This window comes from Suncus etruscus, chromosome 6 (assembly GCF_024139225.1).
Source record: "Suncus etruscus isolate mSunEtr1 chromosome 6, mSunEtr1.pri.cur, whole genome shotgun sequence".
Classification (NCBI taxonomy): domain Eukaryota; kingdom Metazoa; phylum Chordata; class Mammalia; order Eulipotyphla; family Soricidae; genus Suncus; species Suncus etruscus.
Genome location: NC_064853.1, coordinates 45,144,980 through 45,215,127, shown reverse-complemented (window position 1 = coordinate 45,215,127; position 70,148 = coordinate 45,144,980). Strand labels below are relative to the sequence as shown.

At 47.4% G+C, this 70,148-nt stretch overlaps 3 protein-coding genes across 5 annotated transcripts; 2 read left to right on the top strand and 1 right to left on the bottom strand.

Annotated features, from left to right (window-relative positions):
• The first annotated feature begins 3,567 nt into the window (after positions 1–3,567).
• On the top strand, positions 3,568–17,768 carry LCK (LCK proto-oncogene, Src family tyrosine kinase). Of its 2 annotated transcripts, XM_049774840.1 has the most exons (12): positions 3,568–3,672; positions 4,156–4,237; positions 4,430–4,520; positions 4,751–4,849; positions 4,986–5,089; positions 5,342–5,491; positions 6,151–6,303; positions 6,443–6,622; positions 8,804–8,880; positions 8,971–9,124; positions 9,208–9,339; positions 17,566–17,768. In XM_049774840.1, exons 1-12 carry the CDS (start codon positions 3,568–3,570, stop codon positions 17,766–17,768), a joined length of 1,530 nt encoding a protein of 509 aa, XP_049630797.1. The 2 variants fall into 2 exon arrangements, with proteins under 2 accessions (XP_049630797.1, XP_049630798.1); XM_049774841.1 differs by lacking the exon at positions 6,151–6,303.
• Positions 17,769–26,404: 8,636 nt separating this feature from the next.
• HDAC1 (histone deacetylase 1) lies at positions 26,405–66,923 on the top strand. 2 transcript variants are annotated; one of them, XM_049774810.1, is made up of 14 exons: positions 26,405–26,515; positions 36,924–37,036; positions 49,353–49,470; positions 53,875–53,949; positions 57,527–57,665; positions 58,124–58,265; positions 59,878–59,970; positions 63,361–63,469; positions 63,553–63,693; positions 64,851–64,959; positions 65,053–65,183; positions 65,416–65,568; positions 66,054–66,099; positions 66,328–66,923. In XM_049774810.1, exons 1-14 carry the CDS (start codon positions 26,467–26,469, stop codon positions 66,353–66,355), a joined length of 1,446 nt encoding a protein of 481 aa, XP_049630767.1. In that variant the 5' UTR covers positions 26,405–26,466; the 3' UTR covers positions 66,356–66,923. The 2 variants fall into 2 exon arrangements, with proteins under 2 accessions (XP_049630767.1, XP_049630768.1); XM_049774811.1 differs by lacking the exon at positions 53,875–53,949.
• A 678-nt stretch (positions 66,924–67,601) lies between these two features.
• MARCKSL1 (MARCKS like 1) lies at positions 67,602–69,262 on the bottom strand. The gene is made up of 2 exons (XM_049775046.1): positions 69,123–69,262; positions 67,602–68,408 (listed from the first exon to the last, which is right to left on the bottom strand). Exons 1-2 carry the CDS (start codon positions 69,210–69,212, stop codon positions 67,866–67,868), a joined length of 633 nt encoding a protein of 210 aa, XP_049631003.1. The 5' UTR covers positions 69,213–69,262; the 3' UTR covers positions 67,602–67,865.
• Positions 69,263–70,148: the final 886 nt, after the last annotated feature.

Here is a 70,148-nt window from a genome sequence, read left to right as displayed (position 1 = left end):
TTTCCTTTCTCTCTTTTTTTTCTTTTTCTTTTTTTTCTTTTTTTTTTTTTTTTTGGTTTTTGGGCCACACCCTGTGACGCTCAGGGGTTACTCCTGGCTATGCGCTCCTGGCTTCTTGGGGGACCATATGGGACGCCGGGGGATCGAACCTCGGTCCATCCTAGGCTAGCGCAGGCAAGGCAGGCACCTTACCTCCAGCGCCACCGCCCGGCCCCTCTCTCTTTTTTTTTTCTTTTGACTTTTGTGCCACATCCAGTGGTACTCAGGGGTTATTCCTAGCTCTGCGCTCAGAAATCGCTCCTGGCAGGCTCGGGGGGACCATATGGGATGCTGGGAATCAAATCCACATCTGCTCAGGTCAGCTGTGTACAAGGCAAACACCCTACTTCTGTGCTATCGCTCCGGCCCCAGGAATCATTTCTGAACACAGAGCCAGATGTGATCCAAAAACAAACAAACAAGATGGAATTCTGTGCCTTAATTTTCCACATACCTAAGTCAGTATCTATTAAGATCAAGTGCTGGTTTCTGAGGCATTCAAACAAATTGAGTGCAGTTTTTTTTTCTCTTTCTTTTTAGTTTTATTTTTATTTATTTTTTTAAATATATTTTTATTTAAGTAACATGATCATATTTGGGTTACAGTCATAACCAGAACACCCCCCTTCACCAGTGTAACATTACCCCCTCCCCCCTTCCCATCCTAGTCACTTGTTTTTAAGTTCAGTAAGTTGTATTTTTTTTCCTTAAAGGATAAGAGTAAAAAAATATAGTAAAGGTGTGATAATGGCAATCGCCGTTGTTTGCATAGGTTCAGAAAAATGGGGAAAATGGAAAAAAATCCTTGACCTGATTACAAAAAAAAGCCTCACCACAGAAGTTTATTGGCTTAAGACCAACTCTGGGTTCCAGGCATACCAGTCCGTCCAACTTGATTCATTGTCAAGGTCCCAGTGAAACTTTTTCACACTTTAGCTATTGTTGGTATCAGATTCTTATATTTAAAGACTCTGGATTCTGTGCATTTCTTTCATCGATGTCAGGCTGATGTGGAGCATCCTCTAGTTTCAGCATACCATTCAATGCGGAGCGATCTGCCTTGCATGCAGACTGTTGCTGAGTCGTCTGGGTGTTGGGAGCACTCTTTGGAGTAAGTCAATGCCAAAGCAGTGGTAGGTCTTCTCTGGTAGAGGCTTGGATCCTGGTAATGTTATAGACAATTGTGGTTGTTTCCATAGATGGTATCCATTGTTCAGGTGTGTGTGGGCGATGCCCATTCTTCTGAGGCCTGAGCCAAATCATTGTGCCAGGGTAAAAGGCCTAATTACATTACCAAATTTGTGTTCCCATCTCTATTAGATAAGAACTTGTTTGCATATGTATTATTTTCCCATTTTTAATGTGTCTATGAAAGAGAGCCACATTTATTGGTGCTCAGGGCTCACTCCTTATTGTTCTGGGGTACTATATGGGATGCCAGGCATCAAATCTGGGTCAGGCTTGTACAATGCAAGCACCCTATTCACTGTGCTATTGCTACAGCCCTTTTCTTAGTTTGTTGGTTTGGTTTTTGAGTCACACCTGGCTATACTCAGGGTTTACTCTTTACTCTGAGATCAGCATCTCCTGGTGAGGCTCAAAGGAGACCAAATAGAATGCCAGGGATCAGATATAAATTAGCTATGGGCAAGGCAAGGGTTGTCCTAGCTCTCCATTCCCTGTAAGTACAGTTTTTGATCTTGATGGATCATGATTCATTGGAGTGACTCATGCAGAGGGTGGAAGATGAGGGTGAGTGTTTTAGTATTCAGTATTAATGTTGATAATTGTTGTCTGAGTAAAATGATATTATAGTATTGGGCAGGGGGGGGGAACGAAGAGTATACTAGAGTGTGTAATAGTGGAGGGAGCTGAGCCTTGAAGGTTAAGTTCAAGTTCAGTATGTGGATAAAGAGAGTTTTCTAAGGCAGGAAAACTACAGATGCAGGGCCCGGAGAGATAGCACAGTGGCATTTGCTTTGCAAGCAGCTGACCCAGGACCAAAAGTGGTTGGTTCGAATCCTGGTGTCCCATATGGTCCCCCGTGCCTGCCAGGAGCTATTTCTGAGCAGACAGCCAGGAGTAACCTCTGAGCATCGCCAGGTGTGGCCCAAAAACCAAAAAAAAAAAAAAAAAAAAAAAAAAAAACCCAAAAAAAACAAAACAAAACAAAACTACAGATGCAATGTGAAGGTACAAAATAGAAAAACAATATTGGGTTTGGGAAAAGTAAGAGTAATTCAGTCTCTCTCTCTCTCTCTCTCTCTCTCTCTCTCTCTCTCTCTCTCTCTCTCTCTCTCTCTCTCTCTCTCTGCCTTCTTCCCTCCTCCCCCATGTGTGTGATAAAATACAGAAAAAATGGTCTTGGTATTAAATGGGTCTTGAATGCACAAAAGATTGATCTGAGGACTAAAGCTTTTTTTTTGGCAGGGAGTTGCCACACCTATCAGTACTTAGCGGTTATTCCTGGCTCTGGATTCAGAAATTACTCCTTGTCACATTCAGGGGACCTATGGATCAACTATGTGCAAGACAAATACGCCCTACCTGCCGTGCTATCTCTGAGGCCACAGACTAAACCTTTCTTAGTTTTAAGGTGCTTCCTCCTTCAGGGACCCCCCTAGGATCTTCAGAGGGGAGACTTCTTTATTTTTTTATTTTTTTTTTTTTTTGTGGTTTTTGGGTCACACCCGGCAGTGCTCAGGGGTTACTCCTGGCTCCATGCTCAGAAATTGCTCCTGGCAGGCACAGGGGACCATATGGGACGCTGGGATTCCAACCGATGACCTCTTGCATGAAAGGCAAACGCTTTACCTCCATGCTATCTCTCCAGCCCCGGGAGACTTCTTTATGCACAGGCAGAAAGACTCCCTCTACCTGCTTTTTCTATAGGGTTCTGCTTGGTTTCATCTGACAAAGTTTCCACTGCTAAAACAAGCAAGCACACAACAAAAAGTGATGGCCAATAGGGCCGCTGGAGGGTTTTTTGCTGGAGAGAAATCTCTGCTGGAGATTTTCCATGTGGGTTGGTGTGGGGGCCTGTGTTTTGATTGATTCGGCTTTTCTTCAGCTGCCTGACCCAGAGAGGGGACTTGTAATAAGGAGGTAGGGCACACATTTCGCTGGCAAGGGAGTATCATGATTTAGGTCTCTGGTGGGGTCTGGTGAAGTGTGTGTGAGCACTGGGAGGTAGTCCCTAACCTGGGGGATGGGTAAAGGGAAAGGAAGGGGGCAGGCAGGAAGTGGGCAACTTCTAACAAAGGTGCCTGTGGCGGTTTGCCCAGCCCAGGTGGGAGGGCGGAGCCTACTATTGAAGTGGGGGTGTTTCTTAACTTTCAACCTGGGGGTTCCAAGAGTCTTGAGCTGGAACCCCTTTTCAGCTTATCTGTGGCTAGTGAATGGAGAATTGGGGGCCTGATATTCTAAGGTACTTTGGGAAATTCCCAGGGCGAGGCCCTAGGATGTCTGATTTGGAAGGAACAGATCTTGGGGAAACCCCTTAGCATCTTCTCTATTTACCCAGGGACCATGGGCTGTAGCTGCAGCTCAAACCCTGAAGATGACTGGATGGAAAACATCGACGTCTGTGAGAACTGCCATTACCCCATAGTCCCACTGGATGGCAAGGCCACGGTAAGAGATGGGCCTGAGGCTCAGTGAGGAAATCAGGCAATATCTACAAACCACAAGAAAGAAATGGTGACTTAGAGGGTTTAAATTTTGTTTTTGTTTTTGTTTCTGGGCCATACCCTGTGGCGCTCAGGAGTTACTCCTGGTTCTGAACTCAGAAATCACTCCTGGCAGACTTGAGGGATAATACTGATCTGTCCTGGGTTGGCCATGTGCAAGGCAGACACCCTACCTACAGCTGTGCTAAGGCTTCAGCCCCAATATAGAGAGTTTCAAACTGCCATTATGTCCTTTTGTCCTGGAACCAAGAACAGAAAAAGGGGGTTCAGGAGGTGAGGGACTCTCCTAAGGCTACAAAGCAAGTAGTCAATAGAGTCAGGGGTAACACCTCCCCTGCTGGAGAAGTGGACAGCAGAGAAGTTGGGAGAGAAGCAAGGGTGGGACACAGGCTCCTCTCTCACTCTCCTCTCCTTTTCCACTGAACAGCTGCCTATGAGGAATGGCTCTGAGGTGCGGGATCCACTGGTCACCTACGAGGGCTCCAATCCCCCCGCCTCTCCTCTGCAAGGTGACCTCAAACAGCTTGCAAGATAAGGCCTATGGCCTGGTGGCCATTGGCTTGTAGCTCCTTACCATGACCCTCTATCCTGTCCTGTCTTTCTTGCCCCGGGTCTTGTCTCCTGCCCTCTAACTCCTATGTTCAGTCCCCCAACTCATTCCAGGCCTGTTCTCCTTCACAACTCCCTGTCATTCATTTCAGACAACCTGGTGATTGCCTTGCACAGCTACGAACCTTCCCATGATGGAGACCTGGGCTTCGAGAAGGGAGAACAGCTCCGAATCTTGGAGCAGTGAGTGACCCCTTCACCTCCTAGCCCAATTTTGCCTCGCAGGAATGTGGGAACAAGAGGGGATCCCCTTCCCAGCCTGAACACATGGCTTATAGTGTCATTGAGACAGAGGGTGTCTTCAGAGTGCTGACTGAGCAGGAGGGGCAGATGGGGCTTCATTGGGGCCTCTCAGAAAGGGTTTCCAGCTCAGAGCAAAGATGTTCACTACCCTGACAATTGCTGTTGCACAGGAATGGGGAGTGGTGGAAGGCACAGTCCCTAACCACCGGCCAGGAAGGTTTCATCCCGTTTAACTTTGTGGCCAAAGCGAACAGTCTGGAGCCAGAACCGTGAGTAGGGACTTGTGGGGATGGGTGGAATCTATCTAGGAATCCTGGAAGGGAGTGGGAGTAAGAGGTGATGACAGCTTAAGCATGATGGAGGCCCACTGGATCAGAGACAGAGCTTTTGTTTTGCGTTGAGCAGCTGGTTCTTCAAGAGCCTGAGTCGCAAGGATGCAGAAAGACTGCTGCTGGCACCGGGGAACACTCATGGATCCTTTCTGATCCGTGAGAGTGAGAGCACTGCAGGTGAGCCCCTGGGTGATCTGGGGGCAGAGCCTGGGGCAGGGCTGGATCAGAAGGGAGCCTCCAATCACATTGGGGACAGTGGTCTGAACGGGGATGTTTGGGGCCTGTGGACTTTCCTGTGGGTTCTCTCACATGGATGAGGCTGCAAGGATCCATTGGCTACTTGCCTGGCGCTGAAGTGCTCCCCTGCTTCCCCTTCTTTTGACTTTGCATTTGCTCACCCACTTATTCATCATTCATTCATTCATTCAGGGTCATTTTCACTGTCGGTTCGGGACTTTGACCAGAACCAGGGCGAGGTGGTGAAACATTACAAGATCCGTAACCTAGACAATGGCGGCTTCTACATCTCCCCCCGCATCACTTTTTCTGGCCTGCACGAACTGGTTCGCCATTACACGAGTGAGTCAGCCAGGCCGGACCCCCACAGATGTGTGCCCTGTCTCCCCCATCCCTCCTGGGGTACCCTCCACTTCTTAGTAGAATCTTTCACGCCTTCACTGCCCGCAGGTGGCGAGGTCCCCGGTGACAGCCCCACACTTCCCCTGCCAGTTCCTTTCCCTTAGAAGGGGGCTTGTCAGGCCCGGAGAGATAGCACAGCAGTGTTTGCCTTGCAAGCAGCCAATCCAGGACCAAAGGTGGTTGGTTCGAATCCCGGTGTCCCATATGGTCCCCCATGCCTGCCAGGAGCTATTTCTGAGCAGACAGCCAGGAGTAACCCCTGAGCAATGCCAGGTGTGGCCCAAAAACAAAAACAAAAACAAAAACAAAAAAAAAAAGAAGGGGGCTTGTCAGGCCCGGAGAGATAGCACAGCAGTGTTTGCCTTGCAAGCAGCCGATCCAGGATCAAAGGTGGTTGGTTCGAATCCCGGTGTCCCATATGGTCCCCCGTGCCTGCCAGGAGCTATTTCTGAGCAGACAGCCAGGAGTGACCCCTGGTAACGCCGGGTGTGGCCCAAAAACAAACAAAAATAAATAAATAAAAGAAGGGGGCTTGTCAGGTGGAGGCCCCCAAGTTCCCCCTTTTTCACAGCCCCCTATCTCCCTTCTTATTCTCATAGATGCTTCGGATGGACTATGCACACGCTTGAGCCGCCCCTGCCAGACCCAGAAGCCCCAGAAACCTTGGTGGGAGGACGAGTGGGAGGTGCCCCGGGAGACGCTGAAGCTGGTGGAGCGGCTGGGGGCTGGCCAGTTCGGGGAGGTGTGGATGGGTGAGTGAGGGTCTCTAGGCATTCCGTGGTGGGGGGCACGGGAAGGCGTCTGCTGAGGTCTTGAGGGTACCCCGACAATGCCTTGGTTCAGGGCAGCTGCAAGGCCCTGAACGACTCCCCAAACTTCTCCACGCTGCAGGGGTTTACAGTGGGCACACGAAGGTGGCGGTGAAGAGCCTGAAGCAGGGCAGCATGTCCCCCGACGCCTTCCTGGCCGAGGCCAACCTCATGAAGCAGCTGCAGCACCCGCGGCTGGTCCGCCTCTACGCGGTCGTCACCCAAGAGCCCATGTACATCATCACGGAATACATGGAGAATGGTGGGCACCATAGCCCAGTGCGGCCGCTGGGGGCACTGCTGTGCCCTCAGCCTCTGCAAGAGGGTGAAGGGAAAAAGCCTTTTGGCCTTTATTTAGTCTGGCTCAGCCATGAGGGTTTCCAGTCTTCCTGGGTTCATAAAGCCATCTTCCAGAGGCAAGAGATGTGACATCCCAGCCCGTCTGGGAGCCCAGTCTAAGGTGGCAGGTTCTGGCAGAGAATTCACCCCCTATTTCCTCCTTTGCCTTCAAAGCTGTGCCACCATCTCATTGGATGGGTATCATTTATCCCTATGTTTGGGGAGGGAAGATTTGCCTCACAGCCCTGTTTTTCGGTTCTGGTTAGCCCCACTTCATTCCTTGGTTCACTGTTGGACTGAGTGAGAGCTCCAGGAAAGTGGATAGAAGTTTCTAAATTCATGGGCTAGAGAGATAGCGGGTAGAGAACTTCCCTTGCATGTAGCTGTCCTAGGTTTGGTCCTTGTCACCCATAAAGCTCTCTAAGCCTGCCAGGAGTGATCCCTGAGCTGAGAGCCAAGAGTAAGCCCTAAGCACCACTGAGTGTGGCTCAACCTCTCACCCTACAAAAGCACACGAACAAACAAAAGCCATGATCCTAGACTCAGCTTTGCTATCAATTTGCTGTGTGACATAGGCTAATTCCCTGACCCACCTCTGATATTCAGTTTCACCAAGTACCAACAGGCAAATCTAAATGGGCTCAGCTGGAAATATTAGACTAGTTATCAAGAGATCTAGAATTTGACTGCCTGGGTTAGGATTCTGCTTCACCACTAGGTGATCTTTTTTGGGGAAGGGGGTGGGCCACACCCAGTGATGCTCAGGGGTTACTCCTGGCTATGCACTCAGAAATCGCTCCTGGCTTGGGGGACCATATGGGATGCCAGGGCCTTACCACTTGTGCCATCGCTCTGGCCCCACCACTGGGTGATCTTGACCTAATCATTTTGTTTCTTTTGGTCATGATTTCCTCATGTCCCATGATGATGAATAATGCAATGGTAACTCTCAAAGGATCTTTGTGAGGATGAAAGAGTTAGGACCCTGTCTGCCATACACTCAGTAACTTCGTGGACATGTGTTTCTGATTCCCTGGGAGTAGAAAATCTATCCTGCCTTCAGGAAAGGGAAAAGCCATTAATTGGCTAATGGTATCTGGAAATGATAAATGGGTTTGATTATGTGGGCAGATTTCAGTTGTTAAGTTGCTTGAAGTTCTGTGTTGAGAATTCTGAGACTCATTGAAAGTGCTGGGATTGATTAGCAGCATCTGCCATGGACACGATGGAAGAATGTCAGTGCATGTCCAAATAGTTGCTGTGTCTAGGGAGAACTTTTGATGACTAATTCAGCATTTATAGTGGGGACATCCAGGTTGCTGTCATTCTCTTGGGATGCTGTCATTTTTTTTTTTTTTTGCACAGTTTTGATCTCTTGAGAAGAACCAGCTGTCATTAGCTTCATTCAAATGACTCCCATTCTTAATGTTCTCCTTTTCATCCTCTACTACCAGAGAGGTAGTTCCTTGAGTGCCAGGCTAACTTAGCACATGCAGCACACATTTATTGTTGCTTTCTTTGGGCTAGGCATGAACAGCATGGATAGACAAAGCAAAGTTCCTGCTGACAGAAACCTGGTTTCAGTTATGGGCAATGTTTGTGCCATAGAAAATTTCCAGTATGTCACAGGAATGTAGATAATGATGCAACTTGTTATGCTTGATAGAAAAGTTGTTTCCTAGAAATAACTTAGCTGGGTCAGGAAAGAAAAGTAGATTTTTTTTTTTAGAAGCAGAGTTGGAACAAAAACAGTCTTTGCAGTGAGAGCCCAATGAAAAATCTCAAAATTGTCTATGGTGGATATGTGGATATAAAAAAAGAGAAAGGAGTAGGGGAAAGGGAAGAAACTATTGGGCTTTGGGTGTCTGTATTTCATGGTAACATGAAATTTACCAACCTTAGCAAGCATGCCCCAGTCTAGGTACCCCAGAACAGACATTGCCATATACTTCCCTTTTTCCCCACTCTGAACACATATTCCTCCATTCTCAGCTTACTCTCCCTTATAGCTATCAGACAGTACTTCTAGACCCATGGGCAGAGAAAGGATTGGGAGCTTCCCCTAGAGCAAACTTGAGTCAGCAATTATGGCTTCTGCACACAGGAAGCCTAGTGGATTTTCTCAAGACCCCTTCAGGCATCAAGTTGACCATCAACAAACTTTTGGATATGTCAGCCCAAGTAAGGAGATAGGGGAGGGGCTGGGCCTTGGCATAGGCCAGTGGTGTAAGGGTACATAGTTAGGATTGCTGACCTATGTCTGGCCTAAAGATTGCAGAAGGCATGGCATTTATTGAAGAGCGGAATTATATTCATCGTGATCTGAGGGCTGCAAACATCCTGGTGTCTGACATTCTCAGCTGCAAGATTGCGGACTTTGGTCTCGCTCGCCTCATTGAGGACAATGAATACACAGCCAGGGAAGGTAGGTTTGGGCTATCAGGGAATACTAGAATGTGCAGGATCTGGCCAACCTTACTCAGGCGATCTCACTCTGACTCTCAACAGGGGCCAAGTTTCCCATTAAGTGGACAGCACCAGAAGCTATCAACTATGGGACATTCACCATCAAGTCGGATGTGTGGTCTTTTGGGATTCTGCTCACGGAGATTGTGACTCATGGTCGAATCCCTTACCCAGGTCAGGATTCCACTGAAAGGATGAGGAAGGGCAGTAAACCCATATTTTCTTTTTCTTTTCTCTTCTTTTCTTTTCTTTTCTTTTCCTTTCTTTTTTTCTTTTTTCATGTTTATTTGTTTTGTTTTTGGGTCACACTCAGCAGCGCTCAGGAGTTATTCCTAGCTCTATGCTCAGAAATCGCTCCTGGAAGGCTTGGAGACTATATGGGATTCGAACCACCATCCTTCTGCCTGCAAAGCAAACGCCCTGCCTCCATGCTATCTCTCTGGCCCCATAAATCCATCTTTTCCTACTCCTTTCCAGGCTTAAAATCTGAAACTTTTAGCGCATTCTCCTCTATCCCCAGGTGCAGATTTGACTCCAACTTTCACAAGCAGATGCTACATCTCTAAGGCTGGTTTCTAGCCTTGTAGAATTCTCTTGCCCTCCATTCTCCCAGATCTTTTCCTTAGTTTGGACATAGACTAGTAGCATAAAGAACATATGGTCCAGGAAGCTAGAGGCCTGTCTTTAATCACCCAACTTGCCACAAGGCAAACTTTCTGTGTGGTCTTCATCAGCTCAATCTTTTTTTATTCATCTGTAAAATGTAAGTCTTTAGAATAAGACTTGGGGACTGGAGAGATAGTACAATGGGTAGGGTGCTGGCATTATGTGTGGTCAATCTGGATTCCATCCCAAGCACTCCAAACTACAGCAGGAGTGAGCACTGACAAGTGTGGGAAAACAAACAAACAAACAAAAAAGAAAAGGCCTTGGGTGATATTAAGCACTCAGGAGTGTTGCTTTTTAATATTATTATTATTATTATTATTATTATTATTATTATTATTATTATTATTATTTTGTGTGTCTTATGGGGGCCTCCCCAGCTTTGGAGGCCTTGAACCTCTGGGGCCCCTGCTCTTTGAGCCATTTCCCTGGTTCCCAGTTGAATTATTATTATTATTATTTTTTTTTCTGTAAGGGATCAAACCCAGACATACATGCAAAGCAAGGACTCTATCTTTTTTTTTTTGGGGGGGGGGGGCGGCCATACCCGGCGATGCTCAGGGGTTACTCCTGGCTGTCTGCTCAGAAATAGCTCCTGGCAGGCACGGGGGACCATATGGGACACCGGGATTCGAACCAACCACCTTTGGTCCTGGATCTGCTGCTTGCAGTGCTATCTCTCTGGGCCCACAAGGACTCTCTCTTAAAGTTACCTTCTTGTCCCTTCAGGTTATGTTATTGACGATTGTTTTGGGTAGTGTCTTTTTGTTTGTTTGCTTTTGAACCACACCCATTATGCTCAGGGTTTACTTCTGGCTCTGCATTTTGGCAGGCTTGGGGGATTATATGAGGTGCTGGAGATTGCACCCAAGTAGGCCATGTGCAAGGCAAGCATACTACTGCTGTTCTATTTATTCCAGTCCCACTTTGGGTAGTAGTTTAGTCAGAGTCTCAATTTTCAGCTATCAAAAGAAGAGATTTGAATCCAGAGCAGTATCACAGTGAGTAGGGCATTTGCCTTGCATGCGGCCAACCCAGGTTTGATGCCCAGGATCCCATATGGTCCCTGAGCCTGCTAGGAATGATTTTTGAGCACAGAGCTAGGAATAACCCCAGAGCTCTGCTGGGTATGGTCTCAAAACAAAACAAAGCAAACAAAGAAAGAGTACAAGGTAGGACTAGAGCATTAGTACAGTGCGTAGAGCCCTTGCCTTGAATGTGGGTGACCCAGGTTTGATCCCTGGCATCCCATATGGTTCTCAGAGCACAGCCAGAAGTAAATCCTAAGTGCAGACCCAAGGAGTATCAATCTGAGTACTACTGGGTGTGGGCCACAACCAAAACAAAACAAAAAAATAAAGTAAAAGAGTGATCCTGGGCCCCGAGAGATAGCACAGCGGCATTTGCCTTGCAAGCAGCCGATCCAGGACCAAAGGTGGTTGGTTGTAATCCCGGTGTCCCATATGGTCCCCTGTGCCTGCCAGGAGCTATTTCTGAGCAGACAGCCAGGAGTAACCCCTGAGCATCGCCGGGTGTGGCCCAAAAACCAAAAAAAAAAAAAGTGATCCCTCAGCTCAGAGCCATGAGTAAGCCCCAGAGCACCCTTTGGTATGTCCCCCATCAAAAAAATAAAAAATAAAAAGAGTAAAAGAGATGGCTAGAGCCTTGCATACAGCTGGAGCCAGGTTTAATCCCTGGATTCCTGACACCATATATGGCATCCTGAATCCTCCCAGGAGTTATCTGAGTGCAGTCAGAGTAAGCCCTGAGCATCTCCACATGTGACCCCCATACCCAACTCCAACTCCCATCCTGAAAAAAAAAAGGCAAGAGAGAGAGGAATAGTCTGGAGCATATGCTTGCATGTGGAAGGCCTGGTTAATTCCTCCAGACATACCAGAAATGAACACTAGAGTATTCCCAGAGAACCATTGGATATGGCCAAAAACAAACAACTAACTAACATATAAAAACTAAATAAACTTGGAGAGATAGCACAGCTGTGTTTGCCTTGCAAGCAGCCGATACAGGACCTAAGGTGGTTGGTTCGAATCCCCGTGTTCCATATGGTCCCCCGTGCCTGCCAGGAGCTATTTCTGAGCAGACAGCCAGGAGTAACCCCTGAGCATCGCCGGGTGTGGCCCAAAAACCAAAAAAACCAAAAAAAAAAAAAAACCCTAAATAAACTAATTAAAAGAGACATGTAAATGTAAATAACTCATTCCATTCCCTTCCTCTCATAAACTCCTAAACAAAGTCCTTTATCACTGAATTCAGCCAAGAACAGGATGAAATATTTTGAAAGGAAGTTGGGTTTTTTTGGGGGAGGGACACACCTGGTGGCTCTCAAGAGTTACTCCTGCCTCTGTGCTCAGAAATTACTCCTGGCAGGCTCAGGGGAACATGTGGGATGCCCAGGATTGAACCCAGGTCAGCGGTATGCAAGGCAAATGCCCTTTCTGCTGTGCTCCAGCCTTCTGAAAGAAACTTTTTAGGTGACTGGGGAGACGAAAAGGAAACCAGACAGGTAGGAGGGAGGAGCAGAGTTAAGGATTTAAAAAAAAACTTCCCACATCCATAGGGCAATGTGCACAAAACTTTGGTCCTGGGAAGGTAAAGGCAACTTCCAATCAGGTGAAAGCCTGAAGGATTTCCTTGCCTTGCATTGAGGACATCATACAGCCCAGGACTTTGCTGAGGTTAGATTACAGTTCAGCTGTGTAGTCATCACACACACGCACACTACTGCACACACACTGCACACACACACATACACACACGTACACACACACACACGTACACTGTGTCCAGGACTTTGTTGAGGTTAGATTTCAGTCCAGCTGTGTAGTCATCACACACACACATACACACACACACACACACACACACACACACACACACACACACACCACTGCACACACACACGTACACTGTGCCCACAGAGAATTTTCCTATTAGGAAAAAAAAAAGTGAAAGCCTGATGATAAATGGCAACTGACATGTGGCTTCAGGGTCAGGGAGACAATGGGGAGTAAATTCACATCTGCTCAAGCAGATGTTTGCCATTAACACAGGGGGCACCAATAATCAGAACTTTGGAGTTCTTTTTGTTTTGTTACTGGTTCCTTTTCTTTTCTTTTCTTTTTTTTTTTTTTTTGAAAGAAACCAGAACTTGGAGTTTTAGGAAAATGCACCATTTCTGAAGCTTGGGAGATATTTGAAAGGTTGCAGTGGTCCTCAAACTATGGCCCGCTGGCTACATAATTGTATTTGTATCTGTTTTGTTTCTTTTTTTTTTTTTTTTTTTTTTTTGGTTTTTGGGCCACACCCGGCAGTGCCCAGGGGTTACTTCTGGCTGTCTGCTCAGAAATAGCTCCTGGCAGGCATGGGGGACCATATGGGACACTGGGATTCGGGATTCGAACCAACCACGTTTGGTCCTGGATCAGCTGCTTGCAAGGCAAACACCGCTGTGCTATCTCTCCAGGCCCATCTGTTTTGTTTCTTCATTGCAAAATAAGATATATGCAGTGTGCATAAGAATTCGTTCATGGGCCGGGCGGTGGCGCTAAAGGTAAGGTGCCTGCCTTGCCTGCGCTAGCCTTGGACGGACCGCGGTTCAATCCCCCGGTGTCCCATATGGTCCCCCAAGCCAGGAGCAACTTCTGAGCACATAGCCAGGAGTAACCCCTGAGCGTTACCGGGTGTGGCCCAAAAACAAACAAACAAAAAAAAGAATTCGTTCATAAGTTTTTTTTTTTACTATAGTCAGACCCTCCAATGGTCTGAGGGACAGTGAACTGGCCCCTGTTTAAAAAGTTTGAGGACCCCTGGTTAGAGTCTATGCTTGGCAGTATCAATTCCTGGGTTTGATTCCCAGTACTTCAGAACTTCCTGGGCTCGTAGCATCACTGATGTAGCCCTCAGCTCCATTGGAGAACACTCCAAAAGAAAAAAATACCCATTTTATAAATATTATTATTATTGATTCATTAAAAATTAAAAAGAGGGGCTGGAGAGATAGCATGGAGAAGGATGATGGTTCGAATCCTGGCACCCCATATGGTCCCCTGTGCTTGCCAGGGGCAGTTTTTGAATGTAGAGCCAGGAGTAACCCCTGAGCGACCCAATAAACAAAAGAAAAAAATTAAAAGGAGGGGCCGGAGAGATAGCATGGAGGTAAGGCTTTTGCCTTGCATGCAGAAGGACAGTGGTTCGAATCCCGGCATCCCATATGGTCCCCTGAGCCTGCCAGGAGCGATTTCTGAGCGTAGAGACAGGAGTAACCCCTGAGCACTGCTGGGTGTGACCTAAAAACCAAAAAAAAAAAAAAATTAAAATTAAAATTAAAAAGAAAGGAGCTAAAGAGATAGCACAGTGGTAGGGAGTTTGCCTTGCATGCATCCTGGATTTGATTCCTGGCATCATATATGGACCCCGAGCCTTCCAGCAGTTTTTTCTGAGTGCAGAGCCAAGAGTAACCCCTGAGTGCCACTGGATGTGGCTCAAAAACAAAAGTAAAACAAAACAAAATTAAAAACAGAAAAATAAAAAAATAAAAAATATTTTTGGTTTTGGGAATGTGGCTAGCATGAGAGAGCCAATATTTTGTATGTATTAGGCCCTTTCGCAATCTCTGGATCTCTTCAAATCTTGGTGGTTTTTAATTTTATTTATTACTTATTTTGGGGCTATACCTAGCAAAGCTCAGGGGTTACTTTTGGCTCTACATTCACTCAAGAATTACTCCTACCTGTGCTCAGGGCTCACCATATGGGATTCAGAGATCCCAACCTGGGTTGGCTTTTTCAAAGCAAGCATCTTATTCACTGAGCTATTACTCTAGCTCCTAGACCTGGTGATTTTTTGGAAGGAGTACACCCTGCGGTGCTCAGGAGTTACTCCTGGCTCTGCACTCAGAAATTGCTCCTGGCAGGCTTTGAGGACCATATGGGATGCTGGGGTTCAAATTTGGGTAGGCAGCTTGCAAGGTTACCTTACCTGCTGTGCTATCACTCTATTCCAACCCTGACCTGTTTTGTTTTGTTTGGTTTGGGGCCACACTCAGCGGCACTCAAGGTTTACTCCTTGCTCTGATCTCAGAAATCTCTCCTGGTGAGGCTGGAGTGGTGTCGCTAGAGGTAAGGTGTTTGCCTTGCAAGCGTTAGCCTAGGACAGGCCGCAGTTCAATCCCCCGGCGTCCCATATGGTCCCCCCAAATCAGGAGTGATTTCTGAGCGCATAGCCAGGAGTAACCCCTGAGTGTCAATGGGTGTGGCCCCCAAATAAAAATATACATAAAGAAAAATCTCGGGGCTGGTGAGGTGGCGCTAGAGGTAAGGTGTCTGCCTTTCAAGCGCTAGCCAAGGAAGGACCACAGCTAGATCTCGCAGCGTCCCCCCAAGCCAGGGGCAATTTCTGAGCGCTTAGCCAGGAGTAACCCCTGAGCATCAAATGGGTGTGGCCCAAAAAACCAAAAAATAAAAAATAAAAAATAAAATAAATCTCGGGGCCGGCACAGTGGCACTAGAGGTAAGGTGCCTGCCTTGCCAGCGCTAGCCTAAGATGGATCGTGGTTCGATTCCCCGGCATCCCATATGGTCCCCCAAGCCAGGGGCGATTTCTGAGTGCAAGCCAGGAGTAACCCCTGAGTGTCACAGGGTGTGCCCAAAAACCACACACACACAAAAAAGAAAGAAAGGAAGGAAGGAAGGAAGGAAGGAAGGAAGGAAGGAAGGAAGGAAGGAAGGAAGGAAGGAAGGAAGGAAGTAAAGAAGGAAAGAAGGAAAGAAGGAAAGAAGTAAATAAGGAAAGAAGGAAAGAAGGAAAGGAAGAAGGGAGAAGGGAAGAAGGGAAGAAGGGAAGAAGGAAAGAAGGAAAGAAGGAAGGAAGGAAGGAAGGAAGGAAGGAAGGAAAGAAGGAAAGAAGGAAAGAAGGAAAGAAGGAAAGAAGGAAAGAAGGAAAGAAAGAAAGAAAGAAAGAAAGAAAGAAAGAAAGAAAGAAAGAAAGAAAGAAAGAAAGAAAGAAAGAAAGAAAGAAAGAAAAAGAAAAGAAATCTCTCCTGATAGGAGAGATTGGAGGACCATGGGAGATTCCAGGAATCGAACCCAGGTTTACCCCGGGTCATCAGCATGTAAGGCAAATGCCCTATTGCTGTGTTATTACTCCAGCCCCTGACCTGGTATTTTTTGTTTTGTTTTGTTTTGTTTTGTTTTGGGCCACACCCAGCTGCACTCAGGGGTTACTCCTGGTTCTGCACTCAGAAATTGCTCGAGCCGGGAGATATAGCACAGTGGTGTTTGCCTTGCAAGCAGCCCATCCAGGACCTAAGGTGGTTGGTTCGAATCCCGGTGTCCCATATGGTCCCCCGTGCCTGCCAGGAGCTATTTCTGAGCAGACAGCCAGGAGTAACCCCTGAGCACCGGCGGGTGTGGCCCAAAAACCAAAAAAAGAAAAAAAGAAAAAAAGAAATTGCTCCTGGCAGGGCGGGAAGGTGGCGCTAGAGGTAAGGTGTCTGCCTTGTGAACGCTAGCGAAGGACCGCTGTTCGATCCCCCGTGTCCCATATGGTCCCCCAAGCCAGGAGCGACTTCTGAGAGCATAGCCAGGAGCGTCAAATGGGTGTGGCCCAAAAATCAAAAAAAAAAAAAAAAAGAAACTGCTCCTGGCAGGCTCAGGGGATCATATGTCAGTCCTAGGTCAGCCCATGCAAAGCAACTCTACCACTGTGCTATCTCTTTGGCCCGTGGCCTGGTATTTTTTTTTTTGGGGGGGGGGGCGGGTCACACCCAGCAGTGCTCAGGTGTTATTCCTGGCTCTACACTCAGAAATCTCTCCTGGCAGGCTTGGGGGACCATATGGGATGCCGGGATTCAAACCACCAACCTTTTGCATTTGAGGCAAATGCCTTACCTCCATGCTATCTCTCCAGCCCCGACCTGGTATTTTTTTTATGCCTTGTTTCATTCAGTCTTCATAACAACTCAGAAAACTAATTCTATTCAGAACTATTATTCATCCAGTTTTACAAATGAGTAAACAAGCTCAACAAGGTAAAGTGGCTCGCCCGAGCTGTCACAGCTAATGTGTGTACTGCTAGAGATATACTTAAATTATCTTTTTTTTTTTTTTTTTTTTTTTTGGTTTTTTTGGCCACACCCGGTAACGCTCAGGGGTTACTCCTGGCTATGCGCTCAGAAGTTGCTCCTGGCTTGGGGGACCATATGGATCACCGGGGGATTGAACCGCGGTCCGTCCAAGGCTAGCGCAGGCAAGGCAGGCGCACCTTACCTTTAGCGCCACCGCCCGGCCCCAAGATATACTTAAATTATCTTAAGTATAAGACTTAAGTGTCTCAACCACAGCAGACACTCCAAGTGGCATGGCTGACATTTAACAGAGACCGACAATGGACTTACTATCAATTAAGATGAAAGTCTTTTGGGGAATTGATACTCACACCATCTAGTTGTTAAAGATTGCCATCATCACCCCTATCTATCGCCAGGCTCCCACAATCGGAGTCTTTTTTGGGGGGTTCATACCCGGTAGTGCTCAGGGGTTACTCCTGGCTCTGTGCTCAGAAGTCACTCCTGGCAGGTTCAGGGATCCATATGGGATTCTGGGAATCAAACCACCATCTGTCATGGGTTGGCCATGTGCAAGGCAAAAGCCCAACTACTGTGCTATCTCTCCAGCCCACCATCTTGAAGTCATTTCTCCCACCATCTTTCAGGTATGACCAATCCTGAGGTGATTCAGAATCTGGAACGAGGCTACCGCATGGTGCGGCCTGAAAATTGTCCTGAGGAGCTCTATGATCTGATGATGCTATGCTGGAAAGAACACCCAGAGGACCGGCCTACCTTTGACTACCTGCGCAGTGTACTGGAAGACTTCTTCACAGCCACGGAGGGCCAGTACCAGCCCCAGCCCTGAGAAGCCTAGATGGCTGGTCTGGACCCCTTCCCTTATCTAGTAGATATGATGATGGAGGGAGGATGTGTGTGTGTGTGGTGTGGTGTGGTGTGGTGGTGTGTGTGTGTGTGTGTGTGTGTGTGTGTCTGTGTGTGTCTGTGTGTGAAACTCTTGAACTCTTGTACCATACTCTTTTTTTTTTTTTTTTTTGGTTTTTCGGGCTATACCCATTTGATGCTCAGGGGTTACTCCTGGCTAAGCGCTCAGAAATTGCCCCTGGCTTGGGGGGACCATATAGGACGCTGGGGGATCGAACCATGGTCCTTTTTTGGCTAGCACTTGCAAGGCAGACACCTTACCTCTAGCGCCACCTCGCCAGCCCATACTCTTGTGACCTAGGCACATCATGGAGGACTCTGCACCTGGTTCCTGCCCGCAATGACATACACTTTGCATTTCTCCTAAGTTGGTTCTATAGCTGTCTGAGTTCTGCAGTGTATCTCATACCTATGTGACCAGTACATGTCTGGTACAGTTATCTTCTCTGGACCCTCCCACATCCTGAAACTCCCAAAGAGAGGACAGAGGCCTGTTATTGACACCTTCTGCCCACCCTCCTTTTCTATTTTCAGATCATCCAAATGTTCCCTGAGGACATGGACTTTATCTAATACCTCTGTGGGCTCCTCCTGATGCCTGGCACATGTCAGGAGCTCAATAAACGTTTATTAATGACAGTTGTGCATCTTTCTGCTCCTAATTTTCATCTCTAGCTATGGGGAGGAGTCAGGGGGATGTTCAGAGTATGGAGAAACATTTGTGAACCCCTTCAAGTGATACTGTACCTCATTCTCACCCAAAAAATTGTTGGTGATCCCTATCTCCCCTATCTAGAACTTTCTAAGAAGAGGATGTGTTCTTTCTTTCTTTCTTTTTTTTTTTTTTTTTTGGTTTTTGGGTCACACCCAGCAGCGCTTAGGGGTTACTCCTGGCTCTACACTCAAAAATCACTCCTGGCAGGCTCAGGGGACCATATGGAATGCTGGGATTTGAACCACCGTAAGGCAAATGCCTTACCTTCATGCTATCTCTCCGGCCCCAAGATGTGTTCATTTTAAAGAAAAGCCCATTTTAATATTTATTTATTTAGGGTTTAGGGCCATACTTGGCAATACTCAGGGGTTACTCCTGGCTCTGTACTCAGGGATCACTCCTGGCAATGTTTGGGAGACCATATGAGATGCTAGGGATCAAACTCAGATTGGTAGTGTGCAAGGCAAATACCCTTACCTTGTACCTGGCTTATACTCAGGTATCACTCCCTGGTGGGCTTCAGGAGACAATATGTGATGTTTGGGATCGAATCCAAGTCATTTGTGTGTAAGGCAAGTATCCTACCTGCTGTATTATCTCTCTGGCCCAGAAGTATTATTTATTTATTTGTTTGTTTGTTTATTTGTTTTTGGGCCACACTGGGCGGTGCTCAGGGGCTACTCCTGGCTGTCTGCTCAGAAATAGCTCCTGGCAAGCACGGGGGACCATATGGGACACTGGGATTCAAACCAACCACCTTTGGTCCTGGATTGGCTGCTTGCAAGGCAAACACCGCTGTGCTATCTCTCCAGGCCCCAGAAGTGTTAATTTAATTTAATTTTTTTTATTTTGGTTTTTGGGCCACACCTGGTGATGCTCAGGGGTTACTCCTGGTTCTGTGCTCAGAAACCATTCCTGGCATGTTCGGAGGACCACATGGGATACTGGAGATTGAATCTGGGTCAGCTGTGTGCAAGACAAATGCTCTCTCCACTGTGTTATCACTCTATCCCATAAGTGTTCATTTTAATTTGATTTAATTTTATTGGTTTTTGGGTTATACCCAGCAGTTCTTAGGACTGATCCTGCACTCAGGAATCACTCCTGATGGTGCCTGGGTGACCATAAAGGATGCAGAGACTGGACTCTAGTTCTACAGATGCCAATTTTGTTGCTATTAATTAATTAATTTATTTATTAGTTTTTGGGTCACACACAGTGACACTCAGGGGTTACTCCTAGCTATGTGCTCAGAAATTGCTTCCGGCTTGGAGTACCATATGGGATGCTGGGGACTGAACCCAGGTTGGTCCTGGGTCAGCCATGTTCAAGGCAAGCACCCTAACGCTGTGCTATCACTCTAGCCCCAGATGCCAAATTTTTTGTGTGGTTTTTGGGTCACACCCAGCAGTGCTCAGGGTTTACTACTGACTCCATGCTCAGAAATTGCTCCTGGCAGGCACGGGGGACCATATGGGACACCAGGATTCGAACCGATGACCTTCTGCATGAAAGACAAATGCCTTACCTCCATGCTATCTCTCCAGCCCCCCAGATGCCAATTTTTAAAGAAAAGCACTTTTTTGTTTGCTTATTTTTGGGCCACACAAGTGGTGCTTAGAGGATCCTCTGTCCAGTTGTACCTGGTAGTATGCAGGGATCAGGTAGGTGCCTCTGGGCTCCTGCTTGTAACAGATGTGTTCCAGTCTTTCCACCATCTCCCACCAAGAAATTGCATTTATTTATTTTTGGTTTTATGTGGGGGGTGGCCATACTGAGCTGTATTCAGGGCTTATACCTAGCTCTGTACTCAGGAATCACTCTTGGTGGTGCTCTGTGATCGTATGCAGTATGGGAAATGGAATTCAGGCTAGTTGCATGCCTTACCCCTGTACTATCTCTCTCTGTTAGCTATTTATTTTTATAAGGGGAATTTGGGGGCATACTGAACTGCATGGCTTTTTCCCTAACTCTGTGCATAGGGATTGCTTCTGATGGTGCTCAAGGGGCCATATGTGGTGATGAGAATCAAACCCAGCTCAGCCACATGCAAGTCAAGTGATCCACTTGCCAGGCTCAATTCTAGTCATAGATAAAGGATAGAGAAAAACTGGCTTTGGGGGCCAGAGTGATAGCACAGTGGCAGGGTGTTTGCCTTGCCCTGGTATTTACCCAGGTTCAATCCCTGGCATTCCATATGGTCCCCTGAGGCTGCCAGAAGATTTCTGAGTGCAGAGCCAGGAGAAACCCCTGAGTGCCGCTGGGGTTGGCCCAAAACAAAACAAAAGCAAAACAAAAAATCTGGCTTTGGAGATAGCTAGAAAGACTAGAGCACTAACTTACTATGCAGAGTCCCAGAGTTTGAGCCCTGGCAACACATGGTCCCTGAACATTGCCAGGAGTGACCCAGAAACCATTGCTCACAATATAGCTAGTTGTGGTCCCCAAATCCAAACCAAAGCAAACAACATTGCTTGTGAGTAACTTGAAGTTTTAGTTTTAGTTAAGGAAAACAGATAATAACAACCACAAAGAAGTTAAGGATATGGCATACTACAAGGTGATGAGTGTTGTAAGTCAGCCCCTGAAGAGGTTGACTGATGGAGGAATGGAGGATGAGGTCTTTCCCCTTCAGCTCGGAGCACGCATCTGCCACCCTGTCTAGCCGATGGTTCTGAGGTGAGGTAAACAGCTCGCAGACAGTCAGGCTTGTGGAAATATTAGCTTTATTCGGTGGACAAGACTTAAGTCCAAAGACTCAGCCTCAGTTCCAGCAAAAAGCCCCTTGCCTTCCACAGACCCTTGTTTTTATCTCCCAGAATCAGGTACCATCCAATGGTGGGATCAGATACCAACCAATGGTACTACCCTAGGGTGGGGGCAGAATGCCAGGTCACACCCTAGGGTAGGGCACAATCACCTATCAGGTTAGGGTCAGGTTAGGATCAGTAACATAATAATCCCCTAAAATATTTACATACACAACAATGAGTGCTAAGAGGAATACAAAGCATGCAGGAGGAAAAAACAAAAACAAAAACAAAAAACAACGAAGCGGGGCTGGCGGTGGCGCTAGAGGTAAGGTGTCTGCCTTGCCAGCGCTAACCTAGAACGAACCTCGGTTCCTAGGACGGACCTCGGCTCGATCCCCTGGTGTCCCATATGGTCCCCCAAGCCAGGAGCAACTTCTGAGCGCGTAACCAGGAGGAACCCCTGAGCGTGACCAGGTGTGGCCCAAAAACAAAAACAAACAAACAAACAAAACAATGAAGCATGCAGGAGGAATTAAAATGTCCTATTTGAAAGAGATTTCAATTAAACTTTTATTTTAGGGGATGGATTGCACACAACTGACCAGGGTTTGATCCCTGGCACCCCATATGGTACCCTGAGCGTACTAGAAATTATCTTTGAGTGCAGAGCCAGGAATAAATCCTGAGCACAGCCAAATGTGACCCCAAACAACAACAACAACAACAAATGAACAAACAAAAAATACTTCCTAAGACAGAAAACATAGAAAAAAGACTGAGGTGGGGCTGGAGCGATAGATAGCACAGTGGGTGCACATTTGCCTTGCATGTGGCTGACCTGGGTTCAATCCCCCGACATCCCATTTGGTCTCCTAACCCTACCAGGAGTGACTTCTGAGTGAAGAGCTAGGAGTAACCTCTGAACACCACTGGGTGTGACCCAAAAATAATAGCAATAAATAAAACAAAAACAAACAAAAGAAGACAGACTGAGGGGCTGAAAAGATAGTACAAGAGCCAGGCCGGTTCAATTTCTGGTACCACTATGGTACCCCCAAAGCACAGAACATGTAAACCCTGATCACTGCTTCTGACAGGCTCAGGGGACCATATGGGATGCTGGGGATCGAACCCAGGTCCTTCCTGGATCAGCTGTGTGCGAGGCACCCAAAAGAGACATTTTTTTTGTTCAAGTAAAAAAGAATCCAGGGCCAAGGAGAATGCTCAAAGGACCACACTTGCATGTGGGAGGCCCGAGTTGAATCCTTGGCAAATGGTTCCATAATTTCTGCCAGGTGTTCCCTGAGTGCTGAATTGGGAGTAGTCATACATAAAACAAAACAATAGTCTATCCAATATACAGAGAAATAAAAGACAAAAATAGATACAAAAAAAAAAAAACCACAATAGGGGTCAGATGATATTATAGTGGGCAGGGTGTTTGCTGTGCATGTAACTGACCCTAGTTTGAACCCTGTCATACCTTATGATCCCCTAAATCTACCAGGAATAATCCCTGAGTGGGAGACAGGCATAACCCCTGAGAATCATTGGGTGTGGTCTCAAAACAAATAAACAAATGAAATACCAAAAAAAAAATCCCCCACCAGTAAATAATCCAATTTTGGGGCTGAGGAAATAATTCAGATTACTGGAGTTCATGTTTTGCATTTGAAGCCTGGAGTTCAGTACCAACATCACATGGTCCTATAAGCACTAGCAATAGGAATGGTTCCTGAGGATCTCTGTTTTGTTTTGGTTTTTGGGCCACATCCAGTGGCTCTCAGGGGTTACTCTTGGGCTCAGGGGACCACATGGGATGCCAGGAATTGAACCCGAGTTCGTTCTGGGTCGACTGAGTGCAAGGCAAACACCCTGCCACTGTGCTATCTCTCTGGCCTTTCCTGAGGATCTCTGAATATGATCCCTCCTCTCACATACATACAGGTCAATTTTTTGTTTGCTTTTGGACCACTGATTATCTGCGATTACTCCTGCCTCTGCACTCAGGAATTAGTCCTGGAAGAGCTCAGGTAACCAGATGGGATGCTGGGAATCAAAACCAGGTCAGCTGCATGCAAGGCAAACCCCCACCCACTATACTATTGTGGTATTATCTATCCCAGGGGTCTCAAACTCAATTTACCTGGGGGCCGCAGGAGGCAAAGTCGGGATGAGGCAGGGCTGCATAAGGGATTTCTCTTACCAAATATTCGCAATAAAAAATCGTATTAGTAAGAAAAAAATCGCAAAAAAATCGCATTAAACATTTGCATACCCCGAATGGAACTGCTCGGGGTATGCGAATGTTTAATACGATTTTTATTTTGATTATTCGGTAAACAAATAATCGTGAATACTGCAATATTTGAAGGCTGGCTGCGAGCCACGAAATGTTATACTGAGGGCCACAAACGGCCGTAGGGCCTTGAGTTTGAGACCCCTGATCTATCCACACACACATCAATTTGCATTTTATTTATTTATTTTGTTTTGGGGCCACATCCCATAGTGCTCAGGAGTTGCTCCTAGAGATTCTTGGGGACCATGTGGGATGCCTAGGATCGAACCTTAGTTAGCATTGCCAGACTAATGTCCTATCTACTGGACTATTTTTTTAGGGGGAGCACACCTGGTGACACTCAGGGATTACTCCTGAGCTCCTGTGCTCAGAAATTGCTCCTGCCAGGCACAGGGCACCCACCATATGGGATGCCCGGATTCGAACCACTGTCTGTCCTGGGTGGGCTAGTGCAAGGCAAACACCCTACCGCTGTGCTATCTCTCTGTCCCCACATCATCAATTTTGTGTGTGTGTGTGTGTGTGTTTGGGTTATACCTGGCAGTACTCGGGGTTACTCCTGGCTCTACACTCAGAAATAGTTTCTGGCAGGCAGGCTTGGGGGACCATATGGGATGCCAGAGTTCAAACCAATGCCCTTCTGCATGCAAGGCAAATGCCCTACCTCCATGCTATCTCTCTGGCCTCCATCATCAATTTTTAAAGAAGATACTTAGTTAATTGATTAATTTATTTGTGAATCTGGGAGTATAACTGGCAGTGTTCAGAGAGAATATTCCTGGCTACCTCTCCAGACCTCAAACTCTAGGAGCTTACTTTGTATCCTGCTGATTGTAGTATGAATCCCTGCCACCACATATAATTCCCCAATCATGACTAGGGTTCACTCAGAGCACAGTGCCACAGTCATATAAAAGCCAACCCATACCCCCAATAAATAAATAAATGTGAGTATTTTCAGTTTTGGATTTTTTTTCTTGTTTGTTTTTAGGCCACATTTGGCAATGCTTAGGGCTTATTCTTGGCTCTGAGCTCAGTGCTGGAGAAACAGCATAGCAGCTAAAGCTCTTGCCTTGCATGTGGCTGAGCAAGATTCCACTCTGGTAGGTACCCCAGATTGCTCCCCGAGCTCTGCCAAGAGTGATTCCTAAATACAGAGCAAGGAATAAGCCCTGAGAACCACCGAGTTTTCACCACCCACCCAAGGAAAAAACAAAAGCCTAGCTCTGTGCTCAGTGATTACTCCTGATAGGGCTCAAAGGACCATATGGGACACAGGGGATTGAAGCCAGGTTGGTTGCATGCAAGACAAACACTTTTGGTGCTGGAGTAATACCACAGCGGTAGGGTGTTTGTCTTGCATGTGACCAACCTGGGATGGACCCAGGTTTAATCCCTGGCATCCCATATGGTCCCTCGAGCCTGCCAGGAGTGATTTCTGAGTGTAGAGCAGGAGTAACCCCTGAGCACTGCTGGGTGTGACCCAAAAAAACAAACAAACAAAAAGAAGTATAAGTTCTGAGCATTGTTACCTGTGGCCCCAAAACCAAACCAAAAACACAACAAAAGAAACAACCCCTTTGCCCAAATTATTCAATCCTGTTAGACTTCAGAATAAGCAAGGCATCCAATTGTTTTGTTTTTGTTTGTTGTTGGGCCACACCTGTCGGTGCTCAGGGTTACTCCTGGCTCTGCGCTCAGAAATTGCTCCTGGCTCTGGGGGACCATATGGGATGTTGGAGATCATACTGGCTTCTATCCTGGGTCTCCACGTGCAAGGCAAATGCCCTACTGTTGTGCTATTGTTCCTGCCCTGTTAGTTTTATTTTGATGTTGGGATCACACCCAGCAGTGCTCAGGGGTCATTCCTGGTGGTGCTCTGGAGACCAGATGCCAGAGATCTAACCCGGTCAGCAGAGTGCCAGGCAAACACCCTATCCACTAAATTATTGCTCCGGTCTCTTCTCATTGTTTGTTTTGAGGCCATACCTGGCTGTATTTTAGTGTTTCCTCTTAGGTCTGTGCTCAAGCATCACTCCCAGTGGAAATCATAATGTGGTGCAGGGGATCAAATCCATGCTGCTGTTGATTGCAAGACAAGTGCCCTACCTCCTTCAGCCCTGAGGTACTGCCATTATTTATTTATTTATTTTTTGGTTTTTGGTTTCTGGGCCACACCCAGCGATGCTTAGGGGTTACTCCTGGTTGTCTGCTCAGAAATAGCTCCTGGCAGGCACGGGGGACCATATGGGACACCGGGATTCGAACCAACCACCTTTGGTCCTGGATTGGCTGCTTGCTGAGCAGCTCTGGCCTCACACCAGGCCAGCCCTACTACTACCCCTTTCAAGGCCTGGATGTATCTATCTACCTTACACCACTTGGTGACCTTATACCAGTCACTTGCCCCTCGAGCCCCCCCTCAACACCCAAAAGCCTGGGGGTGAACTCTGGATGAAATCACACACAAAGTTGTGGCCTCTAAATTTCCCAGCAAGAAATGGATCTAGAAGGGACATTTCCAGCCCTAGCTAGCCCTGGTGGTGTCTTCCCCCAAGGATTGTACCACTGTACAGTCCCGGGCAGTTTCCCCGTCCCACCCCCGCCGCTGCCCTTGGTACGAGCCCAGGTTTGCCCCCCCCCCTCCACGGGCCTCCTGGCTGGCTCCGAGTTCCGGGCAGTCTTCGCGCCAGCTGATTGGCTGGAGCGGTGCCTGGGCTGCGCGGCTATAGGTGAGCGAGGGCGGGCGTGGGCGGGGCCGCGTGAGGCCACGCCCTCCCGAGGTCGGCCTCTGAGTCGGAGCGGGCGGCGGGGACGGACCGACAGACGCGAGGGCCGGGCGGCGAACAAGATGGCGCAGACGCTGGGCACTCGGAGGAAAGTCTGTTACTACTACGACGGTGAGCGGGAGAGGGAGAGGCCGGGCGTTTGGGGGGAAAAGCTGAGGGGACGGGGAAGGGTTGGCTGAGGGAAGACGGTGCCATCGGGCTGGGAGGAGGGAGGAAGGAAGGAGGGAGTTTGGGGGGACTGGGGGCTCCCCCAAAATGTGGGGGGTGAGGTGGGGGGACAACTCACGTGTGAAGAGGAAAAGTTATTTTTTGAGTGGGACACTCTGAGGCGAAAGGAAGGCCGAGTCTGAGGGGGAGGCAAGTGCAAGGAGCTCCAAAAGGCTTCTTTCTTTAACTTTTATTTATTTATTTATTTATTTATTTAGGTTTTTGGGGTCCCACCCAGCAGCGCTCAGGGGTTCCTCCTGACTCTGCGCTCAGAAATCGCCCCTGGCAGGCTCGGGATTCGAACCACCAACCTTCTGCATGCAAGGCAAACGCCCTACTACCTTCATGTCATCTCTCCAGCCCCCCCAAGTGTTCTCTCTGCAGAAATCACCCGATCAGTTAGGCCACCCCCCGACTACTTAGTTAGGTGACCCCTTCCTTCCCCTGCTCCATGAGTTTGTGAGTGAGCCCTGTCTGGGGGTTGCTGAGGGAAATGGGGCTCTTGGGGCGGGAAGGAGGATGCAGCCTATTTGACAGACAGACAGACAGGCAGGCAGGCAGACAGACAGACCTCTTCCCTAAACAGAGATCGCTGGGGAGTTGCCTCGATTCAGGTGGTGCTGGAGCCAGCCCGGTGGGTGGTCAGTGGTCTAGGGGAAGGTCTTAGACAGGACAGATAGAGCCCCGGAAGGGGTGAGGGTGGGGGAAGGTCATGGTGAGTTAGCTTGCACGGCTCAGAGTCCCAGCACTCAGCCCTTGTCTGAGGTGACTGTCAGGGAGGGAGGTACAAGCACAACCAGGATCTGAAGAGAAGCAGGAGTTATTAGTCATCAAGTCCAGGGAAGATAAAGTAACTCCAAATGTAGCCGTAAGACCGAGCACTGAACTGGCAACTCTTATCTGGTTTGTCAGGGAAAGGAAGGCACAAAGTGAGCACAAAGCTGCAAGCACGCAGGCTGCAGCCCCTCAAGGGCTGGATTGACTTTTCTCTCAGATCGTTGGACTTGATGTGATGAATCATTGCAACTTTATGCCTGTTGGTGATACCATCAGCTATCCTTTAAGAACTATCCTCTGGGGGCATTTGCCTTGCATGCAGAAAGACGTGGAACCGGCATCCTATAGGGTCCCTGAACCTGCCAGGAGCGATTTCTGAGCGTAGAGCCAGGAGGAACCCCCCTGAGCACTGCCAGGTGTGACCCCAAACCCAAAAAAAAAAAAAAAAAAAACAAAACCCCAAACACCTCCTCCCCCAAAGAACTATCCTCTGGGATGAAGATTAAATTGATGAATGTAGTGTAAGGTGTAGGGCTGGAATCCCAAGTTTGTTTGGGGCCATTTGATGCAAAGTGTTTAGAGATGGCCATGTATGTTGGCAAGCTTTTCTGGTGGTATTTTTGGGGGCTGCTCCCCAATTGTGCTTGGAAGCTGGGATGGGGGGGATCATCTGATATTAGTAGTTCAACACTGTGGGACAGAAGGATGCTCAGGCACAGAGATGTGGTCCTGTTTAGGTCTTGCGGGTTTGAGGCCACTAGGATTGTGCTGGTGGTGCTCACAGCAGAGACCAAACTTGGGGCCTGTGCATGCAAATAAGGCATATGCTTTCCCCTTTTTATAGCTCTCTTCCCAAGCCTACTTTCTTTGGAGTAGCCATACCCAACATACTCAGGCTATTCCTGATTTTGAAATTGTGTTTGGAGCAGTCATATACAGTGCTAGGAATCGAACTGTGATTGGCTGCATGCAAGGCAAGCACCAGTCCTCTGTACTATTTCTCTGGCCTTCAACTTTGTGAGTTTTTTCCAAGGGGGGGCGGTGTTTGGTTTTATTTTTGGCCATATCTGGCGATGTTCTGGGGTTACTCTTTTTTTTTTTTTTGGGCCACACCCTGTGATGCTCAGGGGTTACTTCTGGCTATGCGCTCAGAAGTTGCTCCTGGCTTCTTGGGGGACCATATGGGACACCGTGGGATCGAACCGCGGTCCGTCCTAGGCTAGCGCAGGCAAGGCAGGCACCTTACCTCCAGCGCCACCGCCCGGCCCCTCTGGGGTTACTCTTGACTCTGCACTCAAGGATCATTTCTGGGGGCACAATGGTAGGGCATTTGCCTTGCACATGGCTGACCCAGGAAAGACCTGGGTTTGATCCCCAGCATCCCATATGGTCCCCCAAGCCAGGAGCGATTTCTGAGCTCAGAGCCAGGAGTGACTCCTGAGTGTTACCAGGGTGCCCACCCCCAAAAAAATAATTCCTGGCTGTGCTGGGGGACCATATGGGATATTGGAGATCTAACCTAGATTGGCCCCATGCAAGGCTAGCACTACTCACTAAACTATACTGTCTTTCCTGCTACTCAGTTTTGTTTTTTGTTAAGAGACATTTTCTGGGTCAGAGCGATGGGGGAGGTTTGCCTTGCATGCACTGACACTGTATGATCCTCAGAACCTGGTCTGTCCTTAGCCACTCAGAGCTTAGCCACTCAGAGCCAGGAGTAAGCCCTAAAGCATCACTGGGTGTGGCCCTAAAACAAATACAAACAAAGTAAACCCAGACATTTGCTGAGATGTCTGAGGAATAGTCAGTCTTAGATGGTTTACTATTCAGACCTGCAGTTCTGAAGACAGAAATGAGAAGCAAGTTTGTTTTTACTAGTTATCAGATTATATTGGTGATAATCTTAGTTACATATGAGGATGTTATGAAATTGAATAGGGTAAAAAGAGACTAGGATCCAGGCTAGAGTTCTCTTCTAGTTTTTATTTTTGTTTTTGGGCCATACCCGGTGGTGCTCAGAAGTTACTTCTGGCAGGGGCCAGAGCTGTGGTACAGCTGTGGGGTGTTGACCTTAAGCATGGCCGACCCGGGATTGACCCGGTTTCAGTTCTCAGCATCTCACAATGTCCTTTGAGCCTGCCAGGAGCAATCCCTGAGCACTGCTGGGTTTGACCCACAGACCTAAATAAATAAATAAATGTTTTAAAAAAGAAGTTACTCCTGGTAGGTTCGGGGGGGTACCTGGGATGCCAGGAATCAAACTCAGTCGGCTGCCTGCAAGACAAATACCCTACCTGCTGTGCTATTGCTCTGGCCCCAAATTCTTTGCTTTTTTTTTTGTTGTTGTTGTTATTTTTTTCTTTGTCACACCCAGCAGTGTTCAGCAGTTACTCCTGGCTCTGAGCTCAGAAATCGCCCCTGGCAGGCACGGGGGACCAATTGGGATGCCAGGATTCAAACTACCTTCTTGGTTGGCTGCATGCAAGGCAAACACCCTACCACTGCTGTCTCCCAGTCCCTGGCCCAAGTTCTAAGATTTTTTTTTAAACTTTATTGATTGGTTGGTTGTTGGGCCACATCCAGCGGTGCTCAGTGGTCACCTCTGGCTCTCCACTCAGATATTGCCCCTGGCAGGCTGGGGGACCAGGGTCCCTCTCAGATTGGCCCCTATGCCTGCATCTCTGCTATCTCTCCAGCCCCAACTTTTGTGGTTTTTTGTTTTTTTTGTTTGTTTTTGCTTTTTGTTTTTGGTTCACACCTGGGGGCGCTCAGGAGTTACTCCTGGCTCAGTGCTCAGAAGTTGCTCCTGACAGGCACAGAGAACCATATGGGATGCCAGGATTTGAACTGGGGTTTATCCTGTGTTGGCCACGCTCAAGGCAAATGCCCCACTGCTCCAGCCCATTCTAAGATTCTTTACTAGGGGAAGTCTTTTGTTTCCCTTTGCTCCTCATAATCCCATTATAGTATTTTTTTTACCCTGTATGGGAATTAGAGGTTTATTTGTTCCTTCTTTCAGAGAGTAAACTCTTAGGGGAAAGTACCATTATCTTATCTACTTCCATATGCTCATAGACTCACAATACCAGTTAGTTGGTTAGTGACTGAAAAACTGGAAATGGGCTGGAGAGATAGCATGGAGGTAAGGTGTTTGTTTTGCCTTGCATGCAGAAGGTTGGTGGTTCGAATCCCGGCATCCCATATGGTCCCCCCGAGCTAGCCAGGAGCAATTTCTGAGCGTAGAGCCAGGAGTAACCCCTGAGTGCTGCCAGATGTGACAAGGAAAAAATAACAACAAACAAGCAAACAACAACAACAAAAAAGCAAAGAATTTGGGGCCAGAGCAATAGCACAAACAAACAAAAAAACATGAGGAAATGGCTCTAGACTAGGAAAAGGGTTACAGCAGTTAAAAGAGTGTGACATGCCCTGTGTGAGAAAGAGCTGTTTTCCTAGTGTAGGCAAAAATTGTTTGTCCGGTGCCTGGGATTTTGTAGGTAGATTTGCAGCCCACTGAGGAATAAATGGATGAATGAAGAAGAGACATCGGGTTCAACTCCATTTTGTTGTTTTTGGCTATACCCAGCACTCCTGGGTCTTCTCTCAGGAATCACTTCTGGTGGTGCCTGGGGGATCATGGGAAATCAGTATTGAACCTGGCTCTGCATACAAAGCAAGCTGTACTATCTCACTGACTCTCCAGGTTCAACTCCTTTTGATTTGATTTGATTTTATTTGGTTTTTTGGGCCATACCTGGTGACTCTCAGGGGTTACTCCTGTCTGTGCACTCAGAAATCACTCCTGGCTGGGGGAACCATATGGGATGAACCGTGTTCTGTCCTAGCTAGCGCGTGCAAGGCAGAAGCTTTACCGCTTGCACCATTGCTCCTGCCCCTCAACTCCTTTTTAAAATATACTTTGGGTGTGGGGATTGAGCTACACACACAGCCTGGTATGCTTGAAGTGTTGCTGGTTATCAAACTCGGGTCAGCTGCATGTAAAGTAAGAACCCTGTAAGAAATTTCTTCTCTGTTAATTTCATTTGAAACATTGTTAAAGAACTTTATATATTGTGGCCAGAGTGATAGCTCAGTGGTAGAACATTTGCCTTGCATGTGGCCGACCCTGGAAGGACCCTAGATGAATTTGGGTTTGATTCCAGGCATCCCATATGGTCCCCAAGCCTGCCAGGAGTGAAACCCCTGAGTGCCGCTGGGTGTGTCCCAAAAACCAAAAAAAAAAAAAAAAAAAAAAAAAAGAATTTTATATTTTTTGTTTTGTGGTCATATCCAGCCATGCTGGAGACTGTTCCTGGCTCAGTGTTTGGGGACCATTTCTTAGAATGCCAGAGATTATGCAGTGGCAGAGAGTAAATTTGGGGGACCGGAGAGATAGCAAGGAGGTAAGGCGTTTGCCTTGTATGCAGGACGGTGGTTCGAATCCCGGCATCCTATATGGTCCCCGAGCCTGCCAGGAGTGATTTCTGAGGGTAGAACCAGGAATAACTCCTGAGCGCTGCCAGGTATGACGTAAAAACAAAAACAAAAAAAGAGAGAGAGAGTAAATTTGGGCTCCAGCATGTCCTTCAAGCTCTCTTCCCACCCTTGAGATTCTTCCTCCCCCCCACCCCCCCTAGTTCTGGGGATTGATTGTACTCTGAGCCTTGCATATCCTAGGCATATGTTCTACCAGAAATTTTCTTTTTCTTTTTTTTTTTTTTTTTTTTTTGTGGGGGGTGTGCTGCACACACTGATGCTGAGGAACTCTGTATCCAGGGTGACCTCTGGAAGTGGTTTTTTTTTTTTTTTGGTTTTTGGGCCACACCCGGTAACGCTCAGGGGTTACTCCTGGCTATGTGCTCAGAAGTTGCTCCTGGCTTGGGGGACCATATGGGACACCAGGGGATCGAACCGCTGTCCGTCCAAGGCTAGCGCAGGCAAGGCAGGCACCTTACCTTTAGCGCCACCGCCCGGCCCCTTTTTTGTTGTTTGTTTTTTTTGTTTTTGTTTTTGTTTTTGGCCCACACCCGGTGTTGCTCAGGGGTTACTCCTGGCTGTCTGCTCAGAAATAGCTCCTGGCAGGCACGGGGGACCATATGGGACACCGGGATTTGAACCAACCACCTTTGGTCCTGGATCAGCTGCTTGCAAGGCAAACGCCGCTGTGCTATCTCTCCGGGCCCCTCTGGAAGTGTTTAAGGTACCATATGTGGGACGACCATTGATCAAAATAGGGCTGCATGCTGGATATGCCTTACTTCTCTTCTGTATTATCTCCAAAAGTATGGAACTTTCTCTCAGTTTAGATTCAGAGAGAGTCCTTTAAAATTAAGTGTAAATGTAATAAGAAGTGGGAAATCCAATATGACGTTTTAGTATACTGGATTTGGAATCAGAAGAATTGATTCCTGGGCCAGAGCAGTAGTACATAGCCTTGCAAAAAGCTCACTCTGGTTCAATCCCTGGTATTTCATATGCTATCTGGAGCCCAATAGGAGTAAGTCCTGAGAGTAGAGTAGGAAGAATTAATTCCTGGATTGCATATAAACTATCATTTAATTGATTAACTTTAAATTATGTCTAACATCATTGCATTATAACTTGTTTCAGGTGCCCATTATTAGATTTAAACGTATATATTCATTGAGTTCCTTTCTTTTCTTTTTTGGTTTCTGGGCCACACCATGCTTTACACAGAGCTTACTCCTTGCTCTGAGTTTAGGGATCACTCCTGGCAGGGCTTGGGGGAATACATGGGGTGCTAGGGATCAAACCCAGATCACCTGTATGCAAAGGAAGTACCTACCTTATATATTATAGCTCTGGCCCTCACTGAGCTTTCCATACCTGATAGCCTACCTTGTTCAACCTCCAGTTCCCATCTGTTCAGTTCTTGATCATCGACCATCAGTGGAAATGTTGACCAGTAGTTTGAATAAATTTGAGCCTGTCCCCAAATTAATAAAATAATAAAATTAAGTATGTGTATATTACTCTAGTATATTTACACTAAAAATAGCCGCATGATTTTGAGCAAGCACTTTTCTTTTTTTATTTAAATTTTTTTTTTAATTTTTATTTTTGGGTCATACCCGGCAGCACTCAGGGGTTACTCCTGGCTTCATGCTCAGAAATTGCTCCTGGCAGGCTTGGGGGACCATATGGGATGCCGGGATTCGAACCAATGACCTTGTGCATGAAAGGCAAACGCCTTACCTCCATGCTATCTCTCCAGCCCCACACTTACTTTTCTTGAGCCATTGTGTTTTATAGGGTACATTTGTTTACCCTTGTCTTCCAGGAGCACCAAGTTGTCTATGAATAGATTAATTTAGATACAAAAAAGATTGAATACTTACATACAAATATAATGCAGAAGAAAAGAACCATTCATTCTGATCAGGAGTGTATTTAGATTTGGGCTGGGCATTTTAACATAGGAGCAGATCACCAAAGAGGGAAAGGTTTTCCAGGGCAAAGGAAAGGGTACTGTGGGGCCCAAAGAGATAGAACAGTGGGTGGGTGTTTGCCTTACACATGGCCAACCAGGATTCCATTCCTGGCATTCATAAGGTCCCTGCAGCCTGCCAGGAGTGATTCTTGAGTGCAGAGCAAGGAATAACCCCTGAACACAGTTGAATATAACCCAAAAACAGAAGCAAAAACTCACAAAAAAGAAAAGATACCTTGATATGAAGGTGAATACTCCATCAGGATGCTGCTTTTCTCATGTTTAGAGCAGGCATTCTCTTTTCTGACAGTCTCTGTCAAAGTAGTAGTAAACAAACTATCGGGTTCTCTTCCTCTCCCATTTGGGTGTTGTAATTCCTTATCGGCTGCTTGCAAGGCAAACGCCGCTGTGCTATCTCTCCGGGCCCGGGAATTACAATTTTTTGGGGGGTGGTCACACTCAGAAATTGCTTGATTCTCTCCCCTTTGGAGAAGCCTGCATTCTCACTCTCTCCCTTCTCTCTTTTTATTTTTTTGTTTTACTCCTCATTTTGTAAATAAAATTATTTTACTTCCAAAAAATAAAAAGAAAACAATATGAAGTAATAAACAGTTATATTTCTATAAACTTTTTTTGTTTTTTGGCTTTTGGTTCACACCCAGTGGCACCCAGGAAATAAAAGTTTATAGGAATATGGGGCCGGAGCTACAGCACAGTGATAAGGCATTTGCCTTGCACGCGGCCAACATAGGACGGACCCTAGTTTGCATTTTGGCATCCCAAGAGCAACTTCTGAGTGGAGTCAGGAGTAACCCCTGAGTGCTACCAGTGTGACCCCCCCAAAACACAACAACAACAACAACAACAACAACAAAAAGAGTAGGAGGGGCTGGAGAGATAGCATGGAGGTAGGGCGTTTGCATTGCATGCCGAAGGATGGTGGTTCGAATCCTGGCAATCCATAGGGTCCCCCGAGCCTGCCAGGAGCAATTTCTGATTGTAGAGTCAGCAGTAACTAACCCCCGAGTGCTGCCAGGTGTGACCCAAAAACCAAAACCAAAAAAAAGTAGGAATAAACCTGATAACCATCAGGTGTGGATCCCCCCAAAAACAAAGGGTTTTGAGGGGCCAAAGAGATAACATAGGTGATAAGACTCTTGCCTTTCATCTGGCCAGTTTGACCCTGGTTTGATATAGTTCTCTGGATATGTGCCCCTGAGCTCTGCATATGGGTTCCTGAACACTGCCAACTGCTGATCATGAGCATGGAGCCAGTAATAACATTGATGAGTATACCTTCAGAAGAAGCAAACAAAAGACTTTGGTGGTGAGATAGATCGCTCAAGAGGCATAGTACAGGCTTTACATGCTGGAAATCTTGGATTCAGTCCCTGTCCTGCACAACACTTCCAACCTTTCTAAGAGAGAATGATGTGGCCTAGAAAAACAGAAAGCTGAAGAGATAGTGTTTGCCTTGCATACTGCATACTGAAGTTTAGCACCTAAGTGGCATATGGCTCCCTGAGCAATGCCAACAATGACCTGAGCATGCAACCAGTAACATTCCTTGAGCACCACTGGGTTTAATCTGCTCAATAAAACAAGAGTTTTTGAGGGGCTGGGGAAATGGCTCTAATCGCTACTGAAATTATTATTATTTTTTGTTTGTTTTTTGGGTCACACCTGGCAGCGCTCAGGGGTTACTCCTGGCTCTCTGCTCAGAAATTGCTCCTGGTAGGCTTGGGGACCATATGGGATGCCGGGATTCAAACCACTGAAATTCTGCACGGAAGGCAAATGCCTTTCCTCTGTGCTATCTCTCCGGCCCCTTTATTTATTTATATATTTTTCTTTGTTTTTTGGGCCACATCCATTGACACTCAAGGGTTACTCCTGGCTATGTGCTCAGAAATCCCTCCTAGCTTGGGGGACCATATGGGATGCTAGGGGATCGAACTGTGGTCCGTCCTAAGTTAGCGTGTGCAATGCAGTAGCCTTACCATTTGCGCCACCGCTCTGGCCCCTGGATTCCTTTTTTTTTTTTTTTTTTTTTGATTTTGGGCCACACCCAGCGGTGTTCAGGGGTTACTCCTGGCTGTCTGCTCAGAAATAGCTCCTGGCAGGCACAGGGGACCATATGGCATGCCGGGATTCAAACCAACTACCTTAGGTCTTGGATCGGCTGCTTGCAAGGCAAACGCTGCTGTGCTATCTCTCCGGCCCCCTATTATAGGGACTAGGAAACCCTAAGGGTTTTTGAAGGGGGGGGGATTGATTTTTATCAAGATTCCTAAGGAGGGGCCAGAGTGGTGGCACAAGTGGCATAGAATTGTGGCTTTTATTAATGCTGGGTAGTGATGATTATTTCTCTGTTTTGAGAAGTAAATGCCTTGGATATACTGTGAAGTGAGTCACCTCATTAGCTGCTTCGTTTTGAAATGAAACCCTTCTCACTATCTTTTGGGGTTTGAAGGTAGAGGAGTAATTGAGATGCTTAAAAGCTAACCTCATAAGGGTTCCTGTTTTTTGTTTTTCTCTTCCACCCCTGTCCTGCCTATGTTTTTGTTTGTTTGTTTTTGGGTCACACCCCATGATGCTGGGGGGGGGAGCGGTTATTCCTGGCAATGTGCTCAGAAATTGTTCCTGGCTTGGGAGACCATATAGGACGCCAGGGGAAAAAAACTGCGGTCCATCCTGGGTCAGTCAGATCAAGGCAAATGCCCTACCGATGTGCCATCTCTCAGGCCCCATGCTTCTGTTTTTGTTAGTGTAATTACACAGGGTTGCACACAGTTGGTCGCTGGGCACTGGAGACCCCAACAGTGGTTTACTTGGGATCGCACTGAGCCCTGCCTGCAGAATGATGCTGGGGATTAAACTCTTGACTCTCTATCGCTCTGGACCCCGACCTGGGACCTTTTTCCTACATTGTTTTTTCCTTTTTAGAGTTACCTTTCCTCGAGGTGGTTGAGGAAGTCAGTAAAATACTAAAATGAGCCAGAAATATTTTATCGTAAAATTTTCCAGTGTGTGTCTGGGAGTGTGTTTGTAGTTCTGCCACTGAAACTTACTTTTCTTCTCCAGGGGATGTTGGAAATTATTATTACGGACAAGGCCACCCAATGAAGCCTCATCGAATCCGTATGACTCACAACTTGCTTCTTAATTATGGTCTCTACAGAAAAATGGAAATCTATGTGAGTTACTGAGAACCCCAGCCCTCCCTAACCTCATCAGTTCTGTGTCCCTGTTTGCCACTTATTATTTCATTTTCACAACTTCATTCAGCAAACATGTGGAATGTGTTCTGTAGTGTGTAAAATAAGTGGCAGATCTTTTATTAGGGGGTGCTGGGGATTAAACCCAAAGACTTATGTGCCGTACTCCCAGGAACCACCCGGGGCATGCTCAGTTTGTATGAACCTAATTGTTCAGTATGTAAAGTTTATTTATTTATTTTTTTGGTTCTTGGGCCATTCCTGGCAGCACTTAGGGGTATTCCTGGCTCTATGCTCAGAAGTTGCTCCTGGCAGGCTCAGGGGATCATATAGGATGCTGGGGATAGAACTGGGTCAGTCTCTTGTAAGACAAACGCCCTACCACTGCACTATAGCGCTGGCCTCTGAAACAAGGTAGGTTTTTTTTTTTTTTTTTTTTTTTTTTTTGGGGGGGGGGGTCACACCCAGCAGCGCTCAGGGGTTACTCATGGCTCTATGCTCAGAAATCTCTCCTGGCAGGCTCAGGAGACCATATGGGATGCTGGGATTCGAACCACCGTCCTTCTGCATCCAAGGCAAACACCATACCTCCATGCTATCCTCTCCGGCCCCAGCTTTTATTTAACCTCACTTAGAAAGATGTGAGGAGAGAGAAAAGGAGGAAATACATGTTTAAGAGAAAACAGGTTTCTCTAGAGTGGAATAAGCAAGCAAGATACATAGAGACAAGCAAGAGTATACATATTCAAGGTTTGAAGAGCAAACCCCATCTTAGAGTTTTGAAAGAGAAACTCAAGGACTGGAGAAATAATGCAGGGATTTGTCTTGTATGTGACTGACCCTGATTCAATACCAGACAACTCATATGATCCTTAACACTGCCAGGAGTAATACTTGAGCACAGATCCAGGATAATCTCTTAGCTAGGTGTTTCCAAAAACAAAATGAAAAAGGTGATGGACCGAGGAATATACAGTGGGTTGGGTGTTTATCTTGCATGCTACTGACCTGGGTTCAATCCCTGGTACCCCATAATTCACTGAGCACTGCCAGGAGTAATCTCTGAGCATAGAGAGAAGAGTAAGCCCTGTGCACTTCTGGTGTGCACTCCTTCCCTCCAAAAAATAAAGATGTTTGGTTTTTGCTATTTTGCGTGTATAGTGCTAGAGATAAAACCCAGAACGTTACATATTTGCGAAGCATGTGCTCTGTTATGGAGCTACATCTCTGCTCTGCTACTGATAACATCCCTCGTGCCCAAGTGAAGAATTTTAAATCAAAAAGAGATAGGAATAGGAATGTATTTGAGAGGTAGGAAGGTTAATTAGCATTTAGTTCTTTAAATACAATGAAAAGGAGCTAAGGACCCATACTGCTTTATGGTTAGAACATAAGAGCTAATTGTTGACACAAAGGAAATAGTTCAAAGGGCTAGAGTACTTGTTTTGCATGGAGGAGGCTCATGTTTGATTCCTGGTACCACATGGTCCCCTGAATACTGGAGCAGGAGGAGTAGCCCCGGAGCATAGCTGTAATGTGGCTCACATTTAGAAGATGCTATTAAAAGTCTGCCTGCGGGCTTGTAGGTATAGTTAAGTAACCTAGCAACAGTTAGTATCCTTTACTATTCCAGAAACAAAAGAGATGAATCTTCTTTCCCAGATGGCTTGAAGCCTCTGGAGACAGCAGAAGTAGTTGAGGAAGCAAGGAAAAAAGGTTGACAGAGGAGCAAATGGACCTTGGGCACAGAGAACTTTTGCCAATATAAAGGGCACCTGGGAATGTTAAACAGAAGGTAGCAGAAGTGTTCCAGGCCTCCAGGGAGCAGAGTAGCCTTCAAAGGGAGGATCTCTGAATGTGGAAGAGGAAGTTTAAGATTTTCCGGAGTTGCTGTAGCACACCACCTCCTTCCTGCCTCCTTCTACATCCTTCTCCTTCAGAATACTTATCAGGCAGATCAGATCCTGCCTCTATTTTTTTTTTTTTTTAATTTTTGTTAAGCTTTATTTATTTATTGGTCTTTTGGGACACACCCAGTGGTGCTCAAAAATCACTCCTGACAAGCTCAGGGAACCATATGGAATGCCGGAAAACGAACCAGGGTCCTCCCAGGTTGGCTGTATGCAAGGCAAATACCCTACCACTATGCTATCTCTCCGGCCCCTCTTTTCCCTATTTTGACAGTTTAGGATTCTTTGTTTGTTTGTTTTTGGGTCACACCCGGCAGCACTCAGGGGTTACTCCTGGCTTTACACTCAGAAATCACTCCTGGCAGGCTCTGGGGACCATATGGGATGCCGGGATTCGAACCACCATCCTTCTGCATGCAAGGAAAATGCCCTATCTCCATGCTATCTCTCTGACCCCTTGACTGTTTAGTTTTATCTCACTCATCTTCATGAATCAACTAAAATACTTTTTTTTTTTTTTTTTTTGGTTTTTGGGCCACACCCGGTAACGCTCAGGGGTTACTCCTGGCTATGCGCTCAGAAGTTGCTCCTGGCTTGGGGGACCATATGGGACACCGGGGGATCGAACCGCAATCTGTCCAAGGCAAGCGCAAGCAAGGCAGGCGCACCTTACCTTTAGCGCCACCGCCCGGCCCCCTAAAATACTTTTTTAAAATAAATCCTTTATTTAGGGCCCGGAGAGATAGCACAGCAGTGTTTGCCTTGCAAGCAGCCGATCCAGGACCAAAGGTGGTTGGTTCGAATCCCGGTGTCCCATATGGTCCCCCGTGCCTGCCAGGAGCTATTTCTGAGCAGACAGCCAGGAGTAACCCCTGAGCACCGCCGGGTGTGGCCCAAAAACCAAAAAAAAAAAAAAAAAATAAATCCTTTATTTAAACACCATGGTAACAACATTGTTCATACAGTCATAGAGGGTGCACTTTTCCTGCCACCCGTGTCCCTGCATCCCCTTCCATCCACTACTATGCTACCCCACCCTGTCTCTGAAGTAGGCACTATCATTAATTAAAGGGTACTTGCATGTCACTTTATTCTCTTTCAGCACCCAGGATTTTTCTTTGTTTGTTTTTTTGGGTCACACCTGGTGATGCTCAGGGGTTACTACTGGCTCTGCCTCTGTGCTCAGAAGTCGCTCCTGGCAGGCTCCAAGTATATGGGATGCTGGGATTCAAACCGGGTCTGTCCTGTGTTGGCCACATGCAAAGCGAACGCCTTACCACTGTGCTATTGCTCCGGTCCTTCAGTTCTTTTTGCTTTTTTGTTTTTTGTTTTTGGGCCACACCTGGCAGTGCTCAGGGGTTACTCCTGGCTCTGTTCTCAGAAATAGCTCCTGGTGGCTCAGGATCATATGGGATGCTGAGGATCAAACCTGGGTCCATCGTGGGTCAGCCGTGTGTAAGGCAAATGCCATATCTCTATGCTATCGCTCTGGCCCAACACTCAGTTCTTGTGCATTACCATACTGCCTTTTATTTTTCTTGTATCTCACAAATGAGTGAGATTATTCTATGTCTATCCCTCTCTCTCTGACTCATTTCTCTCAGCATAATGATTTCTATTTTCATCCATGTATAAGCAAACTTCATGACTTTATTTTTCCTAATGATTTCGTAGTATTCTATTGTGTAGATGTGCCACGGTTTCTTTAGAAATTTGTTGTCAGGCACCTGGGTTGTTTCCAGATTCTGGCTATTATAAATAGTGCTGTGATGAACATAGGAGTATAGAGGGCATTTTTATATTGTGTTTTTGTGTTCATAGGATATATCCCTAGGAGTGGTATTGCTGGATCATAAGGAAGCTCAATTTTCATTTTTTTTAGGAATATCCATATAGTTTTCCAGAAAAAATGGACTTTACAGCATTCCCACCAGCAGTGAATTAGTTCCTTTCTCCCCACATCCATGCCAATATTAGTTGTTCTTATTTTTTGTGATGTGTGCTAGTCTCTGTGGTGTGAGATATATCTCATTGATTTGCATCTTCCTGATGGTCAGTAATGTGGAGCATTTTATCATTTGCCTTTGGCTATCTGTATTTTTTTTTTTCTTTTTGGCTTTTGGGTCACACCTGGAGGTGCTCAGGTTACTACTGGCTCTGGGCTCAGAAGTCACTCCTGGTAGGTTTGGGGGACCATCTGGGATGCCAGGGTTTGAACCTGGATTGGCCATGTACAAGACAATACCTGATTGCTGTGCTATCACTTGGGCCTCTCTGTATTTCTTCTTTTTTTATTTTATTTATTTTTTTTGGTTGTTGTTTTGGGGCCATACTCAGTGACGCTCAGGGGTTACTCCTGGCTATATGCTCAGAAATCACTCCTGGCTTGGGGGACCATATAGGAAGATTGAACCACAGTCTGTCCTAGGCTATCGCGTGCAAGGCAGACGCTTTACCACTTGCGCCATCCATCCTGCCCCTTTGTATTTCTTCTTTGAGGTAATGTTTGTTCATTTCTTCTCCCCATTTCAGATGGGGTTAGGTTCAACTGAAATCTTGTTTTCTTTCATTCAGTGGATTTTGGTAGAGTCAGATCCCCCAGAATTGCATTAATTTTATGAGAACAGTGAGTTGTTTTGTTTATTTTTGGGCCACACCTGGCAGTGCTTAAGGGTTACTCCTGGCTCTGCACTCAGGATAACTCCGGGCAGTGCTTGGTGAACTATATAGGATGCTAGGGATGAAACCCAGATTGATTGTGTGCAAAGCAGGCACATTATCCATAGTACTAATCTCTCTAGCCCCTTTACTTTGATGCTAGATTAATTTATTTATATTTGGGAGGGTAAAGTTTGGTTTTAGGGCCACATGTGGTGGTGTTCAGAGCTTTCTCCTGACTTCCTGCTCAGGTATCATTCTGCCAGAATGGTTTAGGTACCAGGAGGAGGCTGTGGGGACCATGTGGAGTATCAGGGAATGAACCTGAGTTGGTTTTTTTTTTTGTTTTTTGTTTTTTTTTTGGGGGGGGGGGCCACACCCGGCGTTGCTCAGGGGTTACTCCTGGCTGTCTGCTCAGAAATAGCTCCTGACAGGCACAGGGGACCATATGGGACACCGGGATTCGAACCAACCACCTTTGGTCCTGGATCGGCTGCTTGCAAGGCAAACACCGCTGTGCTATCTCTCTGGGCCCTTGAGTTGGTTTTGAACAAAGCAAGTGTTCCATCTGCTGTACTGTTACTTAGTCCCTAGAGTAACTTTTTTTTTTTGGGGGGGGGCACACCCAGCGGTGCTCAGGGGTTACTCCTGCCTTTCCGCTCAGAAATAGCTCCTGGCAGGCACGGGGGACCGTATGGGACGCTGGGATTCGAACCAACCACCCTAGTTCCTGGATGGTCTGCTTGCAAGGCAAAGGCCGCTGTGCTATCTCTCTGGCCCCTAGATTAACTTATTTTGATCCATAGTACCAGGTACTTTAGCATGCAACCAAATTTAGATCTGTTACCAAGAAAGAAGGAGGTATATCACTGTTTGGGAAGAAACCAATAGTTGCTGTCAGAAGAAGTAAGAAATTATTATAAATGACATCATTGTGTGGTGATCTGGTTAGATATTTCTTTACTGATATTTTTGGGGGACTACACCCAGCATTGCTTATGGGTTACTCCTGGCTCTGGACTCAGGAATCACTCCTGCAGGATTTGGGGGGGACCATATGGAATACTAGGGATCGAACCTGGGTTGGCTGCAAGTTAGGCAAATACCCTACCCACTATGCTATCACTTAGGCCATAGTTAGATTTTTCTAAAGCAAAATTTCAGTGTTTTCCACTTACTCTTGGGCTTTTGTTTGTTTGTTTGTTTGGGGGGGGGCCCACACCCGGTGGTTCTCAGGTGTTACTGCTGGCTATCTGTTCAGAAATAGCTCCTGGTAGGTACAGGGGACCATATACGACGCCGGGATTTGAACCAACCACCTTAGGTCCTGGATCGGTGCTTGCAAGGCAAATGCCCCTTGTTTGTTTGTTTGTTTAACTCATTTAGAGAATTTGGTTGTTTTTTTTTTTTTTGGGGGGGGGGTGTTTTCACACCCAGCGGTGCTCAGGGGCTATTCCTGGCTCTATGCTCAGAAATCGCTCCTGGCAGGCTCAGGGAACCATATGGGATGCCGGGATTCGAACTGTCGTCCTTTCTGGGTTGGCTGTTTGCAAGGCAAATGCCTTACCACTGTCCTATCTCTCTGGCCCCTCCACTTATTCTTGACTTGGATCAGAGATCCATATCTGCTATTTTATAGCTGGTAAGGCATTTGCTTTGCACACGACAACCTTGGTTTGATCCCTAGCATCCCATATGGTTCCCTAAGACTACCAGTAGTGATCCTTGAGCCACAGAGGCAGGATTAAGTCCTATGCTCTGGGCCAGAGAGATAGCCCAACAGTAGGGCATTTGCCTTGCATGCAGCTGTTTCAGGATGGATGGTGGTTCTAATCCCGGCATCCCATATGGTCCCCCGAGCCTGCCAGGAGTGATTTCTGAGTGCAGAGCAGTCCTAAGCACTTCTAGGTATGACTCCAAATCAAAAAATAACAACCTCGGGCAAGGAGAGATAGCATAGCGGCGTTTGCCTTGCAAGCAGCCGATCCAGGACCAAAGGTAGTTGGTTCGAATCCCGATGTCCCATATGGTCCCCCATGCCTGCCAGGAGCTATTTCTGAGCAGAAAGGTGGTTGGTTTGAATCCCGATGTCCCATATGGTCCCCCTTGCCTGCCAGGAGCTATTTATGAGCAGACAGCCAGGAGTCACCCCCTGAGCACTGCCGGGTGTGGCCCAAAAACCAAAAACCAAAAAAAAACCCCACAAAAACCAAAAAAAACCAATCTCTTACTCCTGGGATTTGGGACTATACTTAATGGTCAACTAAGTCCAAAAATCGCATGTTGATGCCAGGAAGTTAGCTCTGCAGTTTAATCCCTGACATCCCATAATCCCCTGAATGTTTCTAGGAGCTGCCAGAAAGCAGAGTATAGAGCCTGCCACTGAGCACAAAGCTGGAAGGTATCCCCTTAGCACTCTTAAATGTGGCCCCAAACTGGTAAGATCTTTCTTGTGTGTGTGGGCAGGGAACCATACCCAGAGTTGCTCAGGGCTTCTCATTGCTCTGTGCTCAGGGATCACTCCTGGCAGGGCTTGGTGGACCGTATGTGGTGCTGGGAATCAAATTTTTTTTTTTTTTTTTTTTTTTTGGTTTTTTGGGGCCACACCCGGCATTGCTAAGGGGTTACTCCTGGCTGTCTGCTCAGAAATAGCTCCTGGCAGGTACGGGGGACCATATGGGACACTGGGATTCGAACCAACCACCTTTGGTCCTGGATCGGCTGTTTGCAGGGCAGACACCACTGTGCTATTTCTCCGGGCCCTGGGGATCAAAATTGAGTTGGCCGCATGCAGTGCCTTACCTGCTGTACTATTGCTCTGGCCCTACCATTTTAGTTTGAAGAACATTTCTGTGACATTTCATAAAGCTCCTTTTGACCCTGATGTTATTTTTCTTCCCTAGAGTTAAATTCAGTTTGGTTGTGATTCTTTGGTTCATTATTATTTTACTTTTTTGGGTGATGGGACCACACACTGTGGTGCTCAAAGGACCATGTGTTGCTTGGGATCACACTCAGCTCCTTCATGCAAAGTATGTATGTCTGAACTTTATCTCCCAGCTTCTCCAGTATATGTACTTAATATATGTTTTACTTTAGTGTCTTTGAATGTTATATAAATGGAGCCATATGTTATTTATTATTTATTCTTTTTGGGTGGTACTCAGGAGTCATTCTTGGCAGTGCTTGAGGGACCATGTGCTGTGCTTCTGGGGATTAATCAGGTTGATAGCATGCAAGGCAAGTACCTTATCCCTGTACTATATCACCAGTCTGGCATTTATTATTTGACTATTTTTGGCATAATGCTTTTAGGAGAGTCAGACATGGTACATGTAGCTGTGTTTATTCACAGCTCAAAAAATATACTGCATTTTGTCTTTTTATTAGTAAGACATTTGGCTTATTTTATTTTTAAAAAATTCTATTTTTAGCCATGACAAACAATTGCTATGAACATTTTGGAACATGGTTTTTTGTTTTTCCCTGTTTTTCCTTTTGAGGGCACACCTGGCAAGGCTCAGGGCTTACCTCTGGCTCTGTGCTCAGAGATCATTCCTGGCTGTACATGGGATACCATTTGTGGTGCAGGGGATCAAACCAGTGTTAGCAATGTGTAAGGCAAGTGCGTTGCTTTCTATACTATTTCTCCAGCCCTTGTTCTGTTTTTATATTTATTTATTTGCTTTTTGGGCCACACCCAGTGACACTCAGGGGTTACACTTGACTATGTGCTCAGAAATTTTTCTGGCTTGGGGACCATATGGGACGCCGTGGGATCAAACCGTTGTTCATCCTAGGTTAGCTTGTGCAAGGCAAACTGCCCTACTGCTTGTGCCACTGCTCCAGCCCCAATTGTTCTTAGTTGGACCTCACAAATAGAATGTATGTTAACTAGTCCAGGCATGGAGCACTGCATTCCTGGTAGTGGTGGGAGACAATATGGGATGCCTGGAATCGAACTCAGGTAAACCAGCCACATGCAAGGTAAATGCCCTACCTACTGTGCTGTCACACACGCACATCCTTCTGCAACCTTTTAAAAAGGATAGATTTTGGGGCCGGAGTGGTAAGGTGTCTGCCTTTGCGGCTCTAGCCTAGGATAGACCGTGGTTTGATCCCCTGGCATCCCATGTAGTCCCCCCAAGCCAGGAGCAATTTTGAGTGCAATTTTGAGTAATTCCTGAGCATCACCAGGTCTGCCCTCCCCCCCACCAAAAAAAAGGATAGATTTTATGTTGGGACATAATAAAGCAAATTTATTTTTCTTTCTTTTTTTTTTTTTTGACCACACCCAGTAATGTTCAGCGGTTACTCCTGGCCTATGCATTCAGAAATCACTGCTGGCTTGGGGAATCATATAGGACACCAGGGATCAAACCCAGGTTTTTTCTGGGTCAGCCTCGTGCAAGGCAAACACCCTACCCCCACCCCCCCATGCTATCATTCCAGTCCCAAAAAAGCAAACTTATTGAAGAGTAGATTTGAGAGTTGGAGCATGCAAAAATAAGTTAGAGAAAGGAATGTAGGACAATTGCAGAATGAAAATGTACGTGCTCAAGAGGTAGACTAGGGGGCCAGAGGGAAGCTGCAGACATTATTTTTAAGGGTAAATAAGTTTTTTTGGGGGGTTGAGTCATACCGGCAGGACTCAGGGTTACTCCTGGCTCTGCACTCAGAAATTACTCCTGCCAGGCTTGGGGACCATATGGGATGCCTGGATTCGAACCACCATAGCTCCTTGGTCAGCTGTCTGCATTGCAAATGCCCTACTGTTGTGCTCTCTTCAGTTCCTCAAAAAATAATTTTGATTAAAAATAATTATGTGGGCCCGGAGAGATAGCACAGCGGTATTTGCCTTGCAAGCAGCCGATCCAGGACCAAAGGTGGTTGGTTCAAATCCCGGTGTCCCATATGGTCCTCCGTGCCTGCCAGGAACTATTTCTGAGCAGACAGCCAGGAGTAACCCCTGAGCACTGCCGGGTGTGGCCCAAAAACAAAAAAACAAAACAAACCAAAAAAAATTATGTAAGTTATATCCAGTATTTTTTATGATAATGATGCTATAAAGTTAGAACTTTAGGGGCCAGAGTTATAGTACAGTGGGTAAGGTGCTTGCCTTGCATGTGGGTTCAATTATTATTATTTTTTTTTGGTTTTTGGGTCACACCTGGCAGCACTCAGGGTTACTCCTGGCTCTATGCTTAGAAATTGCCCCTGGCAGGCACGGGGGACCATATGGGAAGCCGGGATCCGAACCACCGACCTTCTGCGTGAAAGGCAAATGCCTTACCTCCAATGCTATCTCTCCGGCTCCCTGGGTTCAATTCTTGGCATCCCATCTGGACCCTCGAGCCCTGCCAGGAGGAATTCCTGAGCATCACCTGCTGTGGCCCAAAAACAAACCAAAAAAATTTTAGAACTTTGTCACAAAAAGAAAATCGGAAAAGCCTCCATGGGCTGGAGAGATAGCACAGTGATAGGGCATTTGCCTTGCACGCAGCTGAACCAGGATGGATGATGGATGATGGTTCAAATCCCGGTATCTCATGGTCTCCCGTGCCTGCCAGGAGTGATTTCTGAGTACAGAGCCAGGAGTAACTCCTGATAGCTGCTGGGTGTGACCCAAAAACCAAAGAAAAAGGAAAAAAAAAAAGAAAAACTTTGAACATATAGAGGTTTGATAAAGCAGCTGCTAATCAATAGGGAATTAAAGAAGGCATTTAAATACTTAGAGGGGCAGAAGTGACAGTTCTGTGGGTAAAATGCTCGCTTCACATGAGGCCAACCCGGGTTTGAACCCCATATTCCTTGTGATGCCTGACCATTGTTGGGTTTACCCCAAAATGGAATAGTACCTAGTGTTAGACCTGGGGATGTGTTTCAGTTGTAGAGTACCCGCCTTATATGCATGAGACAGTCTAATCCCTGGCACTCCCTCATTTCCCGCAGGGTGATCCTTGTGTCAGCTCTTTGGAGCACCACAACCATGTTGTTTTTTTTTTTTTTAACAACCATGTATTGAAGCACCACATTCAGGTATGCGATCCCTACCACAGCCAAATATTGTGCCCTGGCACTACAACAAGCCCATGCACCCCAGACATTGCAACATTAAGAACAAAGGGAACGGGCCCGGAGAGATAGCACAGTGGCGTTTGCCTTGCAAGCAGCCGATCCAGGACCAAAGGTGGTTGGTTTGAATCCCGGTGTCCCATATGGTCCCCCGTGCCTGCCAGGAGCTATTTCTGAGCAGACAGCCAGGAATAACCCCTGAGCACTGCCGGGTGTGGCCCAAAAAAAAACAAAAAAAAAAAAAAAAAAAAAAAAAAAGAACAAAGGGAACGGTAAGGTGTCTGTCTTGCAAGCGCTAGCCAAGGAAGGACCACGGTTTGATCCCCCAGCGTCCTATATGGTCCCCCCAAGCCAGGGGCAATTTCTGAGTGCTTAGCCAGGAGTAACCCCTGAGCATCAAATGGGTGTGACCCGAAAAAACCAAAAAAAAAAAAAAAAAGAGAGAGAACAAAGGGAACTGAGGAGATGGGTGCATGTGTTGAATGGGGTGGGGTGGGGTGGGGTCCCTGGGATTGATCTGATCCACCACACTGCTTGGAAATGACTGAATCGATAATATTACCCAAGCCCCACCAGGAGTTGCTCTAAAATCAAAATAAACTGTAACAAAGAAAGGAAAGAGAAAAAACAACTGGAGACAAATAAACATAGGAGTTGTCAAAACCTCTGAAACAGAGCCAGAGAGTAACTGAAGGAAGTTAATTGGAATAAAGGTTACTGTAAACAATAACAACAGGGCCAGAACGATAGCACATCTGTAGGGCATTTCCTTGCACACAGCTGACCTGGAATGGACTCATGTTTGATCCCCAGCATCCCATATGGTCTCCCGAGACTGTCAGGAGTGATTTCTGAGCACAGAGCCAGGAGTAACTCAAGCACCATAGGGTGTGGCTCCAAAACCTAAAAGTAATTAAACAAATTATTATTTTTTAATGGGCTTTGGGCATACCTGGCTATGCTTAGGTGTTACTTCTGAATCTGTTACTCCTAGTGGGCTAGGGGGACCATATGGGATGCTGCGATTCAATCCTAAGTGGCTATGTGCAAAGCAGATACCATACCCATTGTGCTATCACTCCAGATTCCTAACCTAAACATCTAAATATTGCTTTGTGGCATATATGCTTTACGTGGTGAATAAAATAACAATTCTTTGAGAGTTTTTTTTTGGGGGGTGGGGTCACATCCGGTGACACTCAGGGTTTATTCCTGGCTATGCGCGCAGAAATCACTCTTGGTTTGGGGGACCAAATGGGATGCCAGGGATCTAACTGCGGTTCATCTTAGGTCAGCCGCTTGCAAGGCAAACATCCTACATTTGTGCTATCGCTCTGCCCCTTTGTTTTTATTTACTTATTTTGGGGGGGGGTTTTGGGTCACACAAGGCAGCGCTCAGGGGTTACTCCTGGCTCTTCGCTCAGAAATTGCTCCTGACAGGCTTGAGGGACCATATGGGATGCTGGGATTCAAACCTCCGTCTTTCTGCATACAAGGCAAACACCTTACCTCCATGCTATCCCTCCGGCCCCCCTTGTTTTTATTTTTTATAGCACCTAACTCAATGCTGGCTAGAAAGGAAGTGTTCATACTAGACTGACTAAAAACTGGCATTAAAGACTAATATGTCCTTTTTCCACTCTGTCCTCCAGCGTCCTCATAAGGCAAATGCTGAGGAGATGACCAAGTATCACAGTGATGACTACATTAAATTCTTGCGTTCCATCCGCCCAGATAACATGTCTGAGTACAGCAAGCAGATGCAGAGATGTAAGTCCTATTTGTTCTTACCCTAAGTTCCCTTTTTTGAAGCTCTCTGTAGAATACAACTGGATTTCTTTTTGGGGTGGGGTTTCCTCTGAGTTTTGGTGCTCTGGAAGCATACCAGACCAAATAGCCCCAGTGATGTCTGAGGGGGAACCATGTGGTAAGAGAAATCAGACCCTCACATATGCAAGGTCGATGCTTTACCAATAGCCACACACCAGCCCAGATCTCCCTTCAAATAGAAGGGTCCAGAGATAGAATAGTAGGTAGAATGCTTGCCTTGCATGCAGGTAACCTGGGTTCTATCCCCAGTCATATAACTATATGGTCACTTGAGCACCTCTAGGAGTAATTCCTAAATGCAGAGCCATGATAATCCCTGAGCATTACTGAGTATAGCCCAAAAACAAGAACCAAACCAAAAAAACTGTAGAGAATGACCTTTATCCAGTTAGGGTCCCAGTATCATGCCAGGAAAACTGATTATTTTTGTCTTGGGGACATACCTGACTGTGTTCACGTCTCAGTTCTGTATTCAGGAATCATCACTCTTGGTGGCTTTCAAGGGGACCTTATGGGATACCAAGAATTGAATCCATATTGGCTACATGCAAGACAGTTTGGATTTGGTTTGCTTTGTTTTTTTTTTGTTGTTTTTGTTTTTGTTTTTGGGCCACACCCGGTGGTGCTCAGGGTCTACTCCTGGCTGTCTGCTCAGAAATAGCTCCTGGCAGGCACGGGGGACCATATGGGACACCGGGATTCGAACCAACCACCTTTGGTCCTGGATCGGCTGCTTGCAAGGCAAATGCCGCTGTGCTATCTCTCCGGGCCTGGTTTGCTTTGTTTTGGGTCACACCTGGTGGGCTCTGGAAACCATATCAGGTGCCAGAGATAGAACCTAGGTCAGCTGCATGCAAGTCAAATAAATGTCCTCTTCACTGTACTGTAACTCAAGCCTTAGCATGGCAAGTGTCCTATTTACTGTACTATCTAGTGCCTCAAAAATTGTTATTATGTTGGAAATAGCACCAGCTTGTAAAGGTGTTTTCTTTTTTTCCCCCAAGTCATACCAGTAGTCGGGTTATTTCTGGTGGTACTTAAGGGATCATGTACTGTTGGTGGCCAGAGCATTACCGCCCACATATAAAGCATGCACTCACCCCATTGAAGTATATCTAAGACTCTAGTAGCTTTGAATTTTAATTTACTGGACTGGACAACTCTCAGATGTTTCTTTTCTGACATAAATTGGATTATATTTCATTCAGTTTTAACTTTTTATTTTGTTATTATTGATTGAGCAATTAATGCCTTTGATATACTCTAGGATTTTCTACACTCAGGCATCATTCCTGCTGGGCTCAGGGGACCATATGTGGTGCAGTGATTTGAACCCAGGTCAGCGGTGTGCAAGGCAAGATCTTTTTTTTTTTCTTTTTGCAAAAATGCTGATGGGCTGGCTCAGCTCTTGACTCTTAGTAGTTGTTTTTTTGTTTTGTTTTGTTTTTTGTTTTGTTTTTGGGTCACACCTGGCAGCGCTCAGGGGTTACTCCTGGCTCTACGCTCAGAAATCGCTCCTGGCAGGCTCGGGGGACCATATGGGATGCTGGGATTCGAACCACTGTCCTTCTGCATGCAAAGCAAATACCCTACCTCCATGCTATCTCTTCAGCTCCTCTTGTCCTTTTCATTGATACATAAACTGAAGCCCAGAAAGGAAATGCCTTTCTTTTTTTGTGTGTGTGTAGGGGCGGGTAGGGTATGGTTTGGGCTACATCCAGCAGTGCTCAGGGGTTGCTCCTGGCAGGCTCAAGGGACCATGTGGGATGCCAGGGATTGAACCTGGGTCCATCCCAGGTCTGATGAATGCAAGGCAAATGTCCTACCACTGTGTTGTCACTCCTGCTCCCAGGAAATGACTCACATGGTGATGCAGCACAGCCATCGTGGAGAATGGAGAATGGAATCTGAGTCTCTTGATTCTGGTGCACAGACAGTGCTGGGTGTGACCAAAAAATAAAACCCCAAACCTAAAAAGAAACATTTTCCCCAAAATTCTTGTCAGCACAGTTGTGTTGTCTGGGTATTAGTACTTTTTTTGTTTTGTTTTGCTTTTGGGTCACATCCAGCAGTGCTCAGGGTTTACTCCAGATTCTGTACTCAGAAATCACTCCTGGCAAGCTCGGGGACTATATGGGATGCCAAGGGTTGAACTGGGTTGGCCACATGCAAGACAAAAGCCCTACTCACTGTGTTTGCTCTGGCCTCTTTATTTCTGCTCTTTTTTTTTTTTTTTGGTTTTTGGACTACACCCATCGTACTCAGATGTTACTCCTGGCTCTGCGCTCAGAAATCTCTGCTGCCAGGCAGGCTCAGGGGACCATATGGGATGATGGGAATTGAACCCGTGTCCTTTCCAGGTCTGCTGTGTGCAAGGCTAATGCCCCACTGCTGTGCTATCAATCTGGGTTACATTTCTACTCTTGAGATGTGAACTTCTATACTATTATTATTATTATTATTATTATTATTATTATTATTATTATTATTTTGATTTTTGGGTCACACCCGACAGCACTCGGGTTACGCCTGGCTCTGCGCTCAGAAATTTCTCCAAGCTGTCTCGGGAGACCATATGAGGTGCTGGGTTTTGAACCATGTCTGGCCTCGGTAGGCTGCATGCAAGGCCAACGCCTACCTCTGTGTTAATGCTTTGGCTGACTTTAATGCAGGATTCCTATCTAGTTGTATGAGTCTCTAACCTCCAAGTGTGCTTCCCTTATTTTTCATTTGCATTATTATTTGCATGTGTTTCCACATTATGTGTAGTTTGTATTTTTATCCCTTTAGGCCTGAAATAACTTTCCAATGTGTCACTCATCAATGTAAGTAGCACGGGCACTGGACTGTGAGATTCAAAACACCTAGACTGACTCTGGTTCACACTACATGCTTGTATAATCACAGACAAATTACTTAACTTTATATCTGTTTATTTCTCTCACAGTGAGGTTGATAACTACTTTGTCTACTGGTGGTCAGGAGCTATTCTAGGTTCAGTTCTTTTATTTATTTATATATTTTTTGGCTTTTGGGTCACAGCCAGCTGCACTCAGGGGTTACTCCTGGCTCTATGCTCAGAAATCAGTCCTGGCAGGCTTGGGGGACCATATGGGAAGCCGGGATTCGAACTACCGTCCTTCTGCATGCAAGGCAAATGCCCTACCTCCACAGTCTCTCCGGCCCCTAAATCTAGGCTTCTTTTTTTTTTTTTTTTTTTTTTTTGTGGTTTTTGGGTCACACCCGGCAGTGCTCAGGGGTTGCTCCTGGCTCCATGCTCAGTAATTGCTCCTGGCAGGCACGGGGGACCATATGGGATGCCGGGATTCGAACCGATGACCTTCTGCATGAAAGGCAAACGCCTTACCTTCATGCTATCTCTCCGGCCCCAAATCTAGGCTTCTTATATTGCAAAGCATGTGCTCTAGGCCACTGAGCTCTAGCGCCTTCAGACATAGAAGGATAGCACTTGAATACTACCTCTGTCATTTACTACTAATTCTTCTTTTCATGTTAGTTTCCCAATTTTATATAATCAGAGCAGATCCTATACCTGAAATTGTATGAGGATAAATGATTTTGGGTCTTTTAAGCATTTAGCAGTGTTGGGCTGTTAAGTATTCTGCGAATGATACTTATATAGGTGTTTGTTTTTTCCTCCCTTATTGATTAGCAATAGATAGACAGTAGAGGATAAAATTTTCTCTCTCAAGGAGAGTACACTAACATTTTACATTAACATTTAACATTTTAAGTATTTATTTGCTGTTAAATTCTTCCCTATATGAGCATATCTATCTTCTCAACAGTTGGGTAGTGTGGATGCCATTGCTTGATAAATATAATGGGCGGCATGGGGTCTAAGAGGTAGTACATGGGGGTAAGGTGCTTTTCTTGCAGTTGGTTGACTCTGGTTTGGTTCCTCAGTACCACATATGGTCCTCTGAGCACCCAAATGTGTGTGACTCAAATGCTCACTCCCTGTCTCTCCCCCACTAAAAAGATACTGGATCAAAGCTTAGAGACGTGGAATAGCTTGACTCAGTCACACATTCAGTAAATAATAGCAGACCCTGATCTGGTTTAGAACTCTAGAAGCTTTGGAACAAAAAAAAAAGTATATATATATATTTTGGTTGCAACAGTTGTGATTGTGGGTTACTCATTTCTTGGTGCATAGGGGTCATGAGGTGTTGGGTTGAACGTGGTCCTTCTGCATGCCAAGCATGTTTTCCAGTCCATTTAACTATCCAGAATTTGTGTTTTTCCCCTTGGTCATTTAGAAGTATGTAAACAAAAATAAGGAAAATTATAGAAATGAATATTTTGCTTATTTCTTTTCAGTTAATGTTGGTGAGGACTGTCCAGTATTTGACGGCCTGTTTGAATTCTGTCAGTTATCTACTGGTGGCTCTGTGGGTAAGGAAGTCCCTCTTGAGTGCTCTGCTGGTCTTCACTATTGAGATTGGCCTGCAGGTCACCATTATCCCATGCCAGATGGGCCTGTGATTTTCACTTTAAGTCTTCAAAATGTCCTTAGGGCTCAGTCTCAGCCCAGAGTTAATCGGACATGGCACTGACAAGTGTCCTTGACTGTCCTCTCCTACTAAGACAATCTTATACATAAGAATTCCCCACAGACCTCACGTGCTTGTTGAGATGCTATACATACTACCAATTTGTGGGCTGCAAAGTACTATAAAACAGGAAGTGTCAACATCTGTGTCATACTAAAGAGCATGGTGATTGCTTTTTGAGGTCAGAATGCTCTCCACCATTCTCCTACTCTCTTTTTTTTTGGGTGGGGGGCACACCGGCATCTTTCAGGGCTAACTCTGTGCTCAGAAATTACTTGACAGGCTTGGGGGACCATATAGGAAGCCCAGGATCAAATCAGGGTTGGCCACATGCAAGGCAAACACCCTACCCACTGTGCTTTGGCTCTAACACCTAAGTTCTTTCTTAATAAATATTTTTCTTGGGGTTGGAAAGATAGTATAGCGGTAGGGTGTCTGCCTTGCATGCAAAAGGATGTTGGTTCGAATCCTGGCATCCCATATGATCCCCTAGCCTGCCCAATATGATTTCTTTTTTTTTTTTTTTTTTTTTTTTTTGGATTTTGGTTTTTGGGCTACACCCGGCATTGCTCAGGGGTTACTCCTGGCTGTCTGCTCAGAAATAGCTCCTGGCAGGCACGGGGGACCATATGGGACACCGGGATTTGAACCAACCAGGTCCTGGATCGGCTGCTTGCAAGGCAAACACCACTGTGCTATCTCTCCAGGCCCCCAGGATGATTTCTGAGCATAGAGCCAGGAGTTGCTCCTGAGTACTGCTGGGTGTGATCCAAAAAACAAAAAAAAAATATCTTTTTATATCATCATTTTTTTATATCATCCCCTGCTCTCCCAATAAAATCTAAAAAAACAGATATAGAGTTTTTTTGCAGATGGCTGAAAACTGGGTTCTATCCCCAGCATTGTTTGGTGGGGGGAGAATTAAAGAGAGAGAAAGAGAGACAGAGGAGAGAGACAGAGACAGGCTCAAGGGATCATATGGGATGCCAGGGATCGAACTTGGACCTGTCCCGGGTTGGCCACATGCAAGGCAAATATTTGCCCTGCTATCATTCTGGCTTCTGCCAGGAGTAATTTCTGAGTGCAGAGCCAGGAAGAACCACGAGTACCATTGGGTATGGCCCAAATCCCCAGAATCAAGGGTATAGAAGGAAAAATAATTGCCCACAGTTATTCATCCAGGGAGTAAGCCAATGTACCGTTTTGGTGTTTGTACATCCTTTTTCATAAATATAAATATATATATGAAAATATATATATACACATATATACACATAAATGTTTAACATGTATATGAACCAAAATTCATCTTATGAAGTGTGCATATTTTTGTGCATTTAACTTAATAAAAATTTTGTATTCTTGGGACCAGACGGTAGTATAGCCTTGCATATGGCTAACCCAGGTTAAATCCCTGGCATCCCATAGGATACAGGGAGCCTTCCGTGATCGATTCCTGAGTGCAGAGCCAGGAATAACCCCTAAGCGCTGCCAGGTGTGGCTCAAAAACAAAAACCAAAAAATTTCCCCACCTATCACCAAAAACAATCCAAAATCTCTTTAGAACACAATTTCTAGTGGCTACGTGGTTAGACATGTTATTTACCTACTTCAGTTGACACAGTTGATCCATTGATCCCTTCTTTTTTTTTTTTTTTTTTTGGTTTTTGGGCCACACCTCATGACACTCGGGTTATTCCTGGCTATGTGCTCAGAAATCACCCTTGGCTTGGGGGACCATATGGGGCACCAAGGAAATCGAATCTCAGTTAATCCTAGGTTAGCATGTGCAAGGCAAACACCCTACTGCCTGTGCCACCGCTTGTCCCCCATTGATCCCTTCTTGTTAGTTTTTGTTTTTGGGTCACACCTGGTGGCGTTCAGGGGTTAATCCTAGCTCTGCACTCAGAAATCGCCCCTGGCAGGCTCGGGGACCATATGGGATGTCGGGATTTGAACCACCATCTGTCCTGAATTGGCTGCATGCAAGGCAAATGCCCTAACGCTGTGCTATCTCTCTGGCCTGATCCCTTCTTGTTGGATCATTTGGATTGTTCCATGTTTTTATTAACATTAGAGTCTCACTCACAAATATTCTTGGCCCTGTTAGTACTTTATACCTCTGATGTTTTTTGTCATTAAAAGTGTCTGTTGGGGGCCGGAGAGATAGCATGGAGGTAAGGCGTTTGCCTCTCATGCAGGAGGTCATCGGTTCGAATCCCGGCGTCCCATATATGGTCCTCCCGTGCCTGCCAGGAGCAATTTCTGAGCCTGGAGCCAGGAATAACCCCTGAGCACTGCCGGGTGTGACCCAAAAACCACAAAAAAAAAAAAAAAAAAAAAGTGTCTGTTGGGGGCCCGGAGAGATAGCACAGTGGCGTTTGCCTTGCAAGCAGCCAATCCAGGACCAAAGGTGGTTGGTTCGAATCCCGGTGTCCCATATGGTCCCCCGTGCCTGCAAGGAGCTATTTCTGAGTAGACAGCCAGGAGTAACCCCTGAGCATCGCCGGGTGTGACCCAAAAACCAAAAAAAAAAAAAAAAAAAAAAAAAAGTGTCTGTTGGGGGCCCGGAGAGATAGCACAGCGGCGTTTGCCTTGCAAGCAGCCGATCCAGGACCAAAGGTGGTTGGTTCGAATCCCGGTGTCCCATATGGTCCCCCGTGCCTGCCAGGAGCTATTTCTGAGCAGACAGCCAGGAGTACACCCCTGAGCATTGCCGGGTGTGGCCCAAAAACAAACAAACAAAAAAGTGTCTGTTGGTAAACCACAATATATATATATATATATATATATATTTTTTTTTTTTTTTGGTTTTTGGATCACAGCCAGCAGTGCTCAGGGGTTACTCTACTCCTGTCTCTATGCTCAGAAATCGCTCCTGGGGACCATCTAGGCTGCCGGGAATCAAACCATCAACCTTCTGCATGCAAGGCAAAGCCTTAACTCCATGCTATGTTTTGGTTTATTTGGGTCACAACCAGCAGTGCTCAGGGATTACTCCTGGCTCTACGCTCAGAAATTGCTCCTGGCAGGCTTGGGGAACTATATGGGATGCCGGGATTCGAACCATCATCCTTCTGCATGCAAGGCAAACGCCTTACCTCCATGCTATTTCTCCGGCCCTATATTTCACACACACTCTACTGCCAAAGTCTCAGTAGAGTGGTTACATACATGGTTTTATTCTTGTTGATTTTATTTAAGTATGAATAATGTAAGGCTTAATGATGGGTTACTACACTATTAGGAAAACTTAGCTTTCATAAAGTAGCCTGTACTATTAGAATAGGTGAGAGAGGCTGGCTAGCGAATTATATAACACTGCTGTAGAGTAGACAGGTCTGCCTCTCGGTGGGCTTCTTGGGTCTGAGGGCAAAATGGCTTGGTAACATGCTTATGTTTTCTCTCCTCTCGCTCAGCAAGTGCTGTGAAACTTAATAAGCAGCAGACGGACATCGCTGTGAATTGGGCCGGGGGCCTGCACCATGCAAAGAAGTCTGAGGCATCTGGCTTCTGTTACGTCAATGATATCGTCTTGGCCATCCTGGAGCTGCTAAAGTATGCCTCCCTGGCCTTGTCTCTTGAAGGAGCATCTTAGGCGAGGTTCCCTCTCCCCTCTCCCCCTGGGCTTGCTTCCCTAGTTTGCTTTTCCTAGCTGTGTGCTGGCTAGATATGTTCGGTGAGTGTCTCTGGCCGTCCTCTCCTTGACGGGGTCTTGGTTTGATCTGAGCCCACGGCAAGATCAAGGCAGGGGCTGCTCAAATCCTGCCTCCAGAGTGTCCCTGTGTGGCCGGAGTTGACCCTGGCTGTAGAGTAGGAAGATCGGACTTGGTCGGCTTGGTCAGGCCTCTGGAGAAACCCTGCCGCTCTTCCACCTTCCTTCAGCCAGTTTCCACGTCTCTGGTGCTTAGAGATACCTGAGGGAGGCAGCCAGCCTGGTAAGCTGGGACCTAGCGCCCTTGGCGCGTCCCACTTTTACAAAGCCTCCAGACCTCCTAACCCTCTTCTGATCCTAGGTATCACCAGAGAGTGCTGTATATTGACATTGATATTCACCACGGTGATGGTGTGGAGGAGGCCTTCTATACTACAGACCGGGTCATGACTGTGTCCTTTCATAAATATGGAGAATACTTCCCGGGAACTGGAGACCTACGGGTGAGATCTCCAAGCAGGGGTCAAACAGCTCACCCTCAGCTGCCAGTTCTGTTTCCTATTTCATGTTCCTTAAGTTCACCTTCTTTTGCTATTCAGATCACCATACCCCAGTCGGGGACACAGTCCATTGTCTCTTTCCTTTCATTATTCCAGACAAAGAGAATGATGATGAGACATAAGGACCAGGAGAGATAGTGTTCTCCTCACTCATTGCACTTCCTACAGCTAGGTTGCATCATACCATTCAGTCCCATATGACTTCAGTTTTAGGCCCAAAGTGGTAAGTTTTTTCCTATAGCCTAGAAATGGAGACCTTATGGATCATCTCAGGGTTTCTTAACAGATCATCTTTCCTTTGACCATTTGAAAGCTGTGGCCTCTCTCGCCAGGAAAGTATATGAAAGGCTGCATTGGATACTGTTTAGCAGTATTTTCTAGCCTTTCCTGAAGGTCGTATCAATAGACCTCAGGATAAAAGTCCTCAGAAGCTAATTAATTGAACTCTCTAATTCTATTAATACACTATAAAGCTAGCCATTGTTCATAGCTACTAGCCCCTCAGGTGAAAAAGTGACACCAATTAATTTAATTCTTGTTTGTTTGTTTTTGGGCAACACCCAGTGATGCTCAGAGGTTATTCCTGACTCTGCATTCTAACAACTCCTGGCAGTGTTGGGAAACCATATGGGATGCCAGGATTTATTTGAACCCTGATCGAGCATGTGCAAACACTTTACCTGCTGTACTATCTCTCTAGCCCCATAAAGGACACCAATTTAATTGTTTGCTATGACCAACATTAGTATAATTGGACATTCATAATTTCAAAGAACTTGCCTTTCTGCTGCTGCTTTTTTTTTTTTGGGGGGGGTCACACCCGGCAGTGCTCAGGGTTTACTCCTGGTTCTGCTCTCAGAAATTGCTCCTGGCAGATTTAGAGGACCATATGGGAAACCAGGAATCGAACCACTGTCTGCCCTGGGTTAGTCCTGCGTGCAAGGCAAAGACCTTACCGCTGTACTATCTCTCCAGCCCTCTTTAACACTTCTTAAGATTGGACAATAGGGCCCGGAGAGATAGCACAGCGGCGTTTGCCTTGCAAGCAGCCAATCCAGGACCAAAGGTGGTTGGTTCGAATCCCGGTGTCCCATATAGTCCCCCGTGCCTGCCAGGAGCTATTTCTGAGCAGACAGCCAGGAGTAACTCCTGAGCACCGCCGGGTGTGACCCAAAAACCAAAAACCAAAAAAAAAAAAAAGATTGGACAATAGTAAGAGTAGGAGGAACAGTGAGTAGGAAACCTTGCTGAAGAGGAACAGAGTTGTTGGTGTAGGTGTTATTTTTATAACCCACACCAGTGGTGGGGGAGTATGTGCTGTGGGGAAGATTATTTCACCCATGGACATATAAACAGGTCCCAGTCTGGTTGCAGGCTCACTGGTGTTTGAGAGATATGATTAGAACTTGCTACCAGGGGATTTTCCTAAGCTCTGTCTCTGACCTGCCTCCTATTCCCAGAGTCACTTGCTTAGAATCACTGCTTTACATTCTCATTATTTGAAGTTCCTTGTTGCTTGTTCTTTCAGTTTTACCTTACTGTTCTTCTTGATTAGGATATTGGGGCCGGCAAAGGCAAGTATTATGCTGTTAACTATCCACTCCGTGATGGGATTGATGATGAATCCTATGAGGCCATTTTCAAGCCGGTAAGTGTTTTTTTCACCACTTGGGCAAAAATGGGATCAATTTAAGGGGGGGAACATTAAATAACAAAGCACCCTCATGGTGCCTCTGGGACCTCTCCACGGAAAGGCTGGCTACATGCCTTTCAATCCTTAATTGCATGCTTTGTGGTCAGTGAGAGGAACAAAATTCACCCAAATATTTGTTGATGCCTCTTGTGAGCCAAATACCCATTGCATATAATATTATGTTGGATGGACTGGAGCGATAGCACAATGGGTAGGTGTTTGCCTTGCATGCACCAACCCAGGTTCTATCCCCTGGCATCTCATATAATCCCCTGAGCACAGAGCCAGGAGTAACCCCTGAACACTGCTGGTTATGGCCCCAAAACAGAACAAAAATATTATGGGGCCAGAGCAATATTATGGCATGTAGGGCACTTGCCTTGCATGCAGTCAGCCTGGGTTTGATCCCAGGCACCACAGATGGTCCCAAAATCTCTTAGTACAGAACAGGAACAGGCTCACCCTGAGCACTGCTGAATGTAACCCCCCCCCCAAAAGTATTGTGACAGGACCAGAGAAATAAGATAATGGGGCCAGAGTGGAGGCGCAGCAGTAGTGCGTTTGTCTTGCATGCGACTGACCTGGGATGGACCGCAGTTAGATCCATGGCATCCTATATGGTCCCCCAAGCCAGGAGCCATTTCTGAGCACATAGCCAAGAGTAATTTCTGAGACTCACTGGGTGTGCCCCCCCCCCAAAAAAAAAGATAGGTGTTTGCCTTTCTCACAGGCAATCTTGAGTTCAAGTACCTCTGACATTGATCTTTGAGCACAGAGCCGGGAGTAAGTCCTGAGTACTGCCAGATGTGACCCTAAACAAAAAAGATTAAAAAAATAAAAAAGAGGGGCCGGCGTGGTGGCGCTAGAGGTAAGGTGTCTGCCTTGCCAGTGCTAGCCTAGGACGGGCCCCCGGTATCCCATGTGGTCCCCCAAGCCAGGAGCGACTTCTGAGCGCATAGCCAGGAGTAATCCCTGAGCATTACTGGGTGTGGCCCAAAAACCAAAAATAAAATAAAATAAAATAAAATAAACAAAAAAGGGGGCCAGAGAGAGAGTTCACATATTAAAACTTGGTGCTGAAAGGGGGCCAGAGTGAGATAATACAGTAGGTAGAGTGATTACCTTATATGTGACCAAACCGTGTACAAGGATAAATAGAGTAAGTAGGACAGTTGTCCTAGCACACGGCCGACCTGCGTTCAATCCTCAGCATCCCTCAACATTCCTCAGCAAAGCCAGGAATAACCCCTGAACGTCATTAGGTATGTCCTAAAAACGAAACAATAAAACTTGCCTCTGAGCAGTACTACAGTATCTCTGAGGATCACTGGCACTGTACAGGGCCTTAGCAGCTCTGCATCCAACTGCTTTAGCATCCAACTGCCTGTCTGCATGACTACTATCATCGGAGTGACCCTGGGCCCACTGAACACTCCCACTGTTTGGGAGTACACCTCAGTGGTAAGATAACTAACTGATCCTCATATATGGCCCCAGATTGTGTCCCCAGCACCAAAAATATTTGGCTTTGTTTACTTGTTTTGACATGGGGCCAGGGTGATACTGCAATGGTAGGCTTGCTTTGCATGCTTCCAACCCAGATCCAATCTCCAGCCCCACATACAGTCCCCTGAGCTTACTAGGAGTAAGCATTGAGCACTGCAGGGTATATCCCCAAAACCAAAAGACATGCTCTTTGTCCCTGAGGACCCCCATCCTGTGATATGGCACATATCATAATCTTTGTGGCCTGGGATCACCGTGGTCTGAGTAAAGGGTGTCAGAGTAGTGACATTTGAGTTAGTTTTCTAAATGAAGCAGGATGTGGGAACTGGAATATAGAGTGACAGTTGGGAGAGTGAAAGGTCCCAGTGAAGGGGCCGGGCGGTGGCGCTGGAGGTAAGGTGCCCCGGCGCCCCATATGGTCCCCCAAGAAGCCAGGAGCAACTTCTGAGCGCATAGCCAGGAGTAACCCCTGAGCGTCACAGGGTGTGGCCCAAAAACCAAAAAAAAAAAAAAAAAGAAAAGGTCCCAGTGAAGTGAAGGTGTTAAAATCTAGTGTTAGAAGCCAGTGTGATAAAAAGAAGAGAAAAAAAAAAAAAAAAAAAAGAAGCCAGTGTGATGTGTGGAGGAATACTAATAGATGTATTGGGAAATGAATAGAGGGTCGTTGTTTCCGATAGCCCTTAAGAGTTGGCCAGGGTGATAGCTCAAAGGGCAGGAACCGCCCTAACATTGAAGAACATGCTTTGCATGCTGGAGACCCAAGTTCAGTCCCTGATGCTACATGGTTCTCCAAGCACCTCTGGAATGACCCTCAAAAACTAAATTGACGGAGCTGAAGAGATAGTACAGTGGATAGGGTGCTTGCCTTGCACAGGGCCAGTTTGGGTTCCATTCGTTCCATTCTAGACATATATAGTTTCCTGGAACCTGCCAGTGTTTTCTTAGTGCAGAGCCTAGCCACAGGTGTGACCCAAAAATACAAAAAAATAGCTTCTGAACACCACTGGGTGTGGCCCATAAGCAAACAAAGGAGTTTGAATGCCAAGGTGAATGGTTAAATCTTCACCAGTAAACAAAAAAGAATGACTTATTAGTATTGATCTGAGAAAGTCAGGTAGTCATTCAGCAAACACCCAAGTGCCTGCTATATGCTTTATCCTGTCCATATAAAGAAGTCTGAGGAGGGTCTCTGTCCTCAGTCAAGTTAGACTATAGTTTTGAGAATAGGAAAAATAAAAGTGAAGTGCTTCCTTGCAAATGTCTTGAGAACTAGGGGGTGCACAGTGGTACTCAGGAGTTATTTTCTGCCTCTACTCGAGTGATCCGGGCAGCGCTGGGGAGAATCAATGAATCAATTGAAGATGGCCGTATGAAAGGCAGAGTGCCTTACCTCCTGTACTATATCCTCATTTCTTATATTGCTTATATCAAGTGAGTAGAGAGCAAATTCAACTAGGGGGCAAAATCTTTCTAGAGGATGTGGCTCTGGAGTTTGGGCAGTGACAGAAGTAAGATTGAGGATGCCAACAGGGTGTAACACCCAATGATGCTTATGGGGCTTGCAAGGAATCACTTTTCAGGGCTTATGACACATGCCTTGCATGTGCAGCTTGAACTGACTCCTAGGCCTAGAAGATGGAAGGCTAGTTGACATCCTTTCAGAATGGCATTAAAATCAGTGGGACAATGAGCACCTTAGGCTGGTTCTCCTTTTTCTCTACCACCCAGTGTGAGGGAGAGTAGCAAGGAAGGAGTAGGAGGTATAGAGCAGGAGAGTGCTGTTCCCATCCCAAATAGCTCTTCATGAGGCTTATCAGTCATCTGGATCTACCTCCATAGGTCATGTCCAAAGTAATGGAGATGTTCCAGCCCAGTGCGGTCGTCTTACAGTGTGGCTCCGACTCCCTGTCTGGAGATCGATTAGGTTGCTTCAATCTGACCATCAAAGGTGAGACCAGGTAACATGGGGATGGATGGTGGGCCAGATCCTACTAGGTGCTCCTGTAACCCAATGCCTTGTCTCCACACAAGGGCATGCCAAGTGTGTGGAATTTGTGAAGAGCTTCAACCTGCCTATGCTGATGCTGGGAGGAGGTGGCTATACCATTCGCAACGTTGCCCGATGCTGGACATATGAAACAGCTGTGGCCTTAGATACGGAGATCCCTAATGGTAAAGGCGGGGGCTCATGTCCTTAGGTCCACTTACTTCTTCCTGTTGGTCAGAGAACCACCCCTTTTGTTGCTAGTCATTGCCATAGTCATTAGTTTCTACTCGGTCCTTTTCACCCTGTCCTCTCTTCTTCCTACTCCTTGTCTGGAGAATATGGTCGATTTTTTTTTTTTTTTTTTTTGGTGGTGGTTTTGGGTCACACCCAGCAGTGCTCAGGGGTTACTCCTGGCTCTATGCTCAGAAATTGCTGGCAGGCTTAGGGGACCATATAGGGTGCCGGGATTCGAACCAATGACCTTCTGCATGCAAAGCAAATGCCTTACCTCCATGCTATCTGGCCTCGTCAATTTTTTAATTAGCTTTATGTATTTTATTTATTTTTGGGGTTTTGGGTCACACCTGGCCATGCTCCGGGGTTACTCCTGGCTCCAAGCTCAGAAATCGCTCCTGGCAGGCTCGGGGGACCATATGGGATGCTGGGATTTGAACCATGGTCCTTCTGCATGCCAGGCAAATAAATGCCTTTACCTCTATGCTATCTCCCCGGCCCCTATGTATTTTATTTTACTTTGGGGCCATACCTGTCCTTGTAACCCTCAGGGCTCACTCCTGCCTTTGCTCTGAGAGATCACTTCTGATGGGGTTCAGTGAGCATTTTATGGTGCTCATTTTTAAATCCTGGTCTCCCACATGCAAGTCAAGTTCCTTGCCCACTGCTGTATTACCGCTCTGGCCCAGCTTTGGATATATCTGTTCTATAGGGTAACTGGAATAAGTAGAGGGTTTGTTTATGTAAGTATTGTCTAAATATTCCTAGAAACTTGGACCTTGTCTTTATGATGATTTTATCTGTTTCTCTATATATCTCCACCTGTGGTGTGAATACTAGAAAATGGAATTAAAAACACTGAGATCTGACCAGTTAAGTCTCAAGCACATGTGTAGAGACATTTACATGTATAAAGACTTGGATTCAATCCATGACACACCCAAAATGGTTACAGTAATAAAAAATTGGAAAGACCCAACTCTCCCCCAGATTGCAAGTATTTTTCCAATTTGGAAGATGGACGGGTAGGTCCAGCTAAATTTACAGATGCTTTGCTCAGGATCCTATGAAGCTGGTCTCGTGACTCCCCTTTCCTTCCCCCAACTAGAGCTTCCATACAATGACTATTTTGAATACTTTGGACCAGATTTTAAACTTCACATCAGTCCTTCCAATATGACTAACCAGAATACAAATGAGTACTTGGAGAAGATCAAGTGAGTATATCTGCAGACACCCCTTGACTGAACTTCTGAGCTCTGGTTTGTCCCTAACTGGAGCCCAGCCACCCTCTCTCCCATTGGTCATAGACAGAGACTGTTTGAGAACCTGAGAATGCTGCCCCATGCCCCTGGGGTTCAGATGCAGGCAATTCCTGAAGATGCCATCCCAGAGGAGAGTGGTGATGAGGAGGAAGATGACCCTGACAAACGTATCTCTAGTAAGATTCAGATCCTGGGCACCTCTGACCCCTCCCTCCAGCCTTCCTGCGTCTATGTTCTGCCCCTTTCTTTCTTCTTTCTCATCCTCTGAGAAACGCAAGTTCTGTAGGAACCAATTAGGGAGCCCAAGTTCCCTCTCCCTATCCTGTCTCTTGGAAAAGGTACAGGGTAACATGGGGTACGGACTCGAATCCAATCCCCTTCTCATCCATACTTTCCATTGCCTCCAAGTCTGTTCTTCTGACAAACGAATTGCCTGTGAGGAAGAGTTCTCCGATTCAGAGGAGGAGGGAGAAGGTGGCCGCAAGAACTCTTCCAACTTCAAAAAAGCCAAGAGAGTCAAAACGGAAGATGAGAAAGAAAAAGAACCAGAGGAGAAGAAAGGTGGGTTTGGATTGGGCAGTCCTGCCCACAGGCTAAACCCAAGCCTGGAGGAAGGAGCTGGTTCCTCAGCCCTGTGGATTCCATGTTTCCCAGATCCTTCCCAAGCAGGACCCACAAAAGGAAACTCAGCCTTCCTCACCGGTCAATTGAGCCCCCTAGCAGGCTACAGTGTCAGAAACATGCCTGGGCTCCTCATGGTCAGGAGCACTGCTCCAATATACAACCCAAGCCCTTTTCCCAACACTTCTCCCCAAGTTTCCCTGGGGGGCTGCCTCTGCACACTGGCTTCAGTCTTTAGGCTGGGAAACCGGCCTGACCGGTTTTCCTCTCCGGGGCTTATTGGGAGGACCTGGGATGGGCTTTTCTCATTCTTTTGTGTGTCCAGTGAACTGTATAGTGTTGGGGAGGGAGTTCAGGGTAAGTGAAAACCTCATGGGTCTTTCTGAAAGGGCTCCCTAAGCTGTTCCTGTCTTTTTATGTTCTAGAAGTCACAGAAGAGGAGAAAACCGAAGAGAAACAAGAAGTCAAAGGGTGAGGAAGGAGCTGTCAACCATGTCCCTGGCATCATTGCACCAGCCCTTTATTCCATCAAAGGAGAGAAAGGCCCAGGGACAGTTGGCCCTTCAATAAAAGCCTCTTTCAGCATGTCTGCCTGCAGTTCTAGGCAAAACTAGGAAGCCCCAGCCCTCAGTGGTCACCTGTGCACATCATTGTCCCTACTCCAGGCGGTTATCTCATGCTAGTCTCTTCTTTCCACAGGGTCAAGGAAGAGGTGAAGTTGGCCTGAGCAAATCCCTACAATTCTGGCCTCTTGCCAAGTCATCCTATATCCCCCCTTCTACAACCCTAGATTTTATATTTTCTATTCCTGTGTATTTATATAAAAATATATATTAAATATAAATATCTGCAGGGACTAGACAGGAACCAGAACCTTGTACCCAGGGCACATGTGCTGGGTGAGCTCCTCAGCTGCCTTGCTGCTTGTCCCAACCCAGTTTTGACTCAGAAAGGGTGCTGGCATGGATGAAGGGGGCCTTCAGCAGTCATAAGGCAGGATCTTGAAATGCCAAGTGCCTGCTTCATAGTTTTGGAATGGCTCCCTTATAGCACATTCTAGAAGGGGAGACTGCATCTTCAGCTTTGCAGCTCCTTACAACAACATCTGCCATTTTTAGGTCGTTTCTGTTCTCATGCCTTCTTGATGATTCCAGGTGAGCCTGGAAACTCCTACCACCTGCCCTGTCTTCCCCCAATTCTGCAGTGGAGACTGCTAGACCTTTCTTTTTTGAGATACTATTTGCATTTTTGTCAGAATCTTTGTAATAAAATGGTACATTTCTATACCCTCCTGATCTTGTCTTCTGGTCATGTCCCTGGGTCAATTTCAACTCTACTGTCCTGGTCTTCTAAGGGCTGTGAAGATATAAATTCCCAAAACAGAAGACGCCCCCCTCCACACACACACACACACACTTCACATACTTGATCCCTCCCATTGGTCTGTGGTTAACCAAGCTTCTTGTCCTGCCCACAGATCACTCATTACAAACCACCGCTAAAGGGACAACATTTATTCCTTTTCCAAATGTTACAGTAAAACCAGGTGGAAGAGAATGGTTTTAGCAGTTAGAAAAAAAAAGTACAAATCTGGAGTTTGGCCATTAAAAGTTATTTACAACAATGGGAGTGAGGGGCAGGAGAGGGGGCGGGGAGACAACAAGAAGTTGTTTCACATTACAGACCTCCCTCCACCCCAAAGCCTAATACTGGCTCACCGAGAGAGTTGACTCACAAGCAGGAGGTTTGAGTTTGAGTAAGTAAAGACATTTATAAAAACCTAGACGGGGCAGTGAGCACCAGCCCAGGTGCCACGAGGCACAGCACAAGAGACTGAAAACGCAACAGGCGGAAAGCTGGACACTCAGGATTTGGGAGTGTAGGCACCCCACATCTGGCTCAGGGATTTGGGGAGTAAACAAAACCTACTTGGAAAAGAACTGGGGGAGAAAACCAGCAATTGCCTTCGGGGGAGGGGGCGGGGCCAGGAGCATTTCACATCACTAACCTAACTGGGGAAACTGCAAGGGACCACCTTCGACCGGCCTCGGGAGGAAGGCCAGGCGGACGATGGGAGAATCCACAGGAGGGCGAGGAGGGGGAACGTGGCTGGGAGGGGGCGAGAGCCCCTTCCTTTCTGGGCACAGGAAGGCAGCCAGGGCACCAGGTCCAGGCAGTGACCTCGCCGGGACAGCACAGTTTTTGCAGCTCCGAGGTCACCCGCCTGCCCCTCCCGGCTACTCATTCTGCTCGGCGGCCGGCGCGGGGCCGCTCTCGGGCCCCGAGGGGGAGGACGGCTCTGCAGCCTGGGGCCCGGCCTCCTCCGCCTCCGCGTCTCCGCCCTGGGAGGCGGCGGCAGCAGCACCAGCACCGGCCTCGGCGCCCTGGGCGGGGGGCTCCTGGCTCTCGGGGGCGGCGGCGGCCTGCCCCCCTTCCGGGGCCGCGCCCTCCTCGCTGCAGGCGCCGATCTCCCCCTGCTCCTGCTCCTCCTCGGTGGGCGAGGAGGCCGAGGAGTCGCCGCCGCCCTCCTTGCGATTCCTCTTGAAGGACAGGCCGCTCAACTTGAAAGGCTTCTTGAAGGAGAATTTCTTCTTCTTCTTCGGCGTCTCCTTGGGGGCGGCGGCGGCGGCGTCGCCCTTGGCCTCGGCGCCCTGGCCGGGCGGAGCGGGCTCGATGGCGTCGCCGGCGGCCGCGGCCGTGTCCTCGGCGCCGTTGACGGGCGGCGACTCGCCCTCGCCTTTGGGGGACAGGTCCCCGTTGCTCTTCACGTGGCCATTCTCCTGCAAGCGAGGCCGAGAGAGGGGCGCGCTGAGGCCGGGGAACGCCCGTCCAACATCTCCCTCCCTCCCTCCGTCCGTCCCTCCGGCCCATCGGCGGGCGCCCAGGCCGGCAGGAGGCGCTGGTCGGCCTCGGGGGCCCCCGCCCGCCTCCCACCCGTGAACCGCCCGCTCGAGGCCTCGGGAGGTGGGGTGAGCGGGCTGGGGGCTCTGCTCTGCTCGGGGCCGGACCCGCCCGCCTCGCCTCTGCCTCGCCCCGCGCGCGGCCCGTCTCCCAGGGCTCGCTCGGAGCCGGCGGGGCGGCCGGGAGGGACCCCGGGCCGGGCCGGGCCGAGCCGAGCCGAGCCGAGCGGAGCAGAGCGCAGCGCCCCCTCGGAGCGGCCGGGCCGGGCCGCGCCTTTGTTCCCCGGCACGGCGCTCGGGGGCGGCCGGGGGCCGGGGCGCGGCGAACAAAGAGGCGGCGGGGCGCGATCGGCCGGCGCCCCCTCCCCGCCCCCCGTGCTCCCCCTCCTCCCGCCCTCGCCCGGCCCGGGGGGCTGCGGCGCGAGAACAAAGGCCCGGGCGGCGGGCGGCGGGCGGGCGGGGGAGGGGGCGCCGCGTGTCCCGGCCGGACAAAGCGCGCGGGCCCGGGATGCCCGCCCGCGCCCTCGGCGTGCGGTGCGGTGCGGTGCGGGGCGCTGCGCTGCGGGAGCCAGGGGGCCGGGCCGTGGCACCCACCTGTCCGTTGGCCTTCGCGGGCGACGCGCCGGCGGCCTCCTCGGCGCTCACGGCGTCGCCCCGGGGAGCCTTGGAGCTCTGGCTGCCCATGGCGGGGGGTCCGCTGGGGTGGGGGCGCCCCGGGCTCGCGCCGCAGGGGCGGGCGGGAGGGAGGGCGCGCGCGTTCGGCGGGGTCGGTCGGTCGGTCGGTCGGCCTGGCCGGGGAGGGGTGGGGCCCGCGCCGGGGTGGGTGGGAATGGAGCTGCACCCCTCTCCTCGCCTCGCCTCTCCGCTCCGCTCCGCGCCCGGCCCGCTAGCTGCGCCCGCCGCGGTACCGCTCCGCGCCAGAATGCCGCCCGCCGCCCGCCGCGCGCGCCCTTATATAGGCGACCGGGGAGGGGGCGTGGCCGGGCATTTAAATGAGCGGCCAATCGAGGCCCGGGGGCGGGGCGAGGGGCGAGGGGCGAGGGGCTAGAGGCCAGAGGGCCTGGCCGGCCGGGCTCTCTCGAGAGGATGCTGCGCCGCGCGGCGGGGCTGTGTGGTCCAGGCCCCCAGCCGCCGGATGGCCAAGGCCAAGTGGTGGGTCGGTGGATGGTCTGGGAAGGAAAGAAGCGGCCCTCGGCTAGCTGAGTAGGGTAGGGGCGTTCCTAGAGGAAAAGGGAGAGCGTGATCGTGTACTACTCTACGTCGTCGGAGTGGACGCCCCCAACGCCTGGAATGGACACCCTCCTTCCCAGCGGGAGGAGGCTGCATGACAGCAGCCCCTGTGAACTCTTGGAGGGACTCGCAGCTGACCCACACCACACAGGTCTGACTGACGACTGGTCCTTAATTCTGCTCCAGATTGTAGTCATAGAAACACACACACACACACACACACACACACCACTGCTTCTGCACTGCCCCCGCCCCCAGACTAGAAATACCCCTAAGGTGGGGGGGGGTCAACCATTATTACCTTACCTGTCTCCACCCCACCCCCAGCTGAGTCTTTTGATCCAGGACCACTCTGGTCAAAATGGCTTATCTTGGGGTCAGAGAGATAGT

Bases quoted from the DNA above. Each gene is read 5' to 3' on its own strand.
- LCK (XM_049774840.1), top strand. From the start codon at position 3,568: ATGGGCTGTAGCTGCAGCTCAAACCCTGAAGATGACTGGATGGAAAAC. The intron at 5,090-5,341 runs GTGAGCCCCTGG...TCATTCATTCAG, and splicing joins TGAGAGTGAGAGCACTGCAG to GGTCATTTTCACTGTCGGTT. The intron at 6,623-8,803 runs GTGGGCACCATA...TTCTGCACACAG, and splicing joins CACGGAATACATGGAGAATG to GAAGCCTAGTGGATTTTCTC.
- HDAC1 (XM_049774810.1), top strand. From the start codon at position 26,467: ATGGCGCAGACGCTGGGCACTCGGAGGAAAGTCTGTTACTACTACGAC. The intron at 57,666-58,123 runs GTATGCCTCCCT...TTCTGATCCTAG, and splicing joins GCCATCCTGGAGCTGCTAAA to GTATCACCAGAGAGTGCTGT. The intron at 63,694-64,850 runs GTAAAGGCGGGG...TCCCCCAACTAG, and splicing joins AGATACGGAGATCCCTAATG to AGCTTCCATACAATGACTAT.
- MARCKSL1 (XM_049775046.1), bottom strand. From the start codon at position 69,212: ATGGGCAGCCAGAGCTCCAAGGCTCCCCGGGGCGACGCCGTGAGCGCC. The intron at 68,409-69,122 runs GTGGGTGCCACG...CCTCGCTTGCAG, and splicing joins CCGCGAAGGCCAACGGACAG to GAGAATGGCCACGTGAAGAG.